This window comes from Dromiciops gliroides, chromosome 1 (assembly GCF_019393635.1).
Source record: "Dromiciops gliroides isolate mDroGli1 chromosome 1, mDroGli1.pri, whole genome shotgun sequence".
NCBI lineage: Eukaryota > Metazoa > Chordata > Mammalia > Microbiotheria > Microbiotheriidae > Dromiciops > Dromiciops gliroides.
Window position 1 is genome coordinate 476,927,517 of NC_057861.1, and position 72,089 is coordinate 476,999,605.

Consider the following 72,089-nt stretch of genomic DNA (forward strand, 5'->3'; position numbering starts at 1 on the left):
GATCAAAATACCTTCTTTATTTGAGGGCATGCCATGCTGGATGGTCCTGTGCCAGTGTCTCCCATGTTTCACAATCTATTACAAAATTCTTAAGATAGACCTTGAGTGTGTCCTTATATTCTTCTGACCTGTGTGAGCATTTGCCTTGTGTGAGTTCTCCATAAAAGTCTTGGTTAAACATAAGACTGATCAGCACAATGGCTTTGGAAACCTTCAATTTGATAGGCAGCCTGATACCTCTTCTCTCCCACACTTTCCTTCAGAGCCTCCCAAACATTGAGTTAGCTCTGACCATGCATAAATCAACCTCATCTATGTGTACATTCCTAGAAAGCATGCTGGAAAGGTAAGTGACTTTATCCACAAGATTCAAAATTTTTCTGTTTGCTGTAACAGGTGGTTCTGCAAATAGATGATGAGGCACTGACAAGTGGAGAACCTGTTTTCTTGGTGTTAATTGCTGGCTAAAATTAGCACAAGTGGCAGAATTAATCCATATTTTGTTACATATCAGCATCAGAGACTTCATTGAGTAGACAAAAAGTCACAAACCAACTATCTCTCCACTTTAGTCTTGGGTTATAGCCTTTTCATCTTAAATAATTTACTGTCAGTGAAGTAAGTTGACTTTGATGCCATTTTCATTCTAGTGTAAGGCATTTATCAAGACTGCTGAAAACATAATGCTAAAAAGTATGAGAGCAAGCACACAGCCCTGCTTCACCCAATTGGTGATGAAAGTCATTTTATGAAACTGCACTGGCTCTCAGGTAGATGGCCATCTTCCAGGTGAAGGATCAGACTATTAAGGCAGACTCTAGAAAAATCTTACTAGCAATGACAAACTATCCTCTCCCCCACCATGACTGTCATGGGACAACAGTTTTATTTTTCTTTTGCAGAGGTACACATTGGAAGTATCCTTGAACTCATGGGACATAGCCTTCTCCTCTTGCCATATTACCTGCAAGATTTCAGTCAGCTTTTGTATGAGCAGTGGACCACTTGACTTATAAAACTTAGCTGGAATAGAATCAACCACATAAGAGGAGCCTAATGACATTCAAAATTATTACTTCAGTTGAAAGTTTGAGTAGATAAAGATTGACTTCAGCCTGAGTTATATGATCAATGGCTTCAGCATTGATTGGTAATGGTCTGTTGAGAGTACTATGGAAGTGTTCAAACCATTTATCCAGGATCAAGTTCTTATCACTAATTTATGTGATTCCATCAGCCCTGAGTAACTGAGATGTATCATAGGTCTTTGGCCTATACATAGACATCAAGGCATCAAAAAAAAAAAAGTGTGTCAGATTGTTTCTATGAGCATAACATTGAATTTCACCCTTCTTAATGAGCAAATAATATGGTATCTCTCTAAGCTTTGCTTCCATTTTACTTTGGGAAATTCAAGGTAAAATGGCAGTAAGTATTTTTTTTTCTAGCTCAGGTCAACATAGGAAGATAAACAGAGTCTTTTACACACTAGGGACATGGTCTAGCAGGAAGGCATCAGAAATCCTTTTAGCACAAACAATATAACTCATGCATACCCTAGAACTGGGCAGACATAGGAGGTAAACTGCCTTTAGAGTAGCCGGGGTCTTGAGAATACACATTAGAGTCAAGTAAGGGTCCAGCTTTCCCTCCAGAAATGTATAGGAACTGGCCCTAACCCAAAGTCACAATTTGGGAAATAGGAGAAATTTCATGACATCCCTAATCAACAATGGCTGGCCTGGAAAACAGATCAAGGAAAGCTAATCTAAGAATAATTAAATGAGAACTTTGGAGGAATGATTGGGAAGTGAACTAATAATTCACAATAAGAGGAATAAAACTTTAGCCAAGGAGTAGAAAACTGGAAAATTAATAGATCAATCAAAAGTTGATTTCATAAAGCAAAAAGAAAAATAAAACCACATCAAATAATTGAAGGAAATAGGAGAAATTTCATGACATCCCTAATCAACAATGGCTGGCCTGGAAAACAGATCAAGGAAAGCTAATCTAAGAATAATTGGAATATTCAAATGAGAGAGAGAGAGACAGAGAGAGATTATATTTCAACAAACCATGAAAAAAAAAGCTTTCTGTATCTAATAGAACCAAAGGGCTAAATTAAAATAAAATCATCAGATCATCTCCTAAAGAAAACCCAAAATGAACACTTCTAGAAATATCATAGACACAATTCAGAACTTCGTATTCCAAGAAAAAAAAATCTGTGAAATTAAGTTGTTAAAAACAAGTCAATTTGTTTTACTTCACATGGAGTCAGGTTAAATCCATTTTTACTCAGTACCTTATCCCAAATATTAAGAACATAAGCCCCCCAAAAATGAAGGAAGAGTATAATACAAATTCTAAAATGTTAACACACTAAAAGTATCATCAAAGTCCAACATCTTGCTTTATTTTGTTTTAGATGGTTACTGTGGAAATTTATATTGATTTGGGGATACTGCCTTTGGGCTGAGATTAAAAAGACTTAGGCCATCAAGGTTTTATCTGTGTAAGAGGGGCTGGTACCCCTCCCCCTCTGCATCAGCTGAGCCAAAAAGCCCGGGGGCTTTACTGGAGCCAGGTCAGATGGCTGGGGGAAAAAAGCTCCAACTCCCTACGCCCTGAGGGGTTCTGCCCTAGAGATCCCAGGCTTGTCCTGCCAGGCCCTAGTGTAGCCCATGTGGAGGTCCCAGTTATGCAGCAGGGGGCACAAGCCCCTCGAGCCCCACTTGGCACAGCCCTAGTGCAGCCAGTGGATTAGCTTGGCATGTGTGGGGGTACAGGGAGCCTGATGTTTGAGGGGAGAGAAGGAACATATATACAGGGGAGAAGACAGCTAAGGGGGAGGCCAGAAGATTGAGAGAACAGAAAGGATGCCAGAGGATAGAGAAAGGGAGAGAAGGCAAGACACACTGAGCAGTCCGTGAGAGACAGAAACCTAAGGATAGAGAAGATACCCGGGGGCAGTCAGCACAGGCAGGGGGGAGAAAGTGAAGTTGGAGAAAAAGGAGTTTGGAGAAGACAGTAAGGGACAACGGACAGAATGGAGATGCTGGAACACCAGGAGAACAGAAGGAGAGGTCAGTGAGAGAGAAACACAGGGGTTCAGCAGAGCAGTACAGAGAGGGAAGTTAGATGCAGGGGGGGTTGATGAAGTGAAAGGGGCTTGGAGTCAGAAGAAAGGAGCTGAGCAGTAAAAGTGAAGGATGGGAACTACAGTGAAAGAGAAAAAGAGTGAAAGTTGGAGAAAGCTGGAGCATACCCTAAGGCAAGAAGCAGCAAGGGCCCTTATTATATTAAAAGCAGACAGGTTGTATAATTTGCATTTCTTAACCCTTAGCTCTTACATTTATTTTTATAAATAAATTCTGCTTTGATTATTTAAGAGGCTTCTTAATCTTTTACTTATCAATTTGGGAGCAGAGCAGTGTGTAGAAATTTTTAAAGGCCCTAAAAGATTGGCTTTGGAAATTAATAGCAGTCAGATAGCCAGCCATCCATCAGTCCCCAGATTAGTCCTCTAGTTAGATTAGGCCCCCCAACAAAATTAGGACCCAGTAAGTTAAAATACTCTTACATTTGAATGGCGACCACAAAGGGACTTACGGCCCAATTATAATTTTTCATATAGTAACAATTTTTCATATAAGTCCAGTTATATAATTTTTCAGGTTAGTTATAGTTAATAATCCTTTTTTTTTACGTTACAGAGACACAGAGGTTGGAGTCTATATGCCCAAAATTACACTGTATAGGGACCAGCTAGGTGGCACAGTGAATAAAGCATCAGCCCTGTATTCAGGAGGACCTAAGTTCAAATCCAGCCTCAGATACTTGACACTTAACTAGCTGTGAGACCCAGGGTAATTCACTTAACCCTCATTGCCCCACCCCCCCCAAAAAGTACATAGAACAAAAATTACGCTATATGGCATCAGAAGAAATAGAAATAGGATCCAGATCTCTTGATTTAGAAATTACTCATTTATATATATACACTGCAAATAAGGTTCCTCATCCAAGAATTCCTATACCAAATGAAATCACAGGTCTAATTACTTCCCCTTATCCCTGTACAAATAAGAATTGGTTATATAATGAAGAATTTTTTTTAACAAATTTAGGTATTGAAAATATTTTAAAATGTAATACTGCCCATGTGCTTATCTCAATACAGGTTAAATAAGGTGCAAAGTACTACTAATTCAGTATAAGGAAACAAAGTGCACAATAAGGCAGTGTAGTAAGTTTTCTTTATTGAGGAGACATACTTGCACTAGTGAAGGGCATTTAGACAGGATGATGGGAAAAGGTCAGGTCCATTAAAGTCTAGTGTGTTTTTAGATTTTTATATGATTCTTATATTGGCCAAGAAGGACTAGGAATTTGAGAAAGGATTGAAAAGTATGGACCTTGGAACTGGGGCTGATTCAGGTGGGCAGTAGAGGGAAGAATCCTGGGGAATCATGATCTAATTAATACTTAAATTCACTGTTGGAGGGAAAGAAACTATCTTTTGTTCATCCTTGTCTTACTCTAACAAGGTAACAGTGGATAAGCTTCTCCAAGGCTTCTTTGTTTACTGATTGGGAAGGTTACTGGAGTCATTATACATGCCCTTTCCCAGGTTTTTACTTTTATTACTTATTACTTTTAAAGGTTATTTTTTCCTCTTGTGCCTCACTAAACATTATATTTCAAATGTCTCTAATGTACTTCTGTATTGTTATAATTAACATACACACATATTTCACATGCTATGATAAAATATAAGCTCCTAGAGGGCAAGACCTGGTGTAATTTATCTTTAATTCTTCCCCAGGACAGAGCATAGCATTCTATACAAGCTTGGTACAAAAAAATATGAATTAAATTGAATTGAATTTGTCAAAAAGTGGCAGCTAGGTGGTGCAGTGGATAAAGCACCAGCCCTGAATTCAGGACTCCCTGAGTTCAAATCCAGCCTCAGACACTTGACACTTACTAGCTGTGTGACCCTGAGCAAGTCACTTAACCCCCATGGCCCTACAAAAAAAAAAAAAAAAGAATGAATTTGTTAAATAAAATTAGAGGTTTGGAGATTATTTTCATCTCTAATAAGACATAAAAAAAAGAAGGGAAAAGATAGGATTTCAAATATACACAATGAGTCTATAAAAATTCACTTCCTTATTCCGGGGGAACATGAGACTTTGTTCTCCAGGCCTGTGTGTAAAGGGTAGGTTCTCCCATGTCTGGAATTGTGTAATCCTAATGGGGAAAGCAAATAAGTTGTGACTCTAACTATAGAATATATCATGATGATACTCTTAAAGGATGAAACAAAGAAATGTATTACCTATATATTTTATCCTTTTAATTCATTCAAATTTTATCATAGATCTTATGTGAATAAACAACATGGAGAAAAGGACATTTGCTACATGATATGTCTCCAGAAAAATTATCCAAACTTATTTTCCACTGCTTCCCAATACTTTTGCCCCCTACTCTAGTCAAACATTGCTTCTCTCTCTTCTGTACATACCATATTTAGCCAGATGTCTATGCCATCTTTGTCATGTTTTCTTCTTCCTTCTTTAAACAATAACAATTTTTATTTATAGTTTTGAGATCAAAATCTTATCCCTCTTTCCCTCCCTGTTCTCTCCCCACACCCTGCCCCTGAGAGGGCAAGCATTTGGATATACCTTGTACATGAGCAATTATTCAAAACATTACCCTATTACTCATTTTGTATAAGAAAATTTGAACAAAAGAAAAAAAGAAAGTGAAAAATAGCATGCTACAATTTGTGTTCAAACAATATCAGTTCTTTCTTTAGAGGTGGATAGTATGCTTCATCATGAGTCTTTTTGTATTGTCTTGGATCCTTGTATTGCTGAGAATAAGGAAGTCGGAGACAGCTAGATGATACAGAAGATAAAGCACTGACACTAGATTCAGGAAGTCATTCACAGTTCTTCATCAATGTTGCTGTCTCTGTATCCAGTTCTTTTGGTTCTGCTCACTTCACTATACATCAATTCATAAGTCTTTACAGGCTTTTTAAAAAATCATCCTGTTTGGTATTTCTTATAGCACAATAATATTCCATCACCATCAAATACCACAGCTTGTTTAGCCATTTCCCAATTGATGAACTTTTGTAAAAAAAAAAGAATTCCAATTCTTATACCACAGAAAAAGAGCCTCTATAAACAATTTTGTACAAATAGGTCTTTTTCTCTTTTGGGGCCATGTCTTTGGGATATAAACCTAGCAGTGATATTCCTGGATCAAAGGGGATGCAAGTTCTATAGATTTTGGGGCATAGTTCCAAATTGCTCTCCAGAATGGTTAGATATTTTTACAACTCCACCAACAGTTGTTTAGTGTCCCAGTTTTCTCATATCCTCTCCAACACCAATATTTTCCTTTTTTTTTGTTGTTGCTATATTTGTCGCTCTGATAGGTGTAATGTGATAGCTCAGAGTTGTTTTCATTTGTATTTGTCTGATCAATAGTGATCTAGAGCGTTTTTTTTCATATTGTGTCATTTGAAATTTTATGGGAGTACCTATCTCTGTCCCAAATTTTAGGGAATTTAGCTGATGTTTCTAATATATTGTTACTTAGAAATTAGAGTCCATAGCACCAATTTGGGGCATTAAGTATTTATTTAAAAATATTAAATATTAGTAAAGAGAAAGCACATGGCTCTGAAAGTTCAGAAGCCCTACATACCTAGGATAGAGGGGAGAAAGTATGAGTCATGGCTACTCCTTCATTGTCTCAGGCCAAAAGAGCATAAGCTCCCTGCAGTCTGGAGGAAAAGCAGCCCCTCACACACTGCTTCAAGCTAATCGGCTAGAATCATTCAAATCTATTACTTTACTGAACTTGAGGGTGGTCCATGAGTAGTAGATGCTGAGATCAGAGTACAGAGGACAGACCCTCTGAGGGCAAAGGCTTTCAGGTAGGTGTGGTTTTAATCTCTAATTGTCTCTATTCAGGGTCAAGGTTCAACTACATTTCCTTTGAAATTCTCCTGACTCTGGGCTGGCCCTGCAAAACCAGCCAGAGTTCCTGTGTGGGGGGTGGGGGGAAGAGGGGAGGAGTCTCTGAGTCCCCAAAACAACCCATCATTAATAATTTTCTCACAATATGAATATAGATAGCTTTGATTTCTTTGTCTGAAAACTGCCTGTTCATATCATTTGATCATTGATCAATTGGAGAATGACTTGTATTTTTATAATGTGTTTTTTCTTTTAACTTGATATTACCTTACCTTGTCTATATCTGTCTGATGCTTCAACACTCAAGACCCAACTGATGTTCCCCATCTCTAGGAAGATATGTGTTTTTTTTCCTTCCTGAATGCATCAGCCCACATTGATCTCTCTGTTGTCTGAAATCCTTTCATTTTTAGATTAGAACTTGTTATTTCTTTAAATGCTTCAGTTGTGTTCATTTTCTTTCCCAAATAGACTAAAAGCTCCTTTGTGTCAAAGGTCATATAATATTCGATGCATCTTTCATATTACCTTCAGTTTACAGTCCAGTCCATCTATTTCAACAATATTTGTTGATTGACTAAAAGATATGAACGTACATATTAAAAATAAATCAAGATAATTTTACTTTATTCAGTCACTTCTATATTCAACTTTCAGTAATAAAAAAAATTAAATTTGATCTTAACATGTCTGAATACGGATGAAGAGATTACTGAGTACAAGATTAAACTAACACTGGGACTGTCTGTTGCCATTCCAGGGACAGAGCAATGATGATCTAAATGTATAAACGTATAAGTAATAAGGAGATTAGAAAACTGGCACATGTGCTCCCCAGGAAACAAACAAACAAACAAACACCTCTTGGCTTTCAAAATGATGTTAAAAAAAATATTTGCATTTGCTTGTGCTCATCCAGAAGGATGCTACATGAGAAAAGCAATATCTGGGAAAGATAGAATCATTGTAACAACGAAACTGTCAAACATTGGACAACAAGATCTGGAAAACACTATTAAAACACAAAGCAGGAAAAATGCTGCAAAAAATCAGTTTAATGTTTCAACTAGTTTTGGCAGAAGGCTCAGAATATATTGACTCAGAATCTAGGATAGAAAATCAGTAGGGGAAAGAACTACTGAGATGTGAAGGAGTGCAAAGGACATGAAAATGAGTCCTGGATAGATACACACACAAATACAAATGAACCACAGGGAAGAGATCCAAAGACACTATGAGGAACAGCTGACTTTTGAAATAGAATATATGTGTGTTTAAGCATATCTAACATATAAAGCCAACTCAGAATAAATAAATCAAGGCAAGCTGGATGTGAATAAACCGTTTTTCCCCGAAAGTCTCTGGCAGTTTACACAACCATCAAAACTTCCTGACCAAGTTATAGTTTTTATTGGGAGTTGGAATGAAAATTTCCCATTGGGTTTGATTTGTCAAAACACCTATGGATACTAAATAAGTCAATAGTATTTTTTCTTACTTATGTAATCAGACCTTAATTAAGATTATATGCTAAGCTCCTCAGCCTAAACTTTTGTGAAGATATAATAACAGGTACCCCTGATTTCTAGGCGGCCTCTTTCTAATTCTTTAAAATGTTAAAATGAAAATATAGGGAGACTATAAAATGAAGAGCAATTAAGCATATGGTAAATTTGAATCAAAAAACAATGTTAAGGAAACATTTGGATACACAAGTATTAAAGAAGTAACTAAATGTATAAATATAAGATCTGTAATGGAATGCATAGACAAACAATTTATTTTCTAGCTTTCACATCCCAGAAACCAAATGTGGTACATCAACATATCTAATATATGCCACACTGATTATTCTCATTTATGAATGAAATGGCTAGCATGATTATTTTTGTCTGGTTTTAGTTTCTGATTTCCTAAATAACTTGTATACACAAACTCTAATTATATTTTGTGTTTATAATAGAAATTATTCATATTGTACAACTTTTTTTCAAAGTTAAATGCAGTGTTAATTTCATGATTGACTTATGGTAAGAGTAATAATATTACAAGTTATTTTAAACAAATAAACTATCTACCTTGGAAGTGGGTCTGACACCCACAGCCTAAGTAAAAATGAGGTCATTTTCAGTGGAAGGACTGAGAATTCATGATAAAAGAGAAATCTGAAGAGAAATCTTATGGGTCTGCATTTCCTTTGAACTTGAGACAAGAATATTATTTTGGTGACTTGTCCCACTTAAGAGTTTCTAGAGATGTATAGGTTATCCAGGGAGAGCTAGCACCTCAGTGTGAGGGCTTGCTGAGTCCTTTTTAGGGTTGCACATCTACCTTTGGTATCTACCTCCTACCCACCTGTTATCTATATCTCCAAGAAGAAGTGGAAGCACAGGGGCTTCTGTAAAATTGCAAAATTGTTTCAGCAGATGGCTAAACTAGGTTAAGGGTAACCAACAGGCTTCAAACCTGTCAGTGAGTTAGGGGGATGTCTATCCTAAATATGTGAAGACTCCAATCCCACCCACACCCCAAACTTTGGAATAGGCAGATGAGAACAATGTGTACCAATGACCATGAAAGTGACTGAAGAAGGCTTTGTAGAGGCTTAGATCTTTGTCAGACATCAAAGATGCCAAGGTCATTGCATCCTGGGCCATCACTACTCATCTTGGCTTTTGTCTTGCCTCTGGACTTCAATGATTCTGAGAGAGTGAGGTTCAAAACTTTTTGCACCTCTACCTCATTAAGTCCAATTAATCACCTTGTGATGTCACTGTTTCTCTTAGAAAACAAAGGACAAACAAGAAGTGTTTCTAAGTTATATGAGGAAGAAGTGAAGAAAAGGGGATATTTTGTCTTTCTCAGAACCATTTATCATTAAGGACACTTTGTGAATCATTTACACTAGTGTGGGAATGTGCAAATATGTACTCACATACTAAAAAATAGGTGAATCTCCATGTACTATATGAAGCAACACATTGCCCTGAGCATTCAAAGAGTATTAGATACTTTAAAATGAGATTCTTCTTTACATTTATTTGACAAATAGAAAACTGATATCTATTCTGTTTGATAACAGTGATATGATGTATGTAGATAATTTAAGACAAGATCTATTGAAAATTACTGGAATGCAAGCAACTTTATAATCTTTCTTTTCCCACCTTCCTATCTCCTAAATGCAACTATTAACTTCCCCCCATAAGAAATGTATACTGAAAGGAACAAATATGAAATGGCTTTACATTTTTCCCCCTGAAGGCAGTAACTGACTGCTCAGAATACCAGAGATACTAATAATTTATTCTTGACCAACATGTTATGTACTTTCCTGGCAATATATGATGGAGGGGTCTTTCTTTATTCCCATTGGAGAAATTTCCTCTGTTTTCTGCCAGATATGAGAAATATTTGGATTGGCTTCTGAGTAAGAAATTAGTGTTAAACATCTGGGTAAATCCCTATCCCTTAATCCTCTTCTTCCTGCTGGTCTTAAGCTATAAAGAAAATTAAGGGGTTTTTTTGTTTTTGTTTTTTGGCAACTGGAGTTAAGTGACTTTCCCTGGGTCACACAGCTAATAAGTGTCAAGTGTCTCATGCCAGATTTGAACTCAGGTCCTCCTGACTCCAGGGCTGGTGCTCTATCCACTGCACCACCTAGCTGCCCCAAAAATTTAAGCTTGAAAAGGTAGCTATAGCCCTGGAGTCAGGAGGACCTGAGTTCAAATCTGGCATGAGACACTTGACACTTATTAGCTGTGTGACCCAGGGAAAGTCACTAAACCCCATTGCCTTACTAAATACATAAGTAGATAGATAGATATATACATACATGCATGCATAGATAAATAAATAAATGAACAAATAAAGGAATGAATGAATGAAGAAGGTAGCTGTAGGAATGGGTTACTTTCTTTTGGGCCAGGGCAGAAGTCCCTAGTTTTCTAAACAAGTCTGTGTCTGGGATGAGGTCACCTCCTGTTCACATTTTCTTATATGTAGAACAAGGCCTTCTGAGATGTTTAGAAGCAATTCATACCTTTCCCTTTCCTGGACATTAAGCAGATTTCTAGAACAGTTGGATAGAATATGGTGTGGGTGGGGGTAGCGGGTGAGGTGTTAAGGACTTATGGAGTGGGGGAGAGAGAGAGAGAGAGAGAGAGAGAGAGAGAGAGAGAGAGAGAGAGAGAGAGAGAGAGAGAGAGAGAGAGAGAGAGAGAGAGAGAGACTCAGTGGGAGAAACAGAGAGTCAGAGACCTACACAGAGGCAGAGATGGGGGATGGGGGCAAAGGGAAGAGGAAGAGTCCAGCTGGCTTTGTTCAATTCATGTAAAATATCAAATAGCTAATGAGCAGCCCTATTGCAAATGCCCCAGAAAGTCTTGAATACTATTAGCCTTTCCACTGATTGAAATAATTCTGTGATTCTTTTTTGCTTAGCATTCCTGTTTCTGTAGGAATAAAATTGCTTATGTCATATCTGATTCATGTATGTACACTAGATACCTTTTTTTAATTTGTTCTATCCTGCTGGGTTGGATCCCTAAGACTAGGGTAAAAAGGAAAATGTTTCTTGGGCAGAAGTGGAGTAGATGGGTAGAATTGTTGTTCTGGGGAGGAACCTAGTTCTCCTATGTAGGATACTGGAAACTCCAGAGCATTGAACCCAGAATAAACTGTGAAGGTGAGTAAAGATCAAGGATTGGTTGATTTCATTAGCCCTTCTTGCCTCAGCCTACCAGTTCCTAGAAAATGCCAGAAGGTTTTGGTTTGATTGATTGCTTGTTTTTTTAACTTACATCTTTAGGTGAGTCAGGTCATAGCTGATTTAACAGCAGAAAAAAAAAAACATTCATTGTCTCAGCCCTTAAAGAGTTAATAGTTTCCCAGGAAAACACAAATGAATGCACCTGAGTAACTTACAAGATGTGCAAAAATATATACATAGCCATTTAGAATATTGTAGGTAAGCTGTCAAAATATACAAATTAAAGCTCTCTCTCCATAGAAGGACTCATCTTTTGTTTGTTATTAGTACACATTTGCTCTGGACATCCTGCAGCATGGAACTCAATGATTTTACCCTAAAAAGAATTCGTGCTTGAATCATCCCTTCTGGGACTAAATAATGTGGTTTCTGGAAATTTAACTGATGCCAAGATCACAGAGCCAAACCTCTGGAAAGTTTCTACTTTATCACAATGAAACCCAGTCTATTTTTTACTTGAAAATGTGCTGAGACATTCACTAGAGACAGTTCAGCAAAAATCAAGGGAGTCCTGGTATTATCAAATTGAGCAAAGAATTTCATACTTTTCCTTCAGGACATTCTTGTAATATGCCTGCCATCAACTCATACAACTTATTTATCTCACATATGGAAATTTGGAGGAGCTTTGAAAGCCTGCATTTCTATGGGAAACAATTGCATTCATTATCCCTGTTATTCAGATGTCAATGTCTGTTTGCCTCTTCTTTTGAAAAGGAAGATATCAGAATATGGTTTCAGGGAAATAGTCAATTGGAACAGGAAAAACTGGACTATCATCAGAATAAATAGAGTTCCTCCCACCTTCCTTAACATGCTCCTGAAAATAACTGAACAAAGAATGAAAAACAAGAAAAATAGATTATGCAAAAATGTTGTTTGGAAGCATTTCTAACAGAAGTTATTTTTTTCCCCTTTCCTTTAATATTTGTTTCTTTTTCTTCTGATATCTCATAATAAATTCAATCTACCTACAAAGGGACTATCCACTTATACTGGGAAATATTTAATTTTCAAAAAGTAGAAATTAAAAAAAAACAGTATCTAGTAATTTTCTTAAAAAACAATTTTCAAACTTAACAACCATCCATGAAAGGTGTCTCAAATGAAAATGTTATAGATAATAAAATAATTCCAGTGTTCTGAATGTATCTTCTGTTGACAGAGCAGTTTCACATTGTTAATGAGCAATTAATTTTACTTTATTATTTTAAGTACCCTGCAATTACATTTATTATTTGTCCCTTTAATGACTAGGTGGGTTAAACTATTTTTTTCCCTTACTTTGAAGAGACCTATGACAAAGAGGACAGAATTGGTTATCAAATTATCACAGAATGATAGGGTCAGACCAATCAACTCCTTTCTGAGCATGGATCCCCTCTAAAATAACTAAAACAAGTGCTATCTTCATTTGAATACCTTTGATGATGGAGAAATCATTACCTTTTGTAACTGGGGAGAGGTGGTAGTCCTAAAGTACTTCACAATAAAGAACTATACTCTCTCACACAGTCCAATTAGAATTAAAGTTGTCTTTATTTGGTGCTAGGGAAAGTGATTGAGTGGGAAACCAAAGACTTGAGCCCTTGGGGAGGAGGGCTTAGAAACTTTCTTCTCCTCTAACAGAAAGAAGACAAAAGCTTTTTTTTTTTTTTTGACAAAAGCTTTTATAGAAGATAGGTGTGATGTCCACTTGAAAACTGGAAAGTTCCCATTGGGGGTAGAAGGGGGAAGTTTGAATGTTTGCCATACTCCTGAGAGTTGAGGGGTATATTTTGAAATGATGGTCCTGATGTTTTGGGCTTATCTCTGTCTCCTAGCTGCAGTCAGTAACCACATCTAACTGACTTTCCTGCTATAGAATTTTATATTCCCTTACTCCTTCTCTATGTCTGTCCTGATATTTAGTTGTTCAATCTAAAACTTAATAGTCACTTATTTCTTGATATGTCTGCCCTGTTATCTGGTCATTTTTTATTTTGCTTCTCACAGGAGAAACTTCTTATAATTTATCCTAAGATCTATGTCACCTCCAAAGGACCTCATCTTGTTTTTGGATAGCTATATGTATATATATATATAGATAGATAGATAGATAGATAGATAGATAGATAGATAGATAGAGAGAGGGAGGGGTAGATATAGATGGTAGATATAGGTGGCATAGATATAGATATGCAAAAGCACATGCATCTGCCCTTCAGTTCTCCAATCAGAAGGGAAAGGCAACTGAATGTACCAACATTTGTTTTTGTTTTTGAGACATTTCTAGTTCCATCCCACTCTTTGTGTGCCTATTTGTGGCTTTCTCAGAAAAAAAAACACAACAACAACACTGGAGTGGTTTGCAATTTCCATCTCTAGCTCATTTTATAGATGAGGAACTGAGGCAAACAGGATTAAGTGACTAGACCAGAATCACACAGCTAGTAAGTGTCTGAGGCGAGATTGGTGCTCAGTTCTTACTGAATCCATGCCTAATGCTCTATACACTGTGCCACCTATGTACCCCTTCATATCATTACTGCCAACTATCAGAAAGCATGTATTTAAAATTTTCCACTATGTATAAGCTGATTCTTGTTTTCCATGACTTTTGAATCCAGATTTATTACTAATATATTATTTTAGATAAACCCTACACATCTAAGAAAGGATCACTGGTATGATAAGAGGATTCAAATCTATTTAAGGAATGGCTGAAGGAACTAAAAATATCTCTCCTGAAAAAAAATATTGGCAGAAGAAGGATTTGTTTTATTTTGCTTGGACCTCAAGAGCAGAGCTAGGGCCACAGTATAGAGAGATAATATAACCCAATGTGGTCAAAAACCATCTAACAGCCATAGATATCAAAAACAAAGAAACAAAAACAAAGATGAACTTTGGACAAATTGATTTCTCCATTATCAAAGGTATTCAAATGCAAACTGCATTTGTTTAAGTTATTTTTATAGGGGATCCATGCTCTGAATTGAATTGGTTGATCTGACCCTAGGATTTTGTGATACTTGGACAACCAGTTCAGGAAAGTTAGGTGGCAGTGGATAGAATAGCAGGCCTACAGATGAAAAACAAACAAACAAACCTGAAGAACAGAGTGTAAGTGATTTGGTAAGCAATTTACCAAAGGTCACAGAGTCATAAATCTGGTATTTAAATGCACGTCCTCCGACTCCTCACCCTATACTCTTTCCATTTTATCACCTTGTCTTTTCAACCAAGGTTTAAAAGTAATTTGCTATATAAATATTCAGCCATACTTTCTGAGCCTTGCTTAGCTTTCTGGTCAGTTTTGTAGATCCTCCAAAAATTTTCCCCCTCATCCTTGAAAGGGACAGTTGATGGAGATGTTCCCAGCTAATGTAAAGGCATTTCTGGTTTCAATATTTAGATTTTTTTTTTTTTTGTACTTCAAGCATAGCTAGGAAAATTATAAAAAAGCATACTGATCCTTGTTTACTGGTTACGTACTTATGGGAAAAGAAAAAGGAAAAGAGGAAGCAATTAAGTAATACTCAAGGAAGCTTACTTTTTGCATGTTTTACAAGATTAGTTTGATTCAATGAAAGGATTTTCTATTTTTTTTCAGATTAACTCAACACATTCAGCAGGGGACAGCCAGTGTGAATCAAACTAGAGGACTCAAAACTGTATCTTGTCAGGAATGATTGAAAAAAAGTTAGATTTTTCCTGGAGAAGAAAAATAACATATATCAGAAAATTAAGAGATGAGTTATATCCTCAATATGGCTACTGCATTATTTGATTTGAATGCCTCACTTTGGGAAGATGACAATAATCTATCATAGGTCAAAAGAAGAGAAGACTTGATTTTTGGACACCGCCCACTCCCTTCAAATCCTTATTTCAGTTGGACTGAACAAAGGACAGTAATAATGTTCTAGTGCTTATATGAATTGGTAAACTCATTTATAAATTTTCCTACTGATTTTACAGTTATTTCTTTCAATCTTTTGATCATAAATTTTGATCAATATTTAATCATAAATGCATCATTTTTCATCTGTGAATAAATTAGTTATTAAAGAATCATAGCAAGAGAATAAAATGAGAAAATATAATCCTTTAATATCTTATACCTTTTTAATTTCAAAAACTATATTTACATTCTATAGTTTAATTTTTCATTTATCATTTTGTCTTTTCATTAATTTTTTCTATTTTGCTTTTCCCATTTTAATGAGTATTTCATATTGTTTTCACATCTTATATATTAATTTTTCTTTCTCTTTTATTAAGTTTTAATTCATGGAGGTGATCTTATTTTTGTTTGTTTTTTTTTTTCTTTTCCAAAAACTATATCCATGGAGCATGAGTTCTAAAGTTGGAATTTTCAATGAAGCTAGATTTCATGTATTGATTGAGGAGACTAATTATGCCTAGCCACTAAGGATCATGGCACTTGAGTTTGGAAAGGCTTTTCAAACAGGTTTGGTCATCACTTGGGAAATGGCCAGGAGTGGGAGAGGGAAAATGGAGGGGTTGAGGAAAAAATGCAATGATGAAATCATAGGTCCTTACAAAATTGAAGTATTACATTTAGTATCAAATTAATAGTATTAATTGGCTCAATGGTATGGGTAGAAACTGAGATCTTATGGACCCTGCTAATTTGAATATCTACTGTTGTGAGATATCTGACATGAATGACTAGAATGGAGAGGAAAGAAAAAAACATTCCTCTGCCCCTAACCCCTACAGAGATTCCTTCTCAAAGACCTTGGTCTTCCTCCATTTCTGTCTCAAAATCTTTAACTGGAACTGGTGAATTTCTGGCTGGTGTCTGTCTATGTAAATAAAATATACAAAAGTGCATATATACATACATATACATACAATGTGTGTATGTATTTACATATGCATATGCATGTATATATGTATATATTTCCTTTGTAGTATCATTTGCTTTTATCCATTGACCAATAACCCTTTGAAACTGGTTAAAGACTTAGTCACATATTCTATAGGTGTATGGAAAAATTTCTAGTTTACATGTGATCATTACATCTGTGGGCCTCCAAGACCACATAAAATAGAGTGGGTTTAGGAAAGCAGAGCCAAGATGGTGGAGGAAAGACATTAAACACATAGAGCTCCTGATACAATCACCCCCAAAATGGCAATAAAAGAACCCCTGGAGCAGAAAAACACACACAAATGTGGACTGAGATTATTCTCCAGCTATAGATAGATTCAGGGGGCCATACTGGGCCACAAGTAAGGTCCAACCCTGTGATCATGCTAACAGACTCGCCAGGCACACCACTAAAAGGCATTTACCCCAGAGCCTCTGAATCAGCTACAGTATCAGCATCTTCTAAAACTGAAAATGAGGTGGTGTGAGAGAGCTGAATGGCTGGCCAGGGAAGAAAGCATAGGGTTGCCAGCAGGACCTAGGGAGGAATTCAGCAGTCACACCCCAGCGTGGAACCAGGAAGAAATCCTGAGCTGCTGAAGGCCCAGGTGGGGGAGGGGTGCAGGCTCATCAAAGCTAAGAACCACACCACAGAAAGCTTTTCTGGTTGGTTGTTTAGTAAGCAGGCTTGAAGTTATCTTTGGACCAGAGAACAGGCCAGGTGAGAGTAAAACCTGTCCTCCCTCAAACCAAAACACCTGGGACCCTCTGAAGCTGGGAACAGTTAAGCCAAGAAGCAGCACTCCCCCTCCCCAGTGGAGAGTTTAAAATCAAGTAAAAGATTAGCAAGCAAATAGAGTTCAGAATTATAGAAAGGTTCTTCAGTGACAAGGAAGATCAAGGTGCAGCCTCAGATGAGGAAATCAACCACAGGGCCCCTACATCCAAAGCTTCCAAGAAAAATATGAACTGGTCTCAGGCCATGGAAGCTCTCAAACAGGACTTTGAAGAGAAAGTAGGAGAGAGAGAAGGAAGATGTAGAGAGAGGAAAGAATGGAAAGAGAAATGAGAGTGATGCAAGAGAGTCATGAGAAAAATCAACAGTTTGAAAAGACAAATGGAAAAGGAGATTAAAAGACTGTCTGATGAAAATAATTGCCTAAGAATTAGGATTATACAAATGGAAGCTAGTGACCTTATGAGAAATCAAGACACGGTAAAGCAAATCCAATTGAATTAAAAAATAAATAAATAAAATGGAGGGCAATGTGAAATATCTCCCTAGAAAAATAGCTGACCTGGAAAATAAACCCAGGAGAGAGAATTTGAAAATCATTTGACTACCTGAAAACCATGATGAAAACAAGAGATTAGACACAATCCTCCAAGAGATTGTGAGAGAAAATTGTCCTGATATTGTAGAAGCAGAAACTAAAATAGAAATAGAAAGGATCCGCTGATCACCTCCAGAAAGACATCCCAAAAGGAAAGCTTCCAGGAATATTATAGCCAAATTCCAGAACTCCCAGGTCAAGGAGAAAATATTACAAGCAGCTAAAAAAAAAAAGAATTCAAATACTGTCAAGCTCCAACAAGGGTAAATCAAGATCTAGAAGCTTCTACATCAAGGGACTAGAGGGCATGGACTATGATATTCCAGAGAGCAAAGGAACTGGGACTACAGCCAAAAATCATGTACCCAGCAAAACTGTGTGTAATCTTTCCGAGGAAAAAATGGAACTTCAATAAAAAAGAGGACTTTCAGGCATTTGTGATGAAAAGACATCAACTGAATAGAAAATTTAACTTTCAAATGCAAGACCCTGGAGAATCATAAAAAGATAAACAGGAAAAAGAAACCATGAGGGAAATTAAAAGGGTAAACTGTTTACAGTCATACATGTGAAAATAATACTTCCAACTCATAAGAACTTTTTCAGTAAATAATACACAGAACATACAGCTCTGAACTGAATATGAAGGGATGGTATTTGCAAAGCATTTATTTTTGTGTATCCTTGTTCTTTGTGGAACAAACAAGTTGGTTTATCTGGTATCTGGGGCCAGATTTGGGCTCTGGGCCTCCTGGGCCCAGGGATGGTGTTTTGTTCACCATGCCACCTAGCTAACCCATGATGACATCTTTAAAATAGGAGTGAGGGGTAGGAGGAATAGACTGGGGGAGGGGGAAGGAGAGAGGTGGAATGGGGAAAGGTAGCAAGAAAAAAGCCTATGGAGGGGAGGGGAAGAGGGGGAAGGAGAAAGGGAGTGAGTCAACCTCACTATCATCAGAATTGGCTCAAAGAGGAAATAACATACATATTCAAGCTGGTATAGTAATATAATTTTGCCCTGAGGAAAAGTGGGAGGAGAAGGACATGGGGGGGTGTAGCGAGAAGAGGGGAAGGAGGGAAAGGAGGGAAGGAAAGTTTGGATGAGGGAGCTGTAAAAAGGAAAACACTTTCGAGGAAGGTGAAGATGTTCTGCATAACACCACATGTATGATATATATAGAATTGCTTGGTTTCATAGGGAGAATTGAAGAGAAAGAGAGGAAGAAAAATTTAGAAAACAGAATTAGCTCAAAGACCTTAACCTCATCAGAGTGAGCTCAAGGAGGGAATAACGCACAAACCCAATAGGGAAGAGTAATCTATTTAACCCCACAGGAAAGTAGGAGGGGAAGAGGATAAGGAAGGAAGGGTGAATGAAGGGAGGGTAAAGCAGGGAAGGGGGCAATCAGGAGCAAAACACTTTTGAAGAGGATTAGGGCAAAATAAGATAGACAATAGAATAAATATCATTGGAAGGGAATGGGATGGAAGGAAATAGTTATGATGATTGACTACAAGGTCAAAACATATGGTACCTATTCTGCTGAGCTACTGTGAAGAAAATTCTCTGTCAGGTTCAAGGTACTATATAAAATTATGATGAACATGATGCTATCAGAAAAACCTGGAAAGACCCACATGAACTGAAGCAGAGAGAAATGTACTGCATACAAAATAACATCATTAGTGTAAGATGATCTGCTGGGAAGCATGTGGTTATTTTCAGCAAGGTAATGATCCAATATAACTGAAGAACTTAGGAAAATTGCAGTCCAATTACAGAGAAAGAACTGATGGTATCTGAAAACAGACTGAAACACATTTCTTTTTGACAATTCCTTAATCCTAAATTTTGTTTTTATCTGTTTTATCTCACAATCTAGGTAATATAGAATTGTTTCCCATGATTTCTCATGTTTAATTTATGTTGAATTGTTTGAGTTCTTGGGGTGGGGGTGGGAGGGGAGGGAGAAAGATAAGTTGGAACTCAACGTTTAAAAAAATTGATGTCAAAATTTGCTTTTACATGTAATTTGGAAAATAAAAGTATAAAAATAAAAATAGTGTGTTGGGAAATTTCCACCCTTACATTTATCACTGGTGTTTTGTGTATGTGAGATATTTGAGAGAAGGAAAAAAAATAACTTGCTTAATGTTTGATTTGAAAGACAACCAAGTAAGATATTAAATCAAATATGAAAAAAATGTCAATTTCCAAAAATTGGGTATATTCCAAGAGGATTCTGGGAGGATGGTGCTGTAGATTAAAAAAGAAATGCCTTTCCAAATTTCCTACACACACACACACAAACACACCTCAGAGTAACAGAAATAAACAGGGTAAAGAAGATGTCCTCCTAAGACAATTTGAAATGACCCCTTCCCCTCAAAACTTATATAACTTATAGGGATAGAGTTTTGACCAGACTGAAGTCCAATTACCTCCATGCCGTCTCTGTGGGATCAACAAACAATAAGTCCTGGAGATATCCTGATTGAGAGGCAGCCTATGCTTTACAAATTTTCATCCCATAGATATTGTGGGGGGTCTTATGGATTAATAAGAGACGACTGAAACACTTTCCATTGTCTAGGGTCACCAAGCACAACTATGCTTACGATATGTGTCCTGAGCTGTAGTTGTGGGGAGAAGGTGCTAACACACCCCTGGTGAGTGTAGTAGCAGAAAGATGGGGGCCTTGCTGTCTGGGCATTTGTAGGAGAGCTTGTGACCAAAAAAAGCATCCTTGGAGAGCTTTAAAAGGACTTTAAAAATCATTTAGGGGAGACTGAAGAAAAATTAGAAAAAAAAAATAAGAGCAATCCAAGAAAATCAAGAAAATTATAAAAAGAAAGGCCAGGACAACTAGGTGGCACATTGGATAAAGCACCAGACCTGGATTGAGGAGTACCTGAGTTCAAATCTGGCCTCAGACACTTGACACTCACTAGCTGTGTAACCCTGGGGAAGTCACTTAACCCTCATTGCCCCACCAAAAACAAAAACAAAAACAAAAAAAAGAGAGGCAATCAACTTGAAATACAGAACCAAAAACTTAAGGAAGAAAATAATTCCTTGAAAACTAGAATTCAGAAAGGAGAAGATAATGACATTCTAAGACAATAAGAAATCATAAAACAAGATCAAAATAATAAAAAAATAGAAGAGAAAGTAAAACATTTCATCAGAAAAACAAATGATCTGGATAGCAGACTGAGAGGAAATAATATAAGGATAATTATAGTAACTGAAAATTATAATTAAGAAAAATAATCTTGATAGAATATTACAATAAATTTTCAAGGAAAACTTCTCTGAACTTCTAGAACCAGAAGGCAAATCAGAAATAGAAAAAAAAAATCCACTGATCACCATTTTAAAGAGCTCAGAGGAGAAAAATCTATAGGAATATCATAGCCAAGTTTCAAAGCTCCCAGGTTAAGAAGAAAATATTTTAAACAACAAGATAAAAGCAATTTAAATAGCATGGAGCTAAAATAAAGACTACATGACACCTAGCAGCTATTATATTGAAGGACCATAGATCTTTGAATATTATATTTTGTAGAGCAAAAGAACTTGGGATACAACCAAACGTAACTTCCCCAGCAAAGTTAAGTACAATCCTGCATGAAAACAAAAAAGAATATTGAATGAATTTAAATACTTTCAGGTTTTTGTGAAAAAAACAAACAAACAAAAAATGAAACAAAACAAAACAAAAAATAACAAGGGAAAATTCAACATATAACATCCAGGAGAAATATAAGCTAAATATTGAAGAATAATAAGGGACTCAATAAGGATAAAACACTCACTTTTGATATGTGAAAATACTAGAAGTATTTTTATGACTGTCATTATTATACGGGTAGCTTGATAAAAAGGCTTTGGTTGACCTGGGTATCATGGAGTGATTCTAAAACTAAGAACTCTGCATCAAGAGATTAAAAAAAAGATTAATTATCTCATACAAATGAGGCACAAAAGGGAAAAAATGGTACAGAAGAAGCTAGTAGGGGGGAGTGTGGGTAGTACTGGAACCTAACTCTCATCAAAAATGGGTTAAATGGGAATAGGTTTAAAAGTGGGGAGAGGATAATAAAGGGACTCTTAGAGGGGTGGGTAGGATAAGGAATAGGAGGCCAATGTAGCAGGCCCAAGTAAAGCAGAGGAGTAAGGAAGGATAGGGTAAATAATGTGAGATGGATAGTGAGGAAGAATAGAAAGGAGAAAAATACACAAGTTATTGTATCTTAAAATGTGAATGGGATAAATTTACCCATAAAATGGAAATGGATAGCAGAATAGAAATTTGAATTCAACAATATGTTGCTTTTAGGAACCATAAAAATGAGAGAGACACACAAAGGTGAAATAAGGGGAAGGTATAGAATTTATTATGTAAAAACAAAGTAGGTTTAGTAATCATGATCTCAGACAAAGTTAAAGTTAAAATAGATTTAATCAAAAGAGAAAAAGAGAAAAACTACATTATATATCAGCAAGAGTATTCAATATTGTTTTAGACCATTTAAAATAACTAGACAGTATAAAATACCTGATTGTATACTTGTCAAAAGTGACACAGGAACTATTTGAACATAAACATAAAATACTTTTTATACAAATAAATTCAGATCCAAATAACTGAAGTAATATTTATTGTCCATAGGTGGGGACATTAAATATAATTTTAAAATGACAATTTTACCTAAGTAATTTATGGACTATATGTCATCCCAATTAAATTATTTTTAAAAAAATTACTGATTTAGGGGGCAGCTAGGTGGTGCAGTGGATGGAGCACCGACCTTGGATTCAGGAGTACCTGAGTTCAAATCCGGCCTCAGACACTTGACACTTACTAGCTAGCTGTGTGACCCTGGGCAAGTCACTTAACCCCCATTGCCCTGCAAAAACAAAAAAAACAAACAAACAAAAAAAAAATTACTGATTTAGAAAAAATATCAAAATTCATTTGGATGAACAAAAAGTCAGGAACTAAAAAAACAAAAATACAAGAAAATAAAAGATGTAAAGGAAATAGTTTCAGCAGTATCAGACCTTAAATTATATTATAATGTGAGAGCTTTGTTAAAGTGTAAAATTGATAATTTCAATTATTTTAAATTAAATTTATCTTTTATAAATAAAACTGATATAGCTAAGAATAGAAGGAATGAAAAAAAAATGGGATAAAACTTTCATGGACAACCTGTCAGATAGTATGTGATAGGATTGGAATATTTCTGTGGTATAGAAGATGATGAGCTGGTTGACTTAGAAAGGCATAGAAAGATTTGGAGTTGTGAAAGAAGATGCTATCCACCTTTACAGAAGCAGATGAGTGGAAAGAAGGATAATAGTCTTACATCCAGATATATGAGTGGATATGCATATATAGGTGTATGCATATAGATATATATGTCTATGTCTGTATCTCTGTGACTGTTCCTGTGCTTGTGTGTGTGTGTGTGTGTGTGTGTGTGTGTGTCCATGCTTAATTACAGCCTTCTTTAGGGTAGGGAGAGAAAGGAAGAGGAAAAATAATGAAGCAAAATATACACAGCAGATAACAAAAGAAAACCAATAAGGAATCAAAGAAAATCTTGGCAGATTTGAAAACATTGTATAGTATTTATTACATAGATTTTCTTGAAATGGAAATTTATTGTTTCATAATGAATTGTATCCTGTGTTCTGCTGTGTACATGGCAACATTTTTTTTTTCTTTTCTCATTATGTACTTGTCCAAAATTTTAAAAAATACCAAAAAATAAAAAGTGGGTATGTTCCAATAAGGAAATTTTTTAGAACTACAAATCTATCCTTTTTTATTTTTTGGATCCCCAGGATTTAACACAATGTCTGGCATATAGAAAGTGTTTAATAAATGCTAGTTAACCGACTCAATAGTAATGTAAACCTTTTCTTGTACAAGAACAATTTCCAACCCCTTATTGAAGACTACTTTTCTCACATCTCTTTCAGCTTTACTCCCCCATAAGGTCTTACTCCAAATCTCCCATTCCTTCCACCGAGTTCCCTTTTGAGAATTCTTTATAAATTTGCTTTCATTTTGAATCTTATTTGTTTCTCACTCCTTCCATTTTCTGATATCCACTGTCACTTGGCCCTCTCTTGATAGAATGATATTCTTGGTTGCCTTTTCTGGTCCTTTTTGTATTTTCAATCATACTAAGAAATAAAAGGGATGGGGTTTAGATAGAAGTATGTTCCTTTATTCCCATATTCTTTTCTAAACTTTCCCTCTGTTATGATTATTTATTAACCTTTCCTTCCTTGAGATGCATTCAATCCAAATTTATCACCCAATAAAAATTGTGGTGATTATAACTGCCAGCTACTAGGTCATTTTCTTTCCATAATGAATTTCATATTTAACTTAAAGTCTTTCCACTTCAAACTCTGGTTTCATATTTGGAACTTCTACAAACATATTGACTCTTTTAAACACTTTTAATTTGCCCTTTCCTCAGTTTACTTAGTTTCCATGATCAGAAGATCATGATCAGTAGGTCTCTATTTAGCTACATTCAGAGATGAGCATGCCCTTTATCGTGCCTTCATGCATGTTTTCCAGTTCATGTACATGAACTCTAAAATTCCTTTACAGAATAATAATCTTGTAAAATTTCATCTTTTTCTCTTCTTTATGATCCTTTACACTATTCTTCATCCTTACTATGATCACCAATATCTCCACCCCTGAGTTCCTTAGAAGGATATCATCATTACACTGGCTATAGTCTTCTTCCTCCCCTACTTTAACTCCTTGTTAAAGCAGTTAAAACTCTCCAATATACTCTTGTCCCCTTACCTATTACTGACCATCATTTGCCTTGGATTATTCCCACTATAAACTGCCTTTACTTCTAATTATGTATTCCTAAATGGAACTGGCAAAAATATCAGTACAATGATTAATGGGTCCACTACAAATTTATATTAAGCAATCTCAATTAGGCCTTTATTGCAGTGACAATCCTTTTATATCTCCATAACTGATTAACTATAACATTCATAACTATGACTATTCCATATTTTTTCATCACTATTCAAGGCTTCTATAGCACTCCCTCCTCTATACTTTCTCACCTGAAGACTTTGCCTTATTTCACCAAAAGAAAAAAATGAAGTGGTTCTCTGAGAGCTCCTTCTTCTCTCCTTATTCTTATATCACAGCTCTCAGATGTCTTCATCCACTTTCTACTACTTCTTCACCATCTCATATAAAGAGATGATCCTTCTCTTTTCTAATATAACCCCCTGAATATACATCTTTGTTCTTATTACACTCTATATTCTCCAACAGATTGCCTTTTTTTAACATCCTCTCTCTCTCTCTCTCTCTCTCTCTCTCTCTCTCTCTCTCTCTCTCTCTCTTTCTCTTTCTTTTCTCACTAAGTTTTTTTTTTGTTTTTTTGTTTGTTTGTTTTGTTTTGTTTTGTTTTGTTTTTAGTGAGGCATTTGGAGTTAAGTGACTTGCCCAGGGTCACACAGCTAGTAAGTGTTAAGTGTTTGAGGCTGGATTTGAATTCAGGTACTCCTAACTCCAGGGCCAGTGCTCTATCCACTGCACCACCGAGCTGCCCATCTCACTAAGTTTTAATCTCTATCTCCTAGGTCCCTCCCTGCTGCCTTCTTCCTACCATTATGCCTAAGTCTTCCCCATCCTTAAATAATTTCTCCTTTTATCTGACCATTATTGCTATTTACCTTGCTACATTTCTCTTCCCAATTTCTTCTTTTCTCCCCATCTAAAAAACCCTTTGCAGTCTGATTTCTGGCTTTATCATTTAACTGAATGTGCACTTTCTAAAGAATGAATGATCTCTTGATTGCCAAATCTGATTGTCATTACTGAATCCTTATTCTTCTCCAACTCTGTACCCTTAGACCAAATTTATCACCTCCTTTTTATTGATGTTCTCTTTTCTGGTGGGTGTGTGTGTGTGTGTGTGTGTGTGTGTGTGTGTGTGTGTGAGAGAGAGAGAGAGAGAGAGAGAGAGAGAGAGAGAGAGAGAGAGAGAGAGAGAGAAAGACCATTCTTTTCTTTCCTACTTCTCTTACCACGCTGAAGTCTCTTTTTCTCAATCTTCTACCAGATCATGCTCATTAATCATGGGTTCTATCCCAGGCTCTATCCTCAAGTTTTCTCTTCTGCTTATACACTATCTCACTTGATGATTTCATGTTTTCTGATGCGTTCAATTGTCATGGCTATGGAGATGATTTTCAAATCTATTTATCCAGTCCTAACCTCTTTCATGGTCTCACATCTTCAACTGCCTTTTTGATGTCTCAAACAGTGTGTCATAAATATCTTAATCTCAGCTTGTCCAAATCATAATTCATCATCTCTACCACCTCCAGTGCTCTCTTTTTCCTTACTTTCTTATTAAAATTGATGGTTTCAAAATTCCATCAATAGACTAAGATTGTCAACTTGGTGCTATCCTTGATTTATAACTCACATTCACCCCAAGCACCTAGTCAATTCCACATTTAGTTACTTCTACTTTTACAACATCTCATATATATATACACACACACATACACACACACACACACAAACGCAAACACACACACACACACACACACACACATATATATATATATATATATATATATATATATATATATATATATATATATATATATATATATCCATTCATTCAGTTACAATATGGTACAGTCCCAGGTCCTTATCACCCCACCTAGAGTATCACAATGGCTCCCTGGTTAGCTTATTTTTTCAGGTCTGTCCTGAGTTATGTCTATCCTTCAGTCAGCCACAAACGTGATCTTTCTTAAAAGCAGGTCTGACTATGTCACCCCCAACCACACACACATACACACACACACACACACACACACACCCCACACTCTAAACTCTAATATCCCCTGATGACCTAAAGGAAAAAAATCCCATTTGACTTTTAAAGCCTTTCATAAACTGTCCCTTCTTAGCCTTTGAGTCTATGGGATATAAGGGGTTAGATTTCCATTAGCACTCAAAACTGTAATCTTTCACTAGAGATTGCTGAAATTATACTTTCCTTCATACAATTGCTTATAGCACAGCATTGATTCTGATAATACAGATTGTTCCTAATACAGTAACCATTAAATAACCCATAAAATTAAGTACACAAAATAAAATTGTTAAAATGAAAAACTTCTTGCTACTAATTCTCTAGAATTCTGTGACTTTTTGTGCTAATATCAGACAATATTCACTTTTCAAAACACATGGAATCTACACTATCATACTGTGAAACAAATAAAATTCTTCAAAATAAAACATTGTTAACTTAAATCTTATCTTCTCCTGTGTCAAATGATGGTGTGAAGGTATTATACTTTATATTGCTATAAACCTCTCTACCTTTGTCACCCTCTGAAAACTAAGGAAGAAGTTTCTGGGACTTTAGTTGCTATTTTCAGAAAATGTTGATACAGGTAATGTCTAGATATTGCTTCCACCACTGTCTTTTATGGCTGGTGGATGGAACTGAAGCTCTTCAAGACTGTTCCAGCTTGAAATAACCCATTAGTGACATCTGCTTTGTATATGGTTTGAGATCCTTAAGGGTCTTGTAGTATGGTAGTATAGCAGAACCAAGTTGACATTAACCTTGAGTCTGTGATTAATGATGAGATTGACAGCTTCAAAGTTTCTAGCCAGCTGGTCCATTAGGTTGACAGCAGCTGGCTACAGATATTCCTGCATGAACTTTATCTAACTTTTATTTTCTCACTAAACTGTATCACTGTCTTTGCATGCTTGGGCTTAGAGCTCAAAGAACTTTTGGGATATAACTGCAACATGAAACGTGTGTTTTAATGGCTAACAATAAAAAAATATGATACAAATGCACAGGGAGCTCTTTACAATGGTAAGCTGAACTAGACCAGTAAACACAGTAGTAGGATACAAGTGGCTCTACAAACTTGTCTGCATAACAGCTCTCATTAGTTTTCTCTATAATACATGTTCATGAATGTGTGCGGTTGCCAACATGAAAGTGAAAATGATGTTACTAATAAGATCATATGAATGATTGAAGACATACAAATTAAACAAGTGAATGTTGAGAATTGACTATATGTTGTTCATACATATTTATTTGTATATTTCTCTCCCCCATTCCAATGTGAGCTCCCAGAGGACAGGGATTGTTTTGTTTTGGTTTTTTTTGTCTTTCTTTGTATACCTAGTACATAGTAAGGTGCTGGACTAACTGTGGATGATTGATCAATGCTTAACTGACTGATTAAACTTGCTAATTTGCATTCAATTATGGTCACCCTAATTATTAAAAGCACTCTTTACAATTAATGATGTCTCAATCTGAATGTAATTGCTTATGCCTTTTAAATGTTCTATAACATTTTTGTGTTTGTTGTTGTTGTGTACATTGTTTTATTATTGTTTCTGGTATCAATGTATTACTTTATAAAATGGATCTAAAGAAATTTCTCGTGGTTACCTTATAGGGTTTTATGGGAATCAAATGAGATTATGTATTAGTATGTTGTTATTTTCTTTAAATGGGAATCAAATGAGTGCTTTGATACCTGAGTGCTTTGTAACTATAAAATACAATGCAAATGTAAGCCATCATTTTCATACAGGGAGCTCTTTTACAATGGTAATGAGATAATTTTAACAAAAATCATATATCATTGATAGTACCTTCCAGTACATGAAGGGAAATATAAGTGTTCAGGTGAGTAGAGTGACTACCTTACTAATAGACTCTTACATGAAATTCAAAAATTGGAGGCACTAAGTCTTCTAGAGTTACTAGGAGAGAGTATCTTTGCAATCAGCAGAATGAATAATAGTAGTTTAGTTGAAGAAAAGGAGTATTTTAGGGAAAAGATATAGTTAATTCAAATTCTTTTGAGTATAGTTACTAAAGTACAAACATGCTATGAATCTATTGCAATCATATATATGTGTGTGTGTGTGTGTGTGTGTGTGTGTTTCTGTGTATATGTGGGTCTTTGAAACACATATACACATACACATACATATACATATGCATTTACATACAGGTTTCAAAGATCCATTGCAGTATGTTGTATTTGGTAGCCTGATTAAAAATGTTAGGTATATCAAAGAAGGTAAATTAGTTTGTCATTGAATATATATATATATATATATATATATATATATATATATATATATATATGTATATGTATATATATATATATATATATAAATGTAAACCTTACCAATTATTTTTTTACATAATTGCAATTTGGAATCTGGATGTAAATTAGGTATTTTATAATTGGAGGAAGAAGATTTTTTGAATAGTTAATCATCAACAAGTATTTATTAAGCATGCACTCTGTCCTAAGTACTGTGCTGAGCTTACAAAACAAACAACCAAAAAAACAACAATAATCCCTTTCATCAAGGAATCTAATAGCAAGACTACATGTAAATAACTAGATATTTACTAGATAATGTAGAATAAATGAAAGGTAATCTTGAAAGGTGAAGAAATTAGTAGCTGGAGGAACCATGAAAGACCACCCACAGAAGGCAGTATTTGAAAGAAACAAGGGAAATGAAGATGTGGCATTAAGGGGTAGAAACATTAAAAGATGAAGCACAACCAATATGAAGGTAAGAAGATAGATGGTGGAGCATCCTATTTGAGAAATTGAAAGTATACCAGTGTTGTTATATGGAACATAGAGTACCAAAAAGAGTTAAGTGTAAGGAGACTAGAAAAGTAGGGAGAGGGTATGTTAGAAGGAGCTTTAAATGGTAAAAACAGGAGTTTTAATTTTATCCTAGAGATAATAGGGAGTCAATAAAGCTCATTGATGGGGATGGGGAGTGATATGGTCAAACTTACGCTTTCTAAAATTACATTTTTTTAGCTAAACAAACTATGGTAAGTTAATATAATAAAATATTATTGTATTATAATAAATTGATATAATTAATGCAGAGAAGCAGAAAAAGAGAGAAGACTCTAAGATGAGGTGATTAACAATATAAAATGATGCAGAGAGGTCAAGAATGTTAGAGAAAAGTCCATGATTTGGACATAAAGACATTATTAATAACTTTGAAAAGAGTAGTTTTAGTTATTTGATGGACTCAGAAGCCAAATTTTTTATTAAATTTAAAATATGATGAGATAGTTCAGGTATTTACTGTTAGTTCATTCTGGTCAAAGCATATAATGGAAATTTTCTCCTGAATTAATTAAACAAAAAAAGTATTTCTAGGTCTTTGAAATTTGCATTGAGGTTTCATTTCACCAGAAGAATAGATAATTGAGGTAGAAAAGAAAGAATTAAGGAAGAAGAAAAAGAAAGAGAATAAGAAAAAGAACAAAAAGAACAGAGAGGGTAGAGGAGGAGGAGGAGGAAAAGGAAAAGGAGAAGAAAGAAGAGGAAGAGAAAAATAAAATTCATAGAGTGATAAAAATTGTGACAGAAATAGTGGAGAAATCCAGTATTACCCATACAGGGCTACATTTTGTTGAATAAAAATGAAAAATTGTCTGTCAAGATCCATTGTTATTTTTCCTACAGTTCTTTTGATCTTTTCATAACTGTCACAGGTATTAGACTACTTTTAGGCCCTCTCTCTCTTTCTTCTCTATATCCTTTTTTAGGACAAGATACTAGGAATAGAAAATGAGCAATTATATCAGAATCATATAATTATCATCTATTACTCTGCCACACCATTTTGCAACATTAAATGCACTTTTATTACTTTAAATTCAAAGTAATTACATAAAGAAGTCATAATATATCCGTGATATGATTTAAAAGAACTTTATAGATAGAACATTGTGAAAGCATTCCCAGCTCTATTGAATTTTGGAACAACATAACTACATCTGACTGAATGCAATATGCAGTGACTTCTTGATGAATATATGCACACATATATACACATCTCTATTTATATATTTATATACATATATGTAGTTTCTATAACTGAATATTCCATTAGTTTGTGAACTGAAATTAAGGGAAATAAGATATAAGACGTAGAGAGATAGGTAGCTAGCTAGCTAGATAGATAGAAGGATTGAAGGAAGGATGGGTAGATGGATAGCTAGGGAGATATCTTATAACAAGATATAATATTTAGTGATTAATCCTATTTAGTTGAGCAATTTTTCTCTCATAGTTTCAATGCCCTTCTGTAATGCTTCCAAATGGAATGGAGGTGGCCCTGTTTATTTCAAAGCTATGCCAGCAGAATACAAGAACTGATGGATCATCCCAAGCTAACAAGAATTCACATATAGGCCCATTGATGGATAAGATTTAACTCTTTAGTAAGAATATCTACTTGGCTATGATAAAAGTTCCTCCTCATGATGTTAACTATAAGATAATAGAGTGGCAAATGCTGCAGAGAGAACAAGAATAATGACGACTGATAAAAGGTGATTTGATTTGGCAATTAAGTGATCTGGAAAGAGCAATTTGGGTTGAATTATGAGATTAGAAGACAGACTATAGATAGGTGAAAAGAGAGTGAGTGGCACCTGTCATAGACAACCTTCTTAAGGAGTTTAACCTAAAAAAGACAGGAAAGATTTGGGATGATAGTAATTCTGGTAGGATCAAGCAAGGGTATTTGGAGGATGGGGATGTCTGTAGGCACTAGGGAACCCAGCAGACAAAGAGATATTGAAGATGAATGAGAAAGTAGAGAGAAATTTGTTTGAGAAGATAGGATGGGATGAGATCCCTTCTGTACATAGAGTCATTAACCTGGCAAGGAAAAAGGATTACCTCTTCATATGAGGCAGGAGTGAAGGAGAACAAAATTACAGATATGAAGTGAAAATAAAGTGAGAAGACAGATCAATTGGCCAATGGTTTCCTTTTTTTTTCAGTAAATTTTATGAGCTGTAGTTCTTCATTGAGAAAGGGGAAGCCATAGGATGTTGAAGTAGCAATATTAAAGTTTGAAAAATTTTCTGTGATAATTGGGAGAGTTAGTTAACTAGAGAGGCATAAGAGGATTGTTTTACAACAATAAGGGCCCAGATTAGGTTGTATAATATAAATTTGTAGCATACTCAGTAAACATGATTTCATTAGTTTTTCTTTCATTCAATCACACAAGTATAGGAGTTAAATAAGTGAATGGTAGAAATCATTCAACATTAAGGCTTCAAAGGGCAAGACACAATTAAGGGGTGAGGGAGTCAAAGGAAGAAGATAGTGTATAGTTGAACTTGTTTACCAAGGAGCCAAGTTGGGGAAAGTAAGAATGTAACTAGTGCAGATGTGATGCCCTGAGAGAAAGATGAAGATATTGCTTGTCAGAGAGTTGATGAAAAATAGGATTTGGCTTTGGAAAGCAGAGCGAGAAGTGGGATAACAGTAGTTTGTGAACAAATAAGGTAATTTGAGAGTTCATGAAAATGTGAGTGGTACATTTGTAAATCATTGCAAGTTTAAGAAAATGACCATCTTTATGTGTGAATAGAGTAGGGTATAAGAGCAGGTCATGGGAAATTTTTTAAAAATTGAGGAACTGGAGAGGTTAGGGTGTTATAGGGAGCATCAATAAATATGTTGAAGTTCCATAGTATGAGGTCAGGATTTGGGGAGGAGAGAAATATTGAGTCAGGCACTGAACATATTGTGGAAGGAAGGGGAGTGTTCTAGAACAAAAAGTAATTGGGGTGGAATGACTCACCCAGGGTCACAGAGCCAATAAACTTCTCAAGCTAAATTTAAACTTAGGTCCTCCTGACTCCAGGGCCAGTGCTCTATACACTGCACCACCTAGCTGCCTCCTAATCTAATCTTTATTTTATGCTTGCCTTTCATAGAACTCATAGAGGTAGATGGCACAGTGGATAGAGTACTAACCGTAGAATCAGGAGGACATTAGTTTAAATCTGGCCTCAGACACTTGATACTTACTAGCTATGTGACCCTGACCAAGTCATTTAACCCCAATTACCTCAAACATCCATGGCCATCTCCAGTCATCCTGATGTATATCTTGCCATTGTACAACAGATTGCTTTGGAGGAAAGTGAGATTGGTGACTTTGCACAGCCCTTCCTCACTTGAATCCAATTCACTGCAAGTCATGACATCACTTCACAATATCATGGTCCTCTTTAAGAATGAAGGACAGGGACAGCTAGGTGGCTCAGTGGATAGGGCACTGGCCCTGGATTCAGGATGACCTGAGTTCGAATCCAGCGTCAGACACTTTATGCTTACTAGCTGTGTGACCCTAGGCAAGTCACTTAACCCCAATTGCCTCACAAAAAAAAAAAAAAAGAATGAAGGACAGGGTGGAGTCAAAATGGTGGAGGAAAGGCTATGATTCTCCCTGTTCCCAACAAACTAGTCATATACCTCCAAAAATAATGCTATAAAACAACTTTTGGGACAACATAAAACATATAAAAACAGAGTGAGACTGTTCCAGCCAAAGACAGCTTAATTAGGTGACTGGGATCACCTACTGTTCAGGATTGGGAGAGGAATGCAATGCAAGAAGCAGGAATAGCCTTGAGCAGGCAGTGCCTCTAGAGCCTCAGAATCTTAAGCTGCTTCTTCTTAAACTAGGCTCATGGACAGGTGAGAGGGTCCAGCAGTTGAGGGAAATAGCTGCAATATCTGCTGGATCTGGGGCAGGGTACCCATGTTCTGAACCAGCAAGCAAACTTGAGGGACAGTCACCCAGTGGGGGAGGAGCACAGGCTCATCAAGCTTCCAACCATAGAGAATCAGATTTCAATCAGACTTATGTTTCTGAGTCAAAGTGAAAGTGGTCTGTGGTTATTCACAGGACAGATAGGCTGAGAACAAGCCCAATAACCCCCTGGGTCAAGCTCTACCTCTGAATAGTGTGTATTGGAAGCAGTGCTACACTTTAAGAAGGAGTTAAAAGCTAAGAAATAGGTAGTAATGATGAGTAAGAAGAGAATACAGCAGACCATCAAAAATTTCTTAGGAAGCATGGTAGACCAGAATACACCCTCAGAAGAAGACAATAACAAAATAAAGTCTTCTGCATCCAAAGCTTCCAAAAAATATGAATTGGTCTCTGGCCATGGAAGCATTCAAAAAGGACTTCGAAGAGAAAGTAAGAGAGATAAAGGGAACATTTAGAGAGGTAGAGGAAAAAATGGAAAGAGAAATGAGAGTGATGCAGGAAAGTCATGAGAAAAATTTCAACAGCTTGAATAGCCAAATGCAAAAGGAGATACAAAAGCTCTCTGAAGAAAATAATTGCCTAAGAATTAGGATTGAACAAATGGAAGCTAGTAACTTTATGGGAAACCAGGACACAATGAAGCACATCCAAATTAATAATAAAAAATAGAGGGCAATATGAAATATCTCCTTGGAAAAAAACAGTTGACCTGGAAAATAGATCCAGGAGAGATCATTTGAAAATCATTGGACTACCTGAAAACCATGAACAAAATAAAAGCTTGGACACCATCTTCCAAGAGTTTGTCAGGGAAAATTGTCCTTATATTCTAGAAGCAGAAGGTAAAATAGAAATTGAAAGAATCAACTTATCATCTCCTGAAAGAGATCCCCAAAAGAAAACTTCCAGGAGTATTATAGCCAAATTTCAGAGATCCCAGGTCAAGGAGAAAATATTACAAGCAGCTAGAAAAAATAATTCAAATACTGTGGAGCCACAGTTTGGGTAACACAAGATGTAGCAGCTTCTACATTAATGGAAGAGAGGGCATGTAATATGATATTCCAGAGGGCAAAGGAATTGGTACTACAACCTAAATCACCTAACCAGAAAAAAAGACCTATTTGTACAAAAATATTGATAGCAGTTCTTTTTGTGGTGGCTAAGAATTAGAACTTTTTTTCAAGTCTACCACTTGGGGAATGGCTAAACAAGTTTTGGTATATGATGATGATGGAATAAGAAATGACAGGCAGGATGCTTTCAGAAAGGCCTGGAATGACTTGTAAGAACTGGTGGATAGTGGATAGTGAAGTGAGTAGAACAAATAGAACATTTGGCACAAAGACAGTAATATTGTTTGATGAAGAACTGTGAATGACTTAACTATTCTCAACAATACGATTATCTAAGATGATCCCAAAGGACTAATAATGAAACATACTATCCACCTCCAAAGAAAGAACCAATATTTATGGAATACAGACTGAAACATGCCATTTTATACTTTCTTTCATTTTTTTCTTTTATTCAAGTTTTCTTACCCAAATGACTGATATGGTAATGTTTTACATAATTATGCATGTATAACCTATATCTGATTTCTTACTACCTCAAGGAGGAGAGGGGCAAAGGGAGGGAAGGAAGGATAAAAATGGAACCACACCTGGCCAGCCCTTAAGAAGGCATTGTTCTCAGAAGCTAAGGACTTTAAACTCAACTCAAGACCACCTTCAAGTACAGTGAACTAATGGATTTGGATGATGCCTACCAATCAGCTTGAAGCAGTGTGTAAGGACCACCTCTGCTCCAGAGCTATAGAAAGCTTCCACACTCAGTTTTTGAGGAGTTCATGGTTGAAGCAATCTCCTGGTAGAGGACTTGAGGAAGAACCAGACCAGGCTGGAACTCTTTTTCTTCCTGATACCTAGTATGCTTTAATAAATGCTTAATTCCCAAAGACTGGTGCTAAAGCTTCTAATTCAAGGTGACCACACATTTAGATTTTTTTTAAACAACATGTTTAGATTTTAAACATCACAATTGGTGACTCTGGTGGGACTGCAATGGTTGAGGTTGTTGGGCAATGAGATTTAAGTGACTTGTCCAGGATCACACAGCTAGTTAGTGTTAAGTTTCTGAGGCAAGATTTGAACTCAGGTCCTCTCGAATCCAGGGCTCATGCTTTATCCACTGTGCCACCTAGCTGACCCAGGTTGCAATGGTTGAAAAAAAATTATCACAAGGTGTCCAGTCTACTGGCAAGATGTCTCTGTGGCTAGACAGATCAGTCCTCTGGGGAAAAAAAAATGATCTTTTGGAGTTAGGACTTTGTAAATTCAGTCAACTACTTATTTGGGTACTCAGTACCAGGCACTCTGCTGAATGCTAGGGATAGAATGGTGCCTGATCTCAAAGAGATCTCCTCTTCATGGACAAGACACTAGGGGGAAAAAAAAGAAATTTATCTAATATATATATATATATATATATATATGTGTGTGTGTGTGTGTGTGTGTGTGAGTGTGTGTGTATGTATGTATATATATGTATATGTGTGCATATAGGTTTGTATATACATATGCACATACACACAAACAAACACGTACAACATAAATGGAAGGTATTCTCAGAACAAAGACACTAACAATAGAGGAAACAGAGAAAAGCATCCTTAAGAATGTGTGATTTTGAACTGACTTTTGAAGGAATCTGGAAAAGTTCAGAGGGTAAATGGTGAGACAAAAAAGCATTCTGGATATGAAGGATAGTCACTAAAAAGGCATCTTTTTATATTCATTGCAATGTTTGTGGAACATACTAGACTATAGAGTATGTATAGGGGACTAAAGTCTTAGAAGACTGGAACAATAGGAAGGGGGAAGATTGTGAAAAGCCTTGAAAGCATAACAGAAGATTTCATATTTTATCCTAGAGGCTGTAGAGAGTCAATAGAGTTTAATGAGTCTTGTAGTTGCACAGTCAAACCTATACTTTGGAATTTTACTTTGATATCTAAACAGAGGATGAATTGGAATGGTCATAGACTTACAGGAAGACCAAGCAAGAGGCTGTGCAGTATTTCAAGTGTAGGGTGATGACTGCATGAGGATAGAGAAAGGGAGATAGATATATAGACAAATAGATAGTAATGATGTGAAGTTAGAAACTTAAAGACAACAGAAGACATTGACACTGACTATATAATTTTATCAAGCAGCTTAATGAATGTATGTTAATTACTATCCAGACGACCAATTGAGACATGAAAAAGTCATAGTCTACAAAGATCTGACATACTTGAAAAATGGAAAGAGATGGCTAAAGAAGGAAAATAGGTTAGAATACATAATCGTATATAAAATCTTATGAAGAAAGATGATGGATATTTATATAGTTATAAGCAGTATTGTCAGAGAAGGTAGAGAAAATCAGTGAACAATAAAACTAATTTAGAGAAAGCTTAGTAATGTTTCCATATAAGCAAAGACATTCCAAGGGTGTTTAGTGAAAAAAATGAAAAGATGAAAATTGGAAGAAAAATGGGAAAATGGATAAAGGAATTTTAAATGTTTTTTTTTCTCGATGAAGGACAATGGAAACAATACACTAGGACATTAATATTTACATGTGTCTACAGACACATCTTTGCTCTCTAATGAGAACAAAGTTGAGAAAATATGGACCAAATTCATTTAAGAGGGAACTTGTGTTACAGGCAATATCATTTTGAGGGCATTTAAAGACTCATAAGACATTTGAATTAGGAGATGATCAAGGTGTTAAAATTTTGGACCTTATACCAAAAAAAGTAAAAATCTGAGAATATCAATAAAATACTAAGCTATGTGACCTTTGACTAACTCCCCTATGTTATGATATACTATTTTAATATTTTCCTTGGTTTTTTGAAAATAGTATTCTATTTCCCTCCAGTTACATGTGTTAAGAGCTAAAATTCTAGCTAGTCTGTCTAAAATATCTAATGAGTGGTCACCAGTAAATTATAAGCTTTAGCAAGAGTTAGACTTTTAAGCATTTATTAAGGAGAATAAGAATTTGGTAAAGAGAGAGAGAAAGGGGCAGCTAGATGGCGCAGTGGATAGAGCACCAGCCCTGGAGTCAGGAGTACCTGAGTTCAAATCCGGCCTCAGACACTTAACACTTACTAGCTTTGTGACCCTGGGCAAGTCACTTAACCCCAATTGCCTCACTTAAAAAAAAAAAAAGAGAGAGAGAGAGAGAAAGGCCTACATTTATCTATCTATTAAAGGGAGAGTGCATTTCTAGCTCCCCTCTCCACCAGAGTCCCCAGGCAAAAGCCCCAGTCAGAGCGCCATGCTCTTCCTTCTTCCTCCCACCAGCAAACATCACTTCCTGATGCCAAAGAAAAGAAGCATTGTCTTGTCCTCAAAGACCTTCACCTCATGGGTGGAGCTCTTCTACAGTAAGTCTCCAGCAGGTGGCATCATTACAATCGTTACACATATAAAATATTTTTTAACATTCTTTTTTTTTCATTTTAAGTTCAAAATTCTATCTATTCTTCCTTCTCTCTCCTCCTTTCATGAGATGGTAAATAATCTGATATAAATTATACATGTGCAATCCTGTAAAGCAATTCTATAGTAGTTATTCTGTGCAAGAAGACTCAAACAACAAAAAAAGAGACAAAGAAAGAAAGAAAGAAAGAAAGAAAGAAAGAAAGAAAGAAAGAAAGAAAGAAAGAAAGAAAGAAAGAAAGAAAGAAAGAAAGAAAGAAGACGTATTGTGGGGAAAATGGAATAGGGAGTTCAGGATAGGGGTTAGGGGTTTGGGTTCCTTAGGAATTTCTCTTTAAAGAATTATACCCGGGGCGGCTAGGTGGCACAATGGATAAAGCACTGGCCCTGGAGTCAGGGGTACCTGAGTTCAAATCCGGTCTCAGACATTTAACACATACTAGCTGTGTGACCCTGGGCAAGTCACTTAACCCCAATTGCCTCACTAAAAAAAAAAAAAAAAAAAAGAATTACACCCTCTTGCACACAAAAGCAATAGAATAAGATAATAGCTTATTTAGGGCCTGAGGAAGGGAAACCAAGAGGGAATACCTTGGACTTCTCATGGGGAGAAAGGCATGGCACAGAGCGTGGCTCTGTGATACCAATCTCCTTGAGCAGGATACAGGTAGATACTTTTATAGAGATCCATTGGTGGTCCAAAGAGGTGTTTGTCTGACTGTGGAAAGTTCCCTATTGGGGGAAGACCACCCCCCTCTGGTGGTGGCTGGGGGAGTTGGGTGAAGGGTGGCTGCAGATCTCTCAAGCCTCCTCCTCCTGCCACAAAGGTAGCAGCCACACTTAATCTTATCTACCCAGGGGTGGAGGAGACTGGAATGAAGGGTGGGGGTCCCAAGCTAGCTCAGTCTGATCTGTTTCCACTTATCTCTTTAGGTGTGTCTGTCCTTTGGATTAATTTCTCAAGAAGTTTCTTTGATGTGCCCCAGAGAACTTCTGGGGTGCTCTGGGCACTGAGAACTGAAAGAAAGAAAGAAAGAGAGAAAGAGAGAAAGAAAGAAAGAAAGAAAGAAAGGAAGGAAGGAAGGAAGGAAGGAAGGAAGAAAGGAAGGAAGAAAGAAAGAAAAATTTACTGAGAACTAACTGATCCCTACTCAGGCAAGTGAATTGCCTGGGACTGACCAATGTTTGTCAATTCCAGACTCTTGATCAATTTATGGACCTTCCCCTGTCTTACTCCCAGGACTTTATGTTATTATATAAAAGGGTCCACCTACATTAAGGAGTTTCCATTTAGAGTTAAGTAGATTCTTTACTTAACTGAGGAGCAGTTCTATGATTTCTTTTGGTTAAAGGTTCATTTACATTAAGTAGTTAGTAGTTTCTATATGTGACTTCTGGAGCAGGTCTTTTGGTTCCCTTTTGTTCTGTTACCCCATAACAATCCTGTCCTCCGTTCCCAACTTTGGGTATTTCTAGATTCTTGCTTTGTGATACCAGCAGTTATAGTTCCTCTGCTCTGATTAAAGATCGTATTTTCTCCTATATTGATTATTTCTTTAATTTGCAGGTTAACATATGGGGGTTCTTTCTGGGATTTGAAGACTCCATGACCAGCCAGCCACTGGTTTTGACCTCCAGACACTTGGAGCCAGCAGGAATCTTTTGTGTTCCAGTCTGGACTCAAAATTCAGAAGCCTGGCCTGGGTAAGGGTCTCTCAAATTCAGAACTTGCATCCTTTTCGCTTGAGTTCCTAAAATTTATTTGATCAGGGGTCTGGTTAAGTCCATGAATGAGTTTGTAATGGGTTCATTCTGATAGGTCCCCCCACCCAAAAGAGGACAGCTGCAGTTTGTTTTTATGGACCATATGTGGACACTCTGACAGGTCCTGGAAAGGACAGTTACCAGGTTTTCTTTTCAAATTATGTACTATATGATTGCAAGTACTTGGAAAATTAGCAAAATTCAAGTCTAACCCAAACAACACTGATGGCCATAGTGGGGTCTCTCCTCTCTCCTTTTTTGTGAGTTTACTCTTGATTCTGACAGGCTAAACATTAAAGGCCCTGAGTAGGACTTTTTGTTCTTTTTTTCTCTTTTTGATGGCATTTGAATCAACTGAGTAAGAATCTAAATCTGAACCCTCCTCCCTTAAAAAAAAAAAAGGAGGAAAATAGGATTTTTGATAGGATGTTTTGTCCTTCAGAGTCTAATTTTTTTAAGGAAAAAAGAGACCAATTGATCTGGCTCAAATTAATGGGTCTTTGAGGATATAGAGGACTTAATATGTGCATGCTAAATCACCTTAAGAATCGTTACCATTATCATTTAATGTTTTTGTGTCTGTCCTTGTAGAATGCTATTTGTGTTAAAATGTTCTATATGTGTATGTGTTTGTGTCCCTTGCTATTCAAACTAAGTCCTTTTTCTTGTACTCAGTTAGCAATCCTCTGCCATTCAAAGTAGAATTGTCAGAAAGGTAATTTTATACAGAGAGGCAGTTAGTAAATATAACTTGATTTTATTTGCCTGTTTTTAAGAAATTTGTTAAACCTTTCATTGAGAATTGATCTCCAGTATTAGATATTTTAATTCCAGGTTTTATGAACCCCAAAATCAAGGCTAATTATGTCCTTCTTAAATTTGGGGAACTATCAGGCTTCTCAGTTACCAGTGTTTATCACCATGTAAAAATGAGTTTATTGATGATAATGGTCTGATATTGAAATGCTAGTAGATGGGCTTCAGATAAATTGAAAATTTTACCATATGGGAATAGTTCCACTTGTAACTTGTAAGGGCCAAATTTAGTATGAGAAGAGTGAATTGGGTGGCTGGCATTAATATTGAGGTAAGAAAAGATACAGCCTCTTTCAAAAACAAAACAAGTTTATTAATGGGAACAAATTTAAAACAATATCTGAATCACACAAGTGAGATTAATAGAACCAGAAACAATGTATAAACAATGTATAAAACTCTGGGGCAAAAAGGCCCCAGTTGGCTCAGCACACCCACATGGGCTGTTCCCATTATAATCTGGCCAGACCCACGTGGGCATGGAGGAGCTAGGCTTAGTTACTTAGTTTCAATAAATGTTCCCTGTGGTCAGAGTTCCTTTTGTTTGTTCAATTTTCATCTGTCATCTCTAAGGCTTTTTTGTTTGTTTGTTTGTTTTTGTTTTTGTTTTTGGTGAGGCAATTGGGGTTAAGTAACTTGCCCAGGGTCACACAGCTAGTAAGTGTTAAGTGTATGAGGCCAGCTTTGAACTCAGTTCCTCCGGAATCCAGGGCCAGTGCTCTATCCATTGTGCCACCTAGCTCTACCCCTCTCTTAGGCTTTTAAGCTCACATTTTTTCAGTCTGACCATAATGAAGCAAAGATAGCATTATGAAAACCCCAAATCACAATTAATTCCTTACAAACTGAATTTTATTATCTCATTTTAAGTGAAATATGTCTTCTACTAAGATGTATGGGTTTTAAAGTAGTGGTTTATTTTGAGATTTGCATTAAGATAAAGTGTTTAAGAATTTGGATCTGGAAATTTTTTAATTGCACGATCTTAAAGCAAGTTACTTTAGTTTATCAATCTGTAATGTGGATTTTTGGTAATTATAGGGTTTTCTTTTGGGCTATAAACTGTTATAGATGCAACTGTTAAAAGGATGTCAAATACTTGAAACTGTTTATAAATGCAGTATTACTGTGAATTCACAAAGAAGTGATCTCAAAGTCAAGAACATCTTGGTTCAAGTTTTCCCTCTGGTACATTCCCTATCTAGGTTTAATGAATGTATGACTCTGGGAAAAATAATTTGGCTTCTAGGTATTAATACCAAGAACAAATTTGTCAATATTCTGAAAACTGGAGGTTTCCCTAATATGCCAGAGAAACTTGTTCCATTTAGCAGTGGTGCTGTTTCATAGTGGTTTTTGTTTTGTTTTGTCTTGTTTTTCTCAGTAACTCTGTTAAGCAGTTATGGTTGCAATAATTACACACATTAATAATGGTGTGGTAGTTAAAAACAACTTTGTTTTAAGTTTATTAAACTTTTACTATTTTCTTTCTTCAAGCTTCACAGGTATTTCAAGTTTTCATACCCCTAGCAATTCAAATATTATTATAGCTTTGTATGTTTAATAACTTTTAATTGACAGATGCTTATAATATATTCAACCAGAATTTGTTTCATTGTCTGGTGTTTTTGTTAAAACATTTATGTTGTTTTAACCTTTTTCTTTCCTTTAATATTCTATTCCATTGCCAGGATTACAAGCTTCCATAGCAATCGTCTACTTTTTAAATATTGTCCTAACTATTTAATGGTATTTTTAGGCAAATTGAATTTTCATACCAAGTGTGACTTATCAGGGTCAACGTTAATGAGGTATCATTTATTTTTTTTCCTCTGAAAGCTATGATTTCTATAACAATTAATTTCTAATGAAAATGTAAAAGATGCACTTCCTCACCTTCTAGGTCATGACTTTCACCAGATATATAGAACTATGATTTAGTTCTCTTTCAAAAATGATATCGAGCTCTGAATCTTTTGAAAGAAAGAAAAAAAAGTGAAAAACAGAGAGACAGGAAGAAAGAGAAAGAAAGAAAGAAGAAAGAAAGAAAGAAAGAAAGAAAGAAAGAAAGAAAGAAAGAAAGAAAGAAAGAAAGAAAGAAAGAAAGAAAAAAGAAGAAAGAAAGAAAGATAGAAAGAAAGAAAGAAAGAAGGAAGGAAAGAAGGAAGGAAAGAAAGAAGGAAAGAAAGAAAGAGAAAGGAAGAAAGAATGAAAAAGGAACATAGTGTGTTTTGATCTGTATTCTGATGACATCAGTTCTTTCTCTGAAGGTTGTGGTAAAATATGAAAGTTTTTAACAGTCGGCTAGGATAACTGAAAGACGCCAGTTTTTCAAGGACCACCCTTTTGGGGAGGAGATGAACAGTCCGCCTGCTGCGCATGTCAGACTGCCTGCCGGGTTTTTTGACTTCCGGGGTGGAGAGAAGGAGGAGTGGCCTTTTTTGCCGGCTTGGCGGGACTCCGGGCGGCGCGGCACAGACGGTCTGACTCACTCCAAAGGTGGCCTAAATCGGTTTGGTGAGTTTTTTATAAGGAATATAGACTAAGCCTAGATTTAAGACGATTTGTACTGTATTTCTGTTTTCCTATCCTTCTAATCAACAACACCTTATATACAATAAAGGCTCTATCTAGAAAACCAGAAGCTTCTTCCATTTACTAGTCTGGGAGATGAATTAAGGGAAGGGTTAAGTAGGGGAGATTTATGATCTAATATCCAATTTTAAATCTCACAGTTTGGCGACCCCGAAGGGACCTTAAGGACCCTCCCACCCTCCCTAGTTTGGCCATAAGCCGGCTAATTCGGTGGATTTTCCAAATACCCCCCCCCCCACCCCGCGGACTTTCCCTTTGTCTAATCTCCCTTAAAGACTTTAAGCCTCTAAAAGTCTCGCTTTAAACAGAAAAGCCAGCCCAGTTTAAAGGGCAAGATGCTTGAATATTCTACCATCCCTTTGATTTTTCTCATCGGAATGTATTGGGACAGCATAACATCCCGACTTAGAGGAATAGTTTACTCAATGGTCCTTCATAACATTATTGGTTTTTTCCTCATTCAGGCAGCAAAAAGTTTTTTGTATAATAGTATACGTGAGAATCTTTGGGAAAATACGTTTAATATAAGTAGAAATTTTATGCCTGCAATTGAAATACCTTTTAATACCACATCCATAGTTCATACGACTAAGGATTTTATTTTTTTTTGTTGTTTTTTTTTTGTTTTTGTTATTATCATTGTTTTTGTTATTATCATTGTTATGATGTGGGGGAAACTCTCACATATGGAGAGAGACCTCAAAATGGCTGTTTCTACTAGAGATGATCCAAGTTCAGAATCAGATCAGCAGAAACTACTCCCTCTGCAGGAAGCTATAGAACATAGTAAGAAGGGAGTGCCAATTCAAGTCAGAAAATATAGCCCCTTTAGACCAAGTGACTTGAGCGCATGGAAATCAATCATCCCTAGTTTTGAGAAAAATCCAAACACTGTAATTTCACAGTTAAGGACTATATTTAATGCATATCAACCCAGTTGGGCTGATGTTACTTGCCTTTTGGAAACTTTACTGTCCCCAACTGAGATTACAGATATTATCTCAGCAGGAAATGCCCTTGTTGCGAAAGGTAAGGCCGATGTGGAATGGCCTCTAAAGGATCCAGAGTGGAATTATAATGATGATAGGGATTTCCAAAGATTAAAAGATGCTAGAGAAACACTTCTGAAGGGAATGGAATCTTGCTCTAGAAAACCGGAAAACTGGCAGAAATTTTTAAGCCTACCTCAGGAGGCTAATGAAAGACCAAACAGATTTTATGATAGACTTTGTGAGGCCGCTAGACAGTACACCAGATTGGATCCAGTAGATTTAAGAGATTCCTGTATCATTCTCAACACATTTGTTTATAATTCACTGCCAGAAATACGCAGATACTTTCTGAAACAATGTCCAGACTGGAGAAATCTCTCAGTAGATAGAATTAAGGAACTTGCAAATTATGTCTTTGACTCACGTGAGGAAGATCCAGATCACCCTAAACAGAGCATTCTGGCACCAGCGATTCCTAGTCAGCCATGTGGACACCGGAACAAGGACACTAAGGTGTGTTGTTACTGTCGTAAGGAGGGGCATGAATTGAGAGAATGTAGGACTTGGAGAAGAAATTCTAATTCTAATTACAGGCGAAATCAAAATAGAAATAGATCTTTTTGGAGGAATACAGAAAGGCAGTACCAGAATAATGGTAACCAAGACCCCCCTCAGAAGAGGACACAGGAATGATGGTGTCTTGGGGAGGAATGGAACATAGATAATGAAAGCCATATATTCCCAGATCCGGATTTTTTGAATGCACTTGTGCCAGTCCATTCACCTCCCCAGAGTAATGAACCACATGTCACCTTAAAAGTGGGGGAGACTTATTATGATTGTCTGCTAGACACAGGAGCCTCTAAATCAGTATTAGTAAGCAAACCAGATGCTGGGTGTAGACCTGTAGGATTTTTGAATGTAGTGGGAGTCTCAGGAAAGAGCCAGAGAGTGGCAAAATTGAATCCTCGCATGGTATCTATGGGGCCCTTAACAGTGGAACATTCATTTTTACTCATGCCTGATGCCCCTGTAAATTTATTAGGTCGTGATCTCCTTTGCAAGCTTAGAGCAACCATATCTTGTGCTCCAGATGGGGCTGTCTCCTTACAATTGCCAGAGGATACTGTTCATTTATTACCAATTTTACTTACAGAAGCTCAAGGAACAGCAGGGGAGGTATCCAAAATCCCCTCTGACATTCCTGAGTCTTTATGGGCCTCATCCCCTAATGAGGTGGGGCTCCTTAAGTCTGCCATGCCTGTTACCTTTAAAGTTAAGGGGGGACCACCCCCCTCCATTCCACAGTATCCATTGTCTAGGGAAGCAATAGAAGGGATCACCCCTATAATTGAGGCTTTGAAAAGCCAGGGTATTATTATTCCATGTCATCACTCTCCATGCAATACTCCCATTTTGCCAGTTAAAAAACCCAAGCCTGGGCCAGATGGTAAACCTGTTTATCGTTTTGTGCAAGATCTTAGAGCGATTAATAATTATGTTATTCCTAGACATTCCATAGTTCCAAACCCGGCTACGATAATTTCCTCGATTCCCTATGAATCTACATGTTTCACAGTGGTAGACCTTTGCTCTGCCTTTTTCTCCATACCAGTACATGAGGACTTCCAATATTTATTTGCTTTTACCTGGAAAAATAGACAGTGGACCTGGACTAGACTCCCACAGGGATTTGTAGACAGTCCCACATTATTTTCCCAAATTTTACAGCAGGATCTGGCCTCTATTACCTTTAAGGGCTCCATACTAGTACAATATGTAGATGACTTACTTTTGGCCTCTCCTAATGCTGAAATTTGTCAGGAAGATAGCCGTCACTTACTGCTGGAGCTGCACAAGAGAGGACACAAGGTTTCCAAGACAAAGGTACAATGGTGTTTGCCCCAGGTAGAATATTTAGGATTTATTTTGGCTGCTGGAACTCGCTCTGTCTCTTCTAAGAGAGTCCAGGCCATTCAACAACTCTCTGCCCCCACTACTAAGAGGCAGTTGAGAGCCATTCTGGGAGCAGCTGGGTACTGTAGACAATGGATACCCTCTTTTGGTGAAATTACTAAACCCCTCATAGCTCTTACAAAAAGTTCTGTTCCAGACAGTTTACAGTTGGATCCCCAGCATCTCTCAGCCATAAAAGAATTAAAACGGGCCTTGTTATCAGCACCTGCCCTAGGACTGCCAGATTATAGTAAGCCTTTCACTCTCTTTGTGCATGAACAAAGGGGGGTGGCTTCTGGAGTCCTGACTCAGTCACTGGGGCCTAACCAACGTCCTATAGCCTACTATTCAATTCAGCTGGACCCTGTAGCGGCTGGAGTGCCACCTTGCCTTAGAGCAGTGGCGGCCACAGCGCTTTTGGTAGAAAAAGCCTCTGATTTGGTCCTAGGTAACCCTCTAACTGTGCAATGCCCTCACGAAGTGGAGGCTCTCTTACTACGTCACAGGACACAAGCCTTTTCAGATCAAAGGCTGGCTAAGTATGAAATAACCCTGTTAGGTAATGAGAATATCACTTTAAAACGCTGCACAGTTCTTAATCCAGCAACACTACTCCCTAACTTACCATTCTCGGGGGAACCGTTGCATGACTGTGCTTCTTTAGTTGATATGGCTGAAAAACCCCGTGACGATCTTTTTGATACACCTTTAGAAAATCCTGATCTTGTCCTCTATACAGATGGTTCCTCATTTATGAGAGAGGGAACCCGTTTTACTGGAGCTGCTGTAGTTTCTGATTATGACACCCTCTGGGCAGCTTCTCTGCCTTCCCATTTTAGTGCACAGGCTGCTGAACTTGTGGCTCTTACACAGGCCTGTAATATAGCTAAAGATAAGAGTGCCACCATTTTTACTGACTCGAAATATGGCTTTGGCATATGCCACTTTATTGGTATGATTTGGCGTCAACGAGGCTTTCTAACATCCTCGGGCAAGGCTATTGCCAATGGGGACCTTATCAAGGACCTCTTAGATGCCCTAAAACTGCCTTCTTCCCTAGCCGTTGTACATTGCCCTGCCCACACAGGGAATAGTGATCCTGTTTCAAAGGGAAATGCACGAGCCGATTCTGCAGCCAAGCTAGCTGCATTAGAAGCTCCTGAACATGTATTTAACCTTTCACCTTCTGAGGATATTCCTTCCAACCTAACCTATGACGATTCTGAAGTAGAAAAGTGGAAAAAGAAATTTAAGGCGAAACAGATCAATGGCATCTGGGTGTCTCCGGAAGGTAAGCCATTTCTTCCCCGGAAATTCTACCACCAGGTATGCCTCTCTGTTCACAGAAAAGGCCATTTTGGTACACAAGGCATTGTAGACTCTATTAAGAGAACCTGGATAGCACCAGGTGTGACTAATACAGCATCTCGAATCTGCTCGGGCTGCTCCACATGTCAGTCTTATAATCAGTATGCTTTTAAGGCCAAAGCTTATGGAGGGCGTCCTCTAGCATATACACCTTTTGAGCACTTACAAATTGATTATATTACTATGCCAAAAGCAGGACATTATAAATTTTGCCTTGTTATAGTTGATCAGCTCACTCGGTGGGTGGAGGCCTTTCCCAGCCCCCGAGCCACAGCTGCCTTTGTTGCCAAAATTCTTCTTAAAGAGATAGTACCTCGTTTTGGCCCACCAGCCCGCATCGATTCTGACAAAGGCACACATTTCACTGATTCGATTTTATCCCAAATCTACTCTTTCTTGGGAGTGACTCCAAAATTCCACACGCCCTACCATCCACAAAGTTCAGGCCAAGTCGAACGTATGAATAAAGAGCTTAAGAGTATGATTGGCAAATTATGTACTGAAACCCATTTGAAATGGCCTGATGTTCTACCATTGGCATTATTCTATCTACGAAGTAGACCAAGAGGAGAACTTCATATATCTCCTTATGAAATGCTTTTTGGTCACCCTCCTATCCAAGCTAAAACTTTTTCCCCAGTTTATACATCACTGGTGGGAGGTGATACTTCTGTTGCTTCCTATATACAGGAATTACAGACCAGGCTACGTGAACTCCATGAGGCAGGAGCTGTGGTCCAGGCAGGACCATTAGACTTTTCATTGCATAACTTCAACCCAGGAGATAAAATATATGTAAAGAATTTTCAGAAAACCAGTGGAACTCAACCTGCCTGGGAAGGACCTTTTCAGGTATTATTGACAACTCCTACTGCCATTAAAATTGGTGAAAAAGACTCATGGATTCATTGCTCTCATATAAAGCCTGCACCATTCATAGGTGAAGAGATTTCAGATAGACCTGAGGTAGACACTAAAGAGGTAAAAACCCTAAAGATAGCAACTGTTAAAGAGCAAAGAGAGTTCAGAGGAAAAAGGCAGTTCCCATTTAATAATCCCACTGATCAGTTAAATGCTTTGGGACTCAGTCTTCGTAAAGTATCAGGAGACGGAAATTGCCTTTTTAGGGCTTTAGCAGACCAGCTAGAAGGTCACTGTAGAAATCATCTCAGACACAGACAAGAAGCTGCTTCTTATATGATTAACCATAGACAAGAGTTTGAGTCTTTTATAGTAAATGACTCCCCTTTTGAAGAATATGTTGATGAATTAAAGAAATTTGGAAAGTGGGGAGGAAATGATACAATTGTAGCATTTGCTAAGCAGCATCAGCTGAATGTTGTGGTTCATCAATTAAATCAGCCTTTATTGAAAATCAGTGGCACAGACAAAACTGATGCTAGAGAACTCCACATTTTCTACCATAAAGAACATTATGACAGCATTAGAAAGATCAATGACAATTCAGAAACCCCTGCCACTTTGGCATGCAGAGAATTGGGGAACCAGTTAAAACAATGTGGCATACCCCAAACTCTAGCAGCTTAAATACCTTAAAATTTAACAAGCATTTCCTTCCACAGGCAAAAGCACTGAAGCACATGGCCTAGTTTTCTGGCCCACCTCAATTTCTCCCACCCTTTTCCCTACCCTATACCTATTTTTTTTTTTAATCCTTTTTGCTTTTTGTTTTGTTTTGACTTTTGAAAGGCACTGAAAAGACCTGGAATTCACCACACCTTTAAATTCTTTAAGAGCACAAAAGGGTGCTTAGCGAATCTTTTGCCTTTTATTTTTGGTTTTTGGTTTTGCTTTGTTTTTTTTTTTTTTTTTACTTTTGTTTCTTTTGCTTTTCTTTAAAAACCCGATTTTGTGAACTAAGTGACTTTTCAAAGGCATTTTAAGTATATGCTATTGAATATTGAATCTTGCTTATTGAAGTCTTATTTCTTTTTGATGAATTAATCACCACTTTAAGTATCTGCTACTGTTATACTAGAGAATTCATGTATAAGATGACGTGGTCTAATTGCTAAAAGAAGATTATGTAATAATGTCTAAAAGAAGATTATGTAACAATGTCTAATATAATCAGCTATTTACATTCGTTTATTATTTATATGTCATTATACTCTGGGTATGGTTTGGAATTATTGTATATATCACTAATATATTCTCAGTTATGCAGCATAGCACACATTTTTACCATCATATTGTCTTTGGTGAAATTAATGAGATTTCAGAAATATGGAAACTTATCATTTCAGAGACTAACTTGCTGTGAACTCTGATGCAGGCCCTGGAGAGAATATATGTGCAACAAAAGGAGAGACAGGTATACATAAGTCCATGGTTTGCTTATGATGGTGACTATGTAGAGCACAATTACTAGGCACAGTCCAGTATTCATCCTCTCTCCCTCCTAATTTAACCTAATTTAACTGAACTTACTTATCTTTTTATCTCACTCAGTTGAATTCACCTGTGGCCTAGCACAATCACTGGCTGTCTCGGAACCATGAGATATGGTATGATAACCTTTCCATAACATTTTCAGGTGTCATGAACACATACTAAATTTGACTTTGATCCAGACACATGGTGGTAAAAAGTGTTACTGATTGCAAAATGCTATGCTAAGGTTTAGTAAAAAAAAAAAAAAATACAGCAATTCAAACAGTTAAAGAAGAAATCCAGCTTTCCAGACCAGAGTCCAGAATCCAGAATCCAGACCAGAGTCCAGAATCCAGTTTTCCAGACCAGAATCCAGTTTCCTCCTGATGACATCTTACCACTTCAAGAAGACAAGAGAACTCAGAGACTTTATATGAACTGTTTTGCTTTATTAGCTTTTACTATCTCCTTTCTGTTATATACTATCTGTAACATGTACTCTCTGCAGAGGCTCTCCCTTTGCAAGACTAATGTCAAAGCGTCGGTTCATGAGGAAAGAAAAAAAATCGTCCCTCTGGACAAAACTTTCCTCTCTTCCTTTTCTGTATTGTTGTTCGCATATTATTAGTCAGCAGAAGTTATTATATTCTTTTTACTGTTCCATCAAGGAAACATTCCATTTCTTGAGGAAGCAAAGGGGGGAAATGTGGTAAAATATGAAAGTTTTTAACAGTCGGCTAGGATAACTGAAAGACGCCAGTTTTTCAAGGACCACCCTTTTGGGGAGGAGATGAACAGTCCGCCTGCTGCGCATGTCAGACTGCCTGCCGGGTTTTTTGACTTCCGGGGTGGAGAGAAGGAGGAGTGGCCTTTTTTGCCGGCTTGGCGGGACTCCGGGCGGCGCGGCACAGACGGTCTGACTCACTCCAAAGGTGGCCTAAATCGGTTTGGTGAGTTTTTATAAGGAATATAGACTAAGCCTAGATTTAAGACGATTTGTACTGTATTTCTGTTTTCCTATCCTTCTAATCAACAACACCTTATATACAATAAAGGCTCTATCTAGAAAACCAGAAGCTTCTTCCATTTACTAGTCTGGGAGATGAATTAAGGGAAGGGTTAAGTAGGGGAGATTTATGATCTAATATCCAATTTTAAATCTCACAAGGTGGATAGCATTTTTCATCGTTAGTCCTTTGAGATCATGGGTCATTGTATTGCTGAGAATAGCTGAGTCATTCACAGATGTTTCACGTATAATACTACTGTTACTGTGTACAATGTTCTGATTTTGTTCTCTTCAGTTTGGAATAATTCATATAAGTTTTTCCAGAATTTTCTGAAAACTCTTCTTCATTATTTCTTATTACACAACAATATTTCATTATAAGTATATACCTGTTCAGCCATTTCTCAATTTATGGGAATCCCCTAAATTTCCACTTTTTTTTTTTTTAGTGAGGCAATTGGGGTTAAGTGACTTGTCCAGGGTCATTTAAAATAATCATAAATAATGAATATGCTGATCAATTGGGTTAATTGACTTGCCCAGGGTCACACAGATAGTAAGTGTCAAGTGTCAAGTGTCTGAGGTCAGATTTGAACTCAGGTCCTCCTGAATCCAGGGCCAGTGCTGTAAATTTCCAATTATTAATCACCTCAAAAAATTGGTTCTATAAATACTTTTTTATAAATAGGTCCTTTCCCCCCCATTTTTTATTTCTCTTGATCTCTTTGGGAAACAAATCTAATAGTGGCAATTCTGAATCAAAAGGTATGCACAGTTTGACTTCAATTTTGGCATAGTTCCAAATTGTTCTCCAGAATGATTGGATCAGTTCATGCTCCATAGATAGTGCAGTATAGTGTCTAGTTTTATTGTCTATTTCCTCCTGTAACTAATTTAACTCCTCCTTTAAAAATTTTAGATGTTCTTCTACTTTATGTTTATTACTGATATTACTTCATTATCTATAGTACCTTTTAGCAACATATAATTTCCTGCCTTATTTCTTTTAATTAGATCTGTTTTTGCTTTTGCTTTGTCTGAGATCATATTACCCCCACTTTTTCTTTTTTAACTTCAGCTGAAGGAGGTATAATAGGTTCTGCTACAATTTTGTGTGTATCTCTGTGCTTCAAATGTGTTTCTTATAAACAGCATATTGTAGGATTCTGGTTTTTAATCCATTTTGTTATCTACTGACATTTTAGGGGTAGGTTCATCCCATTCACACCACAGTTATGATATCTAACTGTGTACCTCCCTCCATCCTATTTTTCCTGTTGTGGGATGAAGGACCTCAACCCCCAAGAAATCCTTGAAATTCCTGAGGGAGGGGCAGCTCTATCTCCCATCTCAAGAATGGGTGCTGCTGGGCATTATACTGGTAAGCAATACCAAGGTCTGCAAGATCATATGCAGGATATAGATGCTTATTCTACAGACACCAAATTATTCAAAGATCCTCTCCCAAGTTATCCTGCCTTACCCTCTCCTTTATTTTGTAAACATACAAATGACAAGGTCTTCTCATTGGTGGGACAGCTTTCCATAGTGAACTTTACCCCAGCAACATGTTCCTATCTCCTGATAAATCTCTTTTTTATTTGACAACACTCAAGATGAGCCTCAGACTCTTTGGGTGAAATAGCCCTCTGATCCAGGTTTCAAGTCCCTCTAACATTCCCTTGTTTCTTCTTTTTTTGTTTTTATTTCTTACCTTTCAAGCTATCCCCCCTTACCACTGTTTCACTTCTGATCACTACCCCTCCCCCCCATTTTTCCTGTGAGAAATAATTATAACCAATATCTTGGGGAGGGGGAGTCAGTCTTCTCCCTTTCTTTCTTAGTCCTTTCATCCCCTCTCCACACAAACTTTAAGGTCTAGTTCTCCTTGAAAGTAAGATTCATCTAGGTCAAAGAATCTTGGGTGGAGACAGATCCATATATCTAGATAATTGAAGGAATTTACTTAGGAGATTTAGCCTGCACCAAACCACACCTATGTGGAAACTATTGTGTTGCCATGAGTGTGGGTGGAGTCTGCATTTTCTCTCTTTTTTTTTCTTTTTTTTTGTCACAAAAGTATTTCATTATTTTCCAGTTGCATGCAGAGATAGTTTTCAACATTTGTTTCATAAGATTTCCAATTTCAAACTTTTCTACCTCCTTCCAATCCCTCCCTCCTCCCCAAGATAGCAACCAAACTTATGGAGGTCATATATGTATAATCAAACCAAACAGATCTCTGAATCAGTCATGCTGTTAAAGAAGAATCAGTGCAAAAGGGAAAAACCTCAAAAAATAAAAATAAAAAAGTAGAAATAGTATGGTTCAATCTGCATCTAGATTCCACAGTTCTTTTTTTCTGGATTTGGAGATCATTTTCCATCATGAGTCCCCTGGAACTATCCTGGATCACTGCATTTCTGAGAAGAGTCAAGTCTATCACAGTTGATCAACACACAATGTCACAACATTTCTGTGACATTACTGTGCACAATGTTATCCTGGTTCTACTTATCTCACTCAGCATCAGGTCATGTAAATAATCCCACTTTCTCTGAAAACTTCCAGCTCATCATTTGTTGCAGCACAATAGTATCCCATTACATTTATATAGCACAACTTCTTCAGCCATTCCCAAATTGATGGATGTCCCCTCAATTTCCAATTCCTTGCCACCACAAAAAAGAGTAGCTAGAAATATTTTTGTACATGTGAGTCCTTTTCCCTTTTTTATGATCTCTTTGGGGAAAAGACCTAATACTAGTATTGCTGACTCAAAGGGTATGCACAGCTTTATAGGCCTTTGGGCATACTTCCAAATTGCTCTCCAGAATGGTAAGATCAGTTAACAGCTTCACCAAAAATGCATTAGTGTTCCAATTTTTCCACAGCTTCTCCAATAATTATCATTTTCCTTTTCTCTCATATTAGTCAATCTGCTAGGTGTCAGGTGGTACCTCAGAGTTGTTTTAATTTGCATTTCACTATTCAATAGTGATTTAGAACATTTTTTCATATGGCAAAAGATAGCTTTGATTTCTTCATCAAAAAACTTCCTGTTCATATCCTTTGACCATTTCTCAATTGGGCAATGACTTGGATTTTTATAAATTTGATTTAGTTCCTGATATATTTTAGAAATGAGGACTTTATCAGTAATATGGGCAAAAAAAAAATGTTTCCCAGCTTTTCTAATTTTGGCTGCATTGCTTCTGTTTCTATAACTTTTTAATTTAATGCAATCAAAATCATCCATTTGGCATTTCATAATATTCTCTATCTCTTGTTTGGTCATAAACTGTTTTCCTTTCCATAAATCTGAGAAGTAAACTACACCTTCCTCTCCTAATTTACCTATGGTAACACCCTTTATGTCTAAGTCATGTGACCATTTTGACCTTATTTTAGTATAAGGTGTAAGAAGTTGGTCCATGCCTAGTTTCTGCCATACTATCTTCCAGTTTTCCCAGCAGTTTTTGCCAAATACTGAGTTCCTATGCCAGAAGCTGGAGTCTTTGGGTTTCTCAAAACAGTACATAACTTAAGTCCTTTACTACTGTGTCTCCTGTGCCAAACCTATCCCATTGATCCACCACTATATTTTTTAGCCAGTACCAAATAGCTTTGATGATTGCCACTTTATAGTAAAGCTTCAGATTTGGTACAACTAGCCCACCATCCTGTGCATTTTTTTGTCAATAGTTCCCTTGATATTCTTGACCTTTTGTTCTTCCATATGAATTTTGTTACTTTTTTAGCTCTATAAAATAATTTCTAAATAGTCTGATTGGTTCAGCACTGAATAAGTAAATTAATTTAGGTAGAATTGTCATTTTAAATATGACCTATCCATGAGCAATTGATATTTTTCCAATTTTTTGGATCTGATTTTATTTGTGTGAAAAGTGTTTTGTAATTGTATTAATGTAGTTCCTGGTTTTGTCTTGGCAAGTAGACTCCCAAGTATTTTATGTTGTCTACTATTACATTAAATGGAATTTCTCTTTCTATCTCTTGCTGTTAGACTTTTTTGGTCATGTATAGAAATGCTAATGATTTATGTGGATTTATTTTATGTACAGCAAATTTGCAAAGTTGTTAATTTTTTTCAAGTTGTTTTTTAGTTGATTCTCTAGGATACTCTAAGTATACCATCATATCATCTGCAAAGAGTGATAGTTTTCTTGCCTCCTTGCATATTCTAAATCCTTTAATTACTTTACTTCTCTTATTGATAAAGTTTATATTTCTAGTACAATATTAAATAATAGAGGTGATAATGGACATGCCTGTTTTACCCCTGATCTTATTGGGAAGTCTGCTAATTTATCTCCATTACATATATTGTTTGCTAATGGTTTTAGGTAGATACTGCTTATTATTTTAAGGAAAGCTTCATGTATTCCTATGTTCTCTACTGTTTTTATTAGGAATGGGTGCTATAATTCGTCAAAAGTTTTCTCTGCATCTATTGAATTAATCATATGATTTTGGTTAGTTTTCTTATTGATGCATTTGATTATGTTGATAATTTTCCTAATGTTGAACCAGTCCTGTATCCCTGGTATAAACCCCAGCTAATCATAGAAGGAATTTGGTAGAACTCCACCTATTTTCCCAAATAGTTTGTATAATTTTGGAATTAATTGTTCTTTAAATGTTTGGTAGAATTCACTTGTAAACCCATCTGGCCCTGGAGATTTTTTCTTAGGGAATTCATTAATGGCTTGTTCAATTTATTTTTCTAATATTAGCTTATTTAGGGATTTTATTTCCTCTTCAGTTAACCTGGGCAATTTGTATTTTTGTAAATATTTATTCATTTGATTTACATTATCAAATTTATTGGCATACAGTTTGGCAAAAAGCTCCTAAATATTGTTTTAATTTCCACTCCATTGGTGGTGAATTCACCCCTTTCATTTTTGATACTGGTAATTTGGTTTATTCTTTCTTTTTTTAAGTAAAATTAGCCAAAGTTTTATCTTTTTTATTGTTTTTTTTTCATAAAACCAGCTCTTAGTTTTATTGATAAATTCTATGGATTTCTTGTTTTCAATTTTATTAATTTCTCTGTTGATTTTCAGGATTTCCAATTTAGTATTTAATTTGGGTTTTTCAATTTCTTTTCTAGCTTTTCTTAATTGCATGCCCAATTCATTGATATCCTCTTTCTCTTTTTTATTGATGTAAGCATTTAGAGATATAAAATTTCCCCTAAGCACTGCTTTGGCTGCATCCCATAGGTTTTGGTATGTTGTCTCATTATTATCATTCTCTTGGATGAAATTCTTGATTGTTTCTATGATTTGTTGTCTGACCTACTCATTCTTTAGGATGAAATTATTTACTTTCCAATTAACTTTCAGTCTACCTTTCCGTGTCTCTTTATTACATGTAATTTGTATTGCATCATGATCTGAGAAGAATGCATTTACTATGTCTGCCTTTCTACATCTGACTATGAGGTTTTTGTACCCTAATACATGGTCATATTTTTAAAATATGTGCCTTGTACCACCAAGAAAAAAGGTATATTCCTTTCTATCCCCATGCAATTTTCTCCAGACATCTATCATGTCTAACTTTTCTTACATTCTAGTCACCTCTTTAACATTTTTATTTTTTATTTTGTATCTAGATTTTTCTAATTCTGAGAGGGGAAGATTCAGATCCCACACGAGTATAGTTTTGCTATCTATTTCCTCTTGTAATTCATTTAACTTCTCCCCTAAGAATTTGGATGCTATACCACTAGGCATATACATGTTTAGTATTGATATCACTTCATTATCTATGGTAACTTTTAGCAAGATTTAGTTTCCTTCCTTAATCTCTTTTAATTAGACCTATTTCTGCCTTTCCCTTGTCTGAATTAAGGATTGCTAGCCCTGCTTTTTTTACTTCAGCTGAAGCATAATATATTCTGCTCCAACCTTTTACTTTTACTCCGTGTGTATCCCTCTGCTTCAAATGTGTTCCTTGTAAACAGCATATTTGAATATTCTGGTTATTAATCCACTCTGCTATTCACCTCCATTTTATGGCAGAGTTCATCCCATTCACATTCACAGTTACTATTACTAACTTTCTATTTCCCTCCATTCTATTTACCCTCTTTGTACTCCCCCACCCTTCTTTCACCCTATTCTTCCTCACCAGTTTTGCTTCTGACCCCTGCCTCTCCCAATCTGTTCTCCCCTTTATCAGCCCCCCTCCCTTTTCTTTTCTCCCCTGCTTCTGCCCTCCCTTCTCTCAATGCCCCCTTTTCCCCTAACCCTTTTACTTTTCTGAAGAACAATCTAAATTTCTTTATCCAAATGAGTGTGTATGTTATTCCTTCTTTGAACTAAATCTGATGAGAGTATGTGTGAAACAATGCTCACCCCTCCCTTCTTTCCCTCTATTGTAATCAGTTTTTTTTGTACGTCTTCATATGACATAATTAACCCCATTCCACCTCCCCTTTCCTCTTCTCCCAATATACTCCTTTTTCCCCCCTTAAATTTATTTATAACATCACATCAAAGACAATTTATATTTATACTCCCTTTTTATACTCCTTCTGTCTGCCCAAATAGAGATATATTTCTCAAGAGTTATAGGTATTAGCTTCCCATGTAGAGATGTAAACAATTTAACCTTATGGAATAAAATTTCCCCTAGTTTACCTTTTTGTACTTCTCTTGAGTCTTGTATGTTAAGATAAAATTTTCTATTCATTTCTGAACTTTTCATCAGGCAACCTTGAAAGTTTCTTATTTCATTGAATATCCATCTTATCCCCTGAAAGCAAATGCTCAGTTTTATTGGGTACTTGATTCTTAGTTGCAATCCAAGCTCCTTTCTCTTCCAGAATATCATATCCCAATTCTTGCAATCCTTTAATGTGGAAGCTGCCATGTCCTGTGCAATCCTGACTATGGCTCCATAATATTTAAATTGCTTCTTTTTGACTGCTTGAATTACTTTCTCCTTCATTTGGTAAATCTGGAAGTTGGCTACAATATTTCTTGGAATTTTCCTTTTTGTGTCTCTTTCAGGAGGTGATTGGTGGATTCTTTCAATGATGATTTTATCCTCTGATTCTATAATTTCAGGGCAGTTCTCCTTGATAATTTCCTGGAATATGGTGTCTAGACTCTTTTTCTAATTATGGCTTTCAGGTCATCCAATAATTTTCAAATTATCTCTCCTGGATCTATTTTCCAGGTCAGTTGTCTTTCCAATGAGGTATTCCAGATTTTCTTCTATTTTTTTTTCATTCTTTTGATTCTGTTTCACTGATCCCTGGTGTCTCATGGAGTCATTAGCTTCTATCTGTCCAGTTCAAATCTTTAAGGCATTATTTTCTTCAGTAAGCTATTGTACCTCCTTTTCCATTCAGCCAAATGAATTTTGGAATTGCTTTCTTTAGTCAATCTTTGTATTTCCTTTTCCAAGCTGCTGTTTCTTTTTTCACAATTTTCTTGTGTTTCTTTCATTTCTCTCCCCATTGTTTTCATCTACCTCTTCTCAATTGATTTTTAAAACCCTTTTTGAGCTCTTCCAAGAAGGCTTTTTGGTCTTGAGACCAATTCTTCTTCCATCTTGAGGCTTAATATGTAAGTAATTTAAGAGTATTGTCCTCATCTGAGTTTGTGTTTTGCTCTTCCCTGTCTGCACAGAAGCTCTCAATGGTAAGAGCCCTTTTCTGTTTCTTACTTATATTGCGACTTATTTTTTAAAGTTGAGGTCTGCTTCTGGGGTACACAGGTCACTGTTTCAAGTTTCTTGTGCTTGGGATAGAGTATGTGTCACTGGCTTTCTGCTCTGAGGTCTCTGTGACTTGTAGATTCCTCACCACGCTGGGCTTTCTTCCTGTGCTTGCTCTAGGTGCTAGGATGGCCAGGTCCAGTCATACCTCTCCCATGTGTGGCCTTCCAGCTGGCAGCCTGCCCTCTCAACTGGTTTTGGTGGATCTCACAACTGGCGCGCTGTGCCACCAGCTTGCTGTGCCAGGATAAAGTGGCCTAAGTTGCTCTGCTGTGGCCAAGAGCTTCCTGCTCACTTGCCGAGACCCCCTCCATGCTGTGCTGCCTTGTGCTGAGCTGTGCTGCACTCCCCTTTTGCCCAAGTGTGACTGGCCTTTCCTGAAGTCTTCTAAATTATCTCACAGTACAAGATTGTGTCTCTCTGTCTTTTTGTAGGTTCTGCACTTTCAGAATCCATTTAGAGGCTTGATTTAATGTTCTTTTTAAGGGAACTACAGGAGAGCTCAGGCAACTTGCTGGTTTCTCTCTGCCAAAATCTTGGCTCCACATCTCTGATGTCTTCTTATAACCAAGATTTGACTGACCTAAGTCATGTATCCCCAGACTTAATTTTACTATAACATATTTCCAACTATGTCAACTAATTAGATTTGATTGCTGTTAACCAATTAAATTTAATTGCTAGGTGATGGACCTCCTGTAGTTAAAAGGGTATATAAACTATGATCCCACCACCATTAGAGGTCTTTGTCCTAAAAGAGAGGTCCATTGGTTACACTTTTATTAAAAACCTGTTGGCCTATTAATAAAATGATTAAATTACCCAGAAACTACATCTCTTATGTTTTAAAATATCCCTCCCTTCTGCTTCCCCCACCCTTCCTTTTCTAATCTCTATTTCTTTATATTTCTCTAAAGGATAAAATATATTTCCATCTCTATATAATATTATTTTTTGGACCAATTCTGATGAGAGTAAGATCCAAGTGCTACATACCACCAATTACATCTCTCCCTCTACTGTAGTAGCTCTTTTGTGCTTCTTCTTTGTGAAGAATTTCTGCCATTCTGAAGTGGAGGATTGTTTAATTGATCAAATGGACCATGATTCATCCCCAAAGAATTACAAGGCTTAGTGACTCAGTTTCCAGTTTTATTAAAGGACTGGTGGCCACATGGAGAATCACCAAAAGGAGCAAGGAGTCTCCTATAGTTAGAGGAAAAAAGGTAATATTTATAGTGAGAAAAGTAGGTTATCTCATTATCTTAACCTCTTTCTTAGGGAAGTTCATATCGTAATTTGGAATTCTTGGGGTCCTAAAACATCCCCCAAGGCAGGTACCTTTTTCCCTAAGGGTGTGTTTGATTCTCTGCCCCTACATTAGTTCTGAAGCATTATTAAAGGTTGTTTGGAAGAAAATATGGGAGTGCTTTAGGGAATTCCTGCCTCACTCCACCTGGCAGCCCCCTTTGCTATAGTATCAAGTAGACTTTTTGTGAGCATTTATAAAGAAAAGATGTTATGACTAATAACCAACATGGGTTCATTAATGTCGGAAAAATCTCTTTTATTTTTTCTTACAAATAGATCATGGAGGGGGCGGCTAGGTGGCACAATGGATAAAGCACCAGCCCTGGATTCAGGAGTACCTGAGTTCAAATCCGGCCTCAGACACTTGACACTTACCAGCTGTGTGACCCTGGGCAAGTCACTTAACCCCCATTGCCCTGCAAAACAAAACAAAACAAAACAAAAAACAAACAAATAGATCATGGAGCATGGTGTGTGTAGCTTTTTATATGTGTAATTTTTTATAGTTATTCTAACAAGTCATTTAACAAGGTCTCTTATTTTTATAGATAATTTGTAGAGGTGCAGGATAAGCAATATTATATGAAAGTAAATTTGGAACCGATGGAATGACCAAATGCAAAGAGCAAATATTAACAGATCAATGTCAACTTGGACATAAGTCTTTATTGAAATTATTTTGACAGAGAGAGAGAGAGCTCCAACAGATGTCTGGATAATTGAAATTTCCTATCACTAGTATATCATAACTCTGTACCAAGTTTGTGATATGATCCCTAAACCCTTCTATTTTCTTTTCATTCCCAGGTGATCTGCTTTATACTATAATGGTTAAATACTCTCTATTTGTCTTTCCATGCTGAACTTGAGAAATGCAATTTGGTTGAATCAAATGAAAATGATTGCCTAGAGGAGAAAATACTTAATGGAAGTTTTAACAAGGGCAGGACATTTGTGGCTTCTCCCAGGGTATTGGCATTCCCAAATGCACCAAGATTTTGCCTTTGGGAAGGCAAATGATGTGACTCTTAGATCAGTGACTGGTAGGTACCAGGATAAAGAGAAGATAGGAATAAAATTCATTGGAAAATGGTACTCTTTCATACTAGGTATAGCAATAGAAGAAAAAATGACAAACAGGTATAGAGATGTTCTTGACAATTTCCTCCCTATAGAGAATGTACCTCCTAGGACCTTAATTCTCAGTGAATATAGTAGCTTCAGTATATTCTACTCAAAGATGTAGGTATAGCTCCCATATAGCCCAGGGACAAGAGACAGAATGATAATCACTCCCAGAGGGTTATCATCCTTCAAAGAGATAGATAAAGAATGGAAAGTATTAGATACTCAATAAGTGCCATACATTGAGATTGGTTCTAAGAATACAAAATTTTCAAAAATACAGAGTATTCCTGAAAGGAGTAGCCTCTTGTGGTATCTGATGGAATAGAATCTAGCATTTTGGCCCTGGAGTTATTAAGTCCTGAGTTCAAATCTGTCCTTAGACACATTAGCTGTGTGACCTTTGAAAAGTCATTTAACCTCTGTTTGCCTAGGTTTCTACAACTGTAAATTTGAAATAATGCTACCTACCTTACAAGGTTATTGTTGTATCAAATGAAATAATATTTATAAAAGCACCTGCCAAAGTGACTGGCAAGTAGCAGGTGAGATATAAATGCCTATTCCCTTCCCTCTCCCTCTCACTGGATGACTTCTTCAGAAGCACCATTCAAGGAACACATCCAGGAAAGCCATGTCTTCCTATCAAGGCTACACTCTAGCCTTTCTCTATAATGTCAAATGCCTTCTATAGAACCAATTCCCTACACCCGCCCCTTTCGGTTTCCATTTCTGGTTTGTCTGTTTGTATTAGAATATAAGCACCTTGAGAACAGAAGCTTTCTTTCTGTTTTTATGTGTATTCCCAGTGTAGTGCCTGACACACAGTAATTCCTTAATTTGTTGATTGGCAGATTGTTTAAAGTGGAAAGACATATAAAAGAGATCTGAAGAAAGGGAGTGACACTCATGTGGAGGAAAGGTTCAGAAGAACTCTGAGTGATCATGAGTTGGTATCTAGCACCAGTAGATATGTTCCCATTCTACTCCTTCTCCACTCCTATGCTTTGTGACCCCACAAGACACACAAAGAAAGCAAATGGCCAGGGAGCAAGCTACTGTATGCTTTCACAGATATACTCTCTCTCTCTCTCTTTCTTTCTTTTTCTTTCTTTTGTTTTTTTTTTTTTTTGGTAGGGCAATGAGGCTTAAGTGACTTGCCCAAGGTCACACAGCTAGTACATGTCAAGTGTCTGAGGCCGAATTCGAACTAAGGTTCTTCTGAATCCAGGGTCGGTGCTTTATCCACTGTGCCACCTAGCTGCCCCCACAGATATACTCTCAATTCTAAGGTACAGACAAACAATTTTATGAAATTATTGTTTTCTCCCAAGCAAACAAATAACTATTGAAATTTACAATGAAAATGACCTAACTCCCTAATGGATATAGCAGTTTAGCAGACCCATTGCTATAAAATCCATATAATCCATAATAGGGAAAAGTATTACTTAGATGAGTAGATGTCAACAGTACTACTAAACATTATTATATTCCAAGAGGCAACATAGCTTGGTGGGGAGAGAGCCAAATTCAAAGCCCAGAAGACTTGGTTCAAATCTTGTAACTGACATATATTAGTTGTATGAGCCCGAGTATGGCATTTAATTTCTGGTCGAGTTTATAAGTTTCAAACGAAGTGTTGTAACAATTGGAGTGACTGGAGAGTTACTGTAGGAAAGCTCCACCATGAAGAGAAGGCATCTGAGGGCAAGCCATGTGGTCAGTTCCTTGGTGCCAGGAAGTGACATTTGCTCATGGGTACTGTCTATCAAAGCTACAAGCCAATTAGCTTGGAGCTTAGTGTGCATGTGGATGGGATGTTACCAGTTTCACAGGAGGCTTCTGGGAGGAAGAAAGAAGTGTTGGGTCCTACTGACCTCACCATGTTAGGTCATATGATGGGGCCTCTTTGAAATAATTAGATTTTTAACTTTCTCTCTGATCATTAGATCCTAATGCTTTTTAATAAATATTTATATACTTAAATACTCTTGCTAAAGCTTCTACTTTATTGGAGACCACTGATCAGATATTTTAGACAGTATAGCTTGATAGCAACTTTACAGTGTCAACCAGCACTGGAAGAGGGTTTTCCCCAGGTAGATGAAATTAGAGGCATGGATCCTATCATATGTTAGTGGAATATTATAGAAAATATGTAAATACTGAAAATCTATAATAAAATGTGTGATACTTCCTGTTACCATTTTTTCATATTACCCCACCTCTCTTCTTAAATATGAGTCTTCTTAATAGTACAGTATTCAGAATTTATAGTAACTCATTTTCAGAAAAATGAAGATAACTATGAGATATTATAATTTTATATTTATGACATGATCTAATAAAAATTAATACAAAAGGCCTTAAAATGAGAAATTATAACCTCAAACAGGATACATGGATGTATACGTACCCAGGGCCAAATGTGTTGTACAATATATGTTCTGAGACAAATTGTCAGAGCTCACTGCTGGCTAGCTCCCCTAAATGATGTTTATGGTCAAATGAGCATCATCACTTGCTGGAGGTTCAAAAAGAACAGCCATGACAAATATACTGACTGGTTCTGTTATGCCATACTCTATTAATCTGGGGCTAGTAGACTCAGTCACATATGTGTTATCAAATAGTATCTATTTAGGTTTAGAATAAAAGTATATTGTGATCTCATTAAGTCTATGCAGGTAGTTGTCTAGACAACAATATGTGGGCTGAGGACATGAAAGGGTAACTTTAATATTATATTTCATGTATTTACATGATTTAATGCCAGACAGTTTCAATCTTTATAGCAATTGGGTATTTATTTTACAATAAGTCAGGTTGTACACCCTATACTGACATTTTTAAGTTTCCTATGGACAGCAATACAAGGAACATGGATTTGAAGCAAAAAGGGAGTAGAATTTATATAGTTTACATAGAGTGCATGCATGTGTCCTGGCTCTGATTTTAATGAAGCAATCAATATGAGATTTGAGGTAAATTTTAATTATATCAATCATAAAAATTTATAGTATTATAAGTCGTTTATATGTTTTGTCATATGTACTAGAAGAGAGGGAGAGGCAAGAAGAAAGGGGACTGAAAGTCAAAATCAGATTGTTCGCAGAATAAAGAGATAGTGAAGGAAAAATCTCTTTTAGACCATGTCCACGTACAAACCTGTTTGATTGAATTCCATTTGAAAGACAGATGAATTGAGTAAGACAACCAGGGTTTTTTGTTTGTCTACTTGATGTCAAACACTCAGTTTAACTGAATTTTACTTTTCAATTAGTTGTTTTGACATCATCTAGACAGACTCAGAATGGCTAAGTGCTTCTGATAGCCTGGTAGAGAGAGCTTCCTAATTTACTGCCAGGGAAGCATGTGATTTTTATGCACAGAGACTGCTTCTTTGCAAGTCATTCCGAGTGCATGGACAGATATATTTCAAGAAAAGTTCTTCTGCAAGAGCAATTCTTATTTTGTGTTTTTACATGACTAGATTTCTGAGGAGAGCAACAAAGAGGAACAATAGCCATTTATTTGTTAGTTCTTCCTTGTCACTTATTCAATATTCCTTTGCCCATATTTTTTTCTTCTTCAGTATCTTTCCTTTGCTTAGTCTACAAACCTTCCATTTCAATATAATCAGAAGGAGAAGAACAACAAGGTAAATATATTCCTAACTTATTTGTAGTTTTATATTGGAGAGAAAGCCAAAAAAGGAGAAATAATCCCCAATTTTACCATTTATCATAGTATAGCTTTTCTGGCTAGCTGAGGCAGCTAGGTGCTGTGGTGGATAGAATATCAGGGCTGATGTCAGGAAGACATCTTCCTAAGATCAAATTTTCATTGACATGTATTAGCTTTGTGACCTTGGGCAAGTCATTAAACCCTCTTTGCCTAAATTTCCTCATCTGTAAAATGAAATGGAGAAGGAAATGGCAAACCATTCCAGTGTCTTTGCCAAGAAAACCCCAAATGGGGTCATAAAGAGTATGACATAACTGAAAAAAACTGAACAACAACAAAAGCCTTTCAGGAATTGTGCTTTATAAACCCTGAGACTCTGGCAAGTAGTCGAAGAGGTTCTGCAGAGAAAACAATTGTAATTTTAGATAGTCTCACATAGAGAAGTAAAGTATTTGCTGTCTACTTTCTTTCCCTACCCTCTGCATGTGCTGCCCATAGGGAGAGCCATCATTGTTTGAAATCAGTTATATGAATCTATTATATGACATAAATCTACATATAGTCTAGAATCAACGAATGTTACCAATAATACACAGTGCACAATTATTTGACTGCCAGTCAAAATATGTATAATACTTGGTGTCTATAACAATTTTTGTTACTGCAAATATTTTTGTACTTCTAATTGGTCAAAATTGGAATATTTGCAGAAAGTTAAAACCTAACTGTGACAATGAAACAATCATCTAGCAACCAATTTTGAGTGCCAAATCTTAGATAAAAAAGAAAAACAAATATGAAGCTGTATGCAATTTGTGTTCCCTTTCAGTGATTTCAATGTGCAGTATGTATTGTATTACCAATTTCTTTTAAATAGCCTTATGCATCTGGAAAAATAGTAAGACCACCTAAAAAGCTATTGGCAAACAAGAAACAACTCTAAAAACAGAACTCAATGATTGTTAAAATGAAAATGGGATTACTTAAAACAATATCCATCCTCCCCAATCATACACCCATTCTTCTCCAGGCAAATGTTGGATTGTACAATTGCTGTTGTTTGTTTTGTCCTTCTTTTTCAAAGAGAACCAATGACATCAGGGGGTGATGTTTTGACTTGCATGTGAATTAGATTTAAGTGAGGAAGAGTTGCACAGTCATAAGTGTCACCCTCTTTCCAGAGTAATCAAAGTCCAGTGGCAAGACAAAAGTCAAGAAAACCAGTATTGGCCCCAGGATGCAGTGTATGACCTTGGCATCTTTGATGTCAGACTGAGCTCTAAGTGCTCCACTCATGGCCATTGTTTTTATCTACCCATTCTACTAGGGGGGAGTCTTCACATGCATGGGATAGACATTCCCTTAAGTCACTGACAGTTTTGAGGTGTCTTAGTAACCCTCAATCTTGTTTAGCCTATCTGCTGACATGGTTATTACCATTTTCATCTTTAATTTAAATTACTGTTGTGATAGTAATAAGGATAATAGTTGATATTGTAGTTGTTGTGGTCCTGGTGATGTGTTTTTTTTGCTGTGGTTGTATTGGTTGTGGTTATACTTATGCTTATGGTGGTGGTGGAGGTTGTTTCTTCCCCCACGTTTTATGGAAAGGTAAAGAGCAAACAAACAAGTAAACCCTTAATTTTTGATGAGTGTAATGAAAAAAAATTTATATTTCATTTAAAAACTCAATATATTCATATGTATACCTATCCTTACATATATTTATGTATACATGTATACATGTATGTATTCTAAGAGATAATGGGGTTGCCCCTTCTTTACATTTTAGTAGATTTGAAAGGAAGTAGTATCCTCTGGATGTTAATAAACCATTTACATGTAGGTAAGTAATTAATCAATAACACATAACACTCAGATACCTGGAGAAAGGAAATGCTATTTCTGTTGAGGGAAAAATTTTACGTTTAGGATGAAAACTGATAAGATTCATCCCATTGATAAGCTGTCTTTAAGCTTTTATCATTTCCTGTAGCACAGAAAAAAAATTTCCTCCATATCATCCTCAAATACCACAAAGCATCTGTGATCTCATTTGGTTACTTCAAACAATGCCTATGTTGTCTATGACTGCCAGTCTTGTGTGACTCTTGTCCATGTCCTTCTATAAGGTCACCATAGGGTATCTAGCCAATGAGACAAAGGGCATCTTTCTTATTAAATGTCACTATGAGGATACCAGCAGAGTACTGAGGCTTTCTACCTATCATCCTTGGTCTCTATCACACGATCTGTTCATCTTTTCTTCCTATTATATATTCTGTCTTGAATAGTACCACTTCCTGAAAAATAAAATCTTAGAGATCAAATAACCGAGTTCCTCTCATCCTATAGATAATGAAACTGAGGCCTAGAGAGGTAAAAATTACATGCGTGAGCTCACACAAACCATTAGGAACTGAACCTAAAACCTTTCTATATAAGGCAATCAAACTATTGCCAAACAAATTATGACACCCAGAAATGTGTAAATACAAACAAACAAAAAAAAAGGGGGTAAAATGTTTTGGGGTAGTTAGGTGGCATAGTGGATAGAATACTGGGCCTGGAATCAAGAAGACTTTGAATCCAATTACATCATCAGACACTTACTGTGTGTCCCTGGGCAAGTTACTTAACCCTGTTTGCCTCAGTTTCCTCATCTATAAAATGACCCGGAGAAATGGCAAACCACTCCAGTATCTTTGCCAAGAAAACCCCAAATGGGGTCACAAAGAGTTGGACATGACTAAACAACAAAAATGTTTTAGATCAAATATTAAGGTTCAGTTTTGCAAATGTTTTCCTTTTAATACTTCAGTGAAATAGTGTTTCTAATTAACACCAAATGACACAAGAACAAAAAAAAATTAAATAGAAAATTTTTTTTCTTGTGGTTCATCTGCAAGACAGGTTATGCAACTTCATCCTCTTCTTCTTCTTCTTCTTCTTCTTCTTCTTCTTCTTCTTCTTCTTCTTCTCCTTCTTCTTCTTCTTCTTCCCTCTCCTCATTCTCCTTTTCCTCTTCCTCCTTCATCTTCTTCATCTTTTTCATAATTTTTTTCTTCATCTTCTCTGTCTTCTTGTTGACTGACTGATTTTATCAATCTTATCAACAACCATGTAGAATATTTTAAGTAACATTGTACAGCCATACTTCCCGAATTCTCTGGGCAGAATAATTGTTTTTGTTGAAAATTTTTTTAAGAAGGGGAGAAATGCCTTGCTATAACTTTTTCTCCCCCTCTCTTTTCTATGGACTTTCATAATGTCAAAATGATCATTCTTATTTCTCTTTATGAGAATGAATTCAGAATGCATTTTGGATAGGTTTTGTTTCAGTGATAAAATTAAATTCTCTAAATAATTCCCTAACTTTCCCAGAAATCATGTTTTCTAAGTATTGATATTTTTTCATGTGTAAACATAACTGTATCTAACACTATCATATATATGAGTATATAAAATAAATCAATCTTCTGATTCCATTTTCTGGACTACTCCATAGAGACTAGTTCCTGGCCAAATTATTCCTTTATAATTCAACATTGTATAAACAGTCAGAAAGAAATTTGTCACTGTAAGGTAAGAGCCTCTTCAGAAATCATAACATGTAAGACAATGAAGATGATTGGCAAGTTTTGATTGGTTGGCTTTACAATTTAAAATCAGAAAGTCTTTAAAGTGTTGTTTCTTCGGTTCTTAGGAACCATTTCCATAATAAAGTGAAATATGACTTCTTTGACCTCAACATAACCTCATAAAGAAAAACTATTATAATCTTTTGTTTTTGTGAGCTCAAGAAAGACTGAATACTGCCACTGGAAGGATTTATAATATAACATGATATACAAACCATTATCACTCCTCCTTCAAGTGTAGTTCTTTCTATTTTTGTCTCATTCCATGGAAAACAACAATCAACATTTATATATTGCTTAATGTTTTCAAAGTGCCTTAGACACACTGTCCCATTTGATGCTCAAACAAAACCTGCAAGCTAAAGGAAGTTCTCCATGTAATATTATTTTGATTCTACAAACGAAGGGAATTAAGGTCCTGTGCCTTATCCATTATTGCTTAGTATATGTCTGAGCCTAGATCTTACTGTCTTGAAGTCCAATGATTTAGCCATTATTTGAAAGAATCATAAAAGTATGAAAAATCAAGCAGTGATGAGAGGGAGATTGGAGAATGAGTGAGTTAATTGCTGTGAGGGAGCAATATAACTAGGTTGATAGAATACTGAACTTAGAGGATGAAGAATCTGGGCTCAACTCCTGTTTAAGATACTTCAAAGCTGTACAAAATGGGAAAACAACTGTTCCCTCTTCTCTAAAACTGGAATAATGATCATTCACACTTTAAAATGTTGTTCTGAAAATGAAACTATACCACACACACATACATCACATCACATGCAAACCTTATAGTGTTATATAAATTTTCTTTGGAACTATAAAAATCAAAGACATGTAATACATATTATCCTCTCTGATTATGACAATACTCATCATATACTATAGACATGCATACATATACATATATGCACATTTACATACATATATACATAAATAGACATATACATACATGCACACATACATACATGCTTGCATATGCCATGAAAAGTTCTAAGTCTGACAAAGGAAAGAAACAACAAAATCTCCAAGCTGTAGAAAATAAGTTTATTGAGAGAGGGTCTATCTCACAATAAAGTCAGTCTCAGGCAGGGATAGGACCTGAAAGACTCTGAGTAGTGTCACTCAGCAGCTTTTATACCCCAACAGGGCTGTAAAGTATTTATACCCTACTATCTTTAGACAAACTCCTCCCACAATTGCATATCACCCAAGTGGTAGATATACAAAGTTCATCATCCAACTTGTTGAACCTTTGCAATTGTGTTTATCCAAATCATGGGAGCCATCATCCAGCTTGCTAAGTCTTGGCTAATATGGTTTGATGTGAGGACTCATCCATGTCTACCAGCTGACGTCTCTCTAAGCTGTGATTGGGCCTTTCTAGCTCAGGAGTTAATATTTTTGGTATTTGCCTAACCACAATTTGATGATGGTGAATTGAGAATTGAGATGATGAACTCTGAGTTATTCAAAATTAGATTACAACATGACATGCATATTAGTTCTATGAATATCTATCTTACCTACTGTATTGTTATCTGCATAAGTTACTAAAGAATACCTAAAGATTGAATTGTGTCAAATCACAATTTGTAGTCTAAATACTGATTATAACTATAGTTAAATTATTTAAATCTAAAGGGTTGGGAAAAATCTCACTCACACATGCATACCTGTGTGTATGTTTTTAGAAAGAATCTGTGACCAACGATATCCTGAGAGAAGAGAAGGGACATAAGAGTGATGAGGCATCATTACAGGACAAACTTGTACTAAATGTAGAATCAGAAGTCCCTTTGCTAAACTTCAGCATATATAATAGAGAAAAGAAAAGTATTTTAAAACATTTCACTCCTAGAGTCAGCTAGTGGATTGAGTGTTGCACTTTGACTCAGGAAAACCTAAGTAAGAATCTGGACTCAGATATTTGCTAGCTGTGTGAATCTGAGGAAATCACTTAAACATGTTTGCCTCAATTTCCTCTATTTTAAAATGGGGATAATGATAGCACCAATCACCCCAGGTTATTACATCAAATGATAAAATATTTATGAAATATTTAGCATAGTGTTTCACACATAGTAGTCACTTAATAAATTCTTGTTTCTTTCCTTCCTTTCTTCCACTCACAACAAAGTGTCATCCAGTTTTGAGCTTCCTTAACACCTAAAATCATCACTAAGTTGCTTATATTTTGATATGCTAATGATTGTAAAGATGACCCCCAAAACTGACTTGATTAGATCTGGGCTGGTATATAGAGGCTTGGATGATATTGGAGGTGTTGGATAATGAAAGAATAAAATGAAGCAGAAGGCATAGGTGTGGAGTAAAGACTGAGGAGGGAAGGAATGTATAATGTTCAGGTTAGACTGTTACTATATGTTTTATGTGAAGCCAAAAGACTGATGTATGCTTAACAGACAATAAAAACCATACACATTGGTAAATTTTCTTACTTCAAGGTACATGTATTGCATCAGATGCCTGAATCTACTCCATACATATGATTTAACACATAGCAGAAGATTAATTTCAGGATACAATTCAGAATGAATTCTATTTCTTGGCAGAAAATGAGCTATAAGACCAAAAGCACTAGAAACTAGATATTGGTGTCTGTTTATAGTCAACTCATGCAATTGGTCTTGCATAATGCACATTTCGAGCTCAAGGGTGACTTCCACCCATTCTATTTACTTTTCAGTCAAATGCTTCTGTAGAGCTACTGAGTATTAGGAAATTTTTCATATTTTGAATAATCATTCATTCCCAGGTCTACCAAGTATACCCATTACCCCAAGAAAAGGCAAAAATAATGAATCAAAAATGTCACAAAGTAAAACATGCAAAAAGAACTCTTTTCCACTGTTCAATTAACTTATGTATGCTTAATTTAAGTTTGCATTTTTATTAGGTGAGGTAGATAAAGTATTCTCAATGAGAATAAAAAAGCATTTTGAACACCTCAATGCATGTCTTTTGCAGATGTAAAAATGTTTCCTTTATCTACAAGGAACTACAGAGCTTTTCAATTAACAGATGTCATTCCTAAACATATCACTTTCTGTAAATGGTAAACAACTAAGTACAATACATTAATTAAGCCCTTTCTTATAACTTTATTGTTAAATTGTAACAAAATGAATATTTAAAATTTGTTATCAAATGTGGATGAAATCATAACTAGTTGGTTATATAAGGCATACCTCACCAATTTTTGTACCTTTGACACCATGAATTCAGTGTTGAGAACCTCAGAAGTTAGCTAATTAAGAATAACAACGAGAGGGCAAGTCAGAGCTGGGAACCTTTCTGCATCCCCTCTCTTCTCCCCCGCCCTCCCGCCTGCCAGCCTGCTCGCCTGCCTTCGGCTTAGCCCGGCCTAGCCCAGCCCAGCCCAGCCCCTCTCAGCTCCGTGCAGCTCAGCACCGCGCAGCGGATCCGGACCCAGC